Source organism: Larus michahellis, chromosome 11 (genome assembly GCF_964199755.1).
Source record: "Larus michahellis chromosome 11, bLarMic1.1, whole genome shotgun sequence".
In the NCBI taxonomy this organism is placed as follows: Eukaryota; Metazoa; Chordata; class Aves; order Charadriiformes; family Laridae; genus Larus; species Larus michahellis.
Window position 1 is genome coordinate 9,617,691 of NC_133906.1, and position 56,181 is coordinate 9,673,871.

The following is a 56,181-nucleotide window of genomic DNA, read 5'->3' on the forward strand; positions in this document are numbered from 1 at the left end:
TGTAGCAGAATGGCTGTGAGGAATTTGTGTGGCTGCAAGCAGTTCCCAATCCAGGCTCTGCTGCACGGATGCATTGTCTCCTCCTGCGACCTTAGGGTAAATTTGTGAGATTGCTTCAGCTCACCCAGCAGCACACTGCTGCAAAACAGAGCAGTCCTGCTTCTTCCCATGTCTGCCACTGGTTCCCAACCACATGCTCTTGGTGCTGAGCCATGGAGCTCATCAGCCCCTGCTGAAAGTAAAGGAGCTGGCTGATGAGCAAGCAGGAGCAGTATTTCCAGCAGCCAGGACTTGTAAGTACACCTGGAGAGAAGCAAAGTCTCTCATGTTTTGGCTCTGGGTCCTGGAAGCCCTTTGACTCTGAGCAATTGGCTGGGCGGTGGAGGAGCCCCAGCGTGGTAGCGCAGCACTGCCCTGGGGACGTGCTGGGGAATGCGCACAGCTGACCAGGGGTGTCTGATTCAGCCAAAAACATGAACTGGGTATAGAGAGAAATAACAAAAGGGAAGTAGAGTGAAGAAAAGAATTGACTGTACGTTTTTTTAGGAGTCGTTTTGTAGTTCTTGAATTCTGAGATGAATTATGAGCATTAGTCTTGCAAGTGAGATCACCCTTGGTATGAGTCTTTATCGGGGATTTATCTATCAGAAAGTGGACTGAAACTACTCAAACTTCCTATGAAGCTGCCCATTAAAAATCAGTGGCTTTCAGTCACTGTAGATTAAGGTTGGAAGTAAGTGTGTGATTCATAGGTAAAAGACTCATTGTCACCCTCCATGTTGGAAATTCTTTATACAATTTCTTTGCCATTTTTAAGTCATTTGCCTAAACAGAGAAGAGGACTGACCTTGTGATTAAAGCACATGGCAGAAGCAAATGAGGTGTGTTTGTGTTACTTTAGTCAGGTAACTTAATCTTTCGGTACATTAATTTCTCAATATGAAGCGCAATGCTAATCCACATGGTCAGTCCATCACACATGGTCTCTGCTGATCCCTCCTCCTCGTGGGGAGGACTCCTGACACTCTTCCTCTGCTCCAGCCTGGGGTCCCTCCCACAGGAGAGAGTCCTCCAGGAACATCTCCAATGTCAGTCGCTGGTGGGCTCAGCCTTAACCAGCGGCAAGTCCGTCTTGGAGCTGGCTGGCATTGGCTCTGTTGGACATGGGGCTTCTAGCAGCTTCTCACAGAAGCCACTGCTGCAGCCCCCCCGCTACCAAAACCTTGCCACACAAACCCCATTATCTCACTGAATAGCAGGAGAAAAAGCAGTGTGATGCAGAGACAGCGTAACTCTTAGTACAGATTACTGTGTGCCTTTTGCAGGACTGTCCAAAGCGAATTCACTTGTTCAGGACAGGTTCCTGGTTTTTGTTGTACCAGTTCAATTTGCATTACTTCTCTTGTTCTGAAGCTGGCCAAGCTTTCAGCTTGAACAATTTTTCATTTCCCATAATCAGATCTTTTTGTAAAAACCATTGGCAAGATTTGGTTTTGATATCATCTTATGTCATTGCATACTTGCATTGGTCATATGGACTTTGTTGGCACACCAGAAGTGAGACTTGTAGTCACATTGGAAAATACGTTAATTGCCCAATTTGAATGTCACAAATATATTTGACGTTTCTGATTCCAGAAGTCTGATGCCAGCAGTGGTCTCAAAAATGTTAATGAGGTCTGGGTTTAGTGAAAATGTTCACAAAGTTCAAATAAACTGCAGTTTCTGTTGGGCTTTTTTGAAAATCCCTGAGCTTTGGGAATTCAGGATCTGGCTTGACAAAAAAGGGCATGAACTAAAGCCTAGAATTAAACACAAGGAAAGGTTAAAGTTGGGTATAAAATGCAAACTGGAATGTATAAACTGTAGTCAACATACATGATTCAAGTCAAGCATTTCATACAACTTCATTTTTTTTAGAAACTCCGCTTGTCTGTGATGAGAAGGATGTGAAGGAGAGTGAGTAATAGGAACTATCGAGTAAGGAAGGCCGCTGGGACGCTGTGGAGGGGAGAGCATGGGGACAGGGTGGAGAGTGCGGGGCAGAAGGCTGAGAAGGGATGATGCCAACCACGGTCTGCAGTTGTTAGAGCAGGTTCTTGGGGCTTCTGGTGGTCAATGTGACTCCCCTGCCAGCAAACAGGGACAAAACCTATTACTCATATTACATGGCTTGTCTCATCCTACTTGCACAGATGATGTCCCTCCCTAGCTCTCACCAAGTCTGTCTTTATCTCGTTTGTGGGTGTCCAAAGGCTCCTGATGACCTGTACAGTGGCAACGTGGCGTGGCAACGTGGCATGACACGGTGGGAATTCTGTATTTCCAGTTTGGTTTTGGTTTTTGTAAGTACTGAAAAGTACTGACAGAATAGCCACAAAAAAATTACTGAAATCGCAAGTCAATTACTAAGATATGTGTAAAAGCCCAGAAGAACAACTGCCATTAGAAGGGTGGAGCTGTGGGTATGGGAGAGAATGAAAGTCAAACGCTTCTACAGCTGATGTAAGTGCTGCATAGAAATTGTATCAGAGCATCTATGCTGTTCTGCCAAATCAGAAATTCTATTGAAAAAATAATCCTCATACTTTATTCTGTGTTTTATTTTGACAACAGCTAAGTACTGATTAGTATTTTTGAGATGCGTCCATTTAGCTTTTCTTCTTATTTGGCAGCACCTGGAGTATGAAATTAAAATCCTCCTTGTTTGTATTTAATCTCTGCTGAACAATCAGAAATTCTTTAATTCCCTCTGCCATTTGACAAGTCACATCTATAAATACCAGGAGTGAACTCCTGACCCAGTGAAATGAACACAAATTTTTTTCATTCTGAGTTAAATATTCTGATATTCAAATGGAGCAGAGATACAAAATAAATTTTAAAAAATATTTTAAATAAATAAAAAAACCCTTTAAATAAAGGTTTTTTCCTATGCAATGTTTATTTTTTCTGATTAATTTTGAGTTTGGCCTTCAGACCTGTTAAGAAGATACAAACCAGAGTCCACACAACCCTGTTCCACCGGCAGGAGCTGATGAGAACACGGTAGCACTGTTGAGTTGAGCACTGCACATGAGTTTGCATCAGAACTTACAGGTTCTTTCCCTGACGTAGAGAAATGAGGTTCACAGAGCTGTGCTGACAGAGACAGGTAAAACCCTTCCCCACCAACTTGTGCACAGGCACACTTCCCCTGCCGGGTGACTTCTGAAGATACGAGTCACTGAAATCACAGGTTTTCTGGCCTTTATATTTCACTGGATCCAATTACCCTCCTGTCCCCAGCAAATGTGTTTTCTTCCCTTTATTCACTGGATCTAAAGGTCTTGAAATTACTTACTTTCTCTCCATCTTCCAGCTGGAAGCTACATGGAGATACCCTTTACCCCATCAGCTGGCTCGCTGTGACAGCAGTGTCCATGGCTCCTGGGATATGATCTTCTACAGACCTGTTACTTTTGGCTCTGGAGATGATTTGAAAGTAGAAACACCGTTGACTCAAGTAAGAAAACCTGGCAAATTTCTCATACTTCTCCCCATACAACAGAATTTCTGTCTGAGAGAGACGAGGCAGGAATATCAGAGGAGGAACAGTTCAGGGGGCGAATTTCCAAGTCTCTTTGTGCTCTTCCTTTAGTTTGGGAGTTGGCGTTGCATGAACTTTATCAGAGATATTGGAGGGGAGGGGAAAATTCGTGTGAGTACACGCGCGCTTGTGCGTGTATGTGTGAACCCCCCCTTTGCTGATCAGAGTAACGACGGTGCCGGTCTTGATACTCATGTGACTGCTACGACAGCTCACTTTCCTGTGACAATAAGGAGCCAGTTTCAGGCTTCTGGGTTTTGAGGTCAAGTTAGGTCTTACAGACAGTTCTGGGGGAAGTACTACAGCGAATACAGACTTATGTCTTCTTTGAAAGGCTTGCTATTTTATTACATAATAAAGAGACCTCCGCTTCTGACTCATCGTATTGTTTTATTTCCCCTAATATGTAAATGCAACCGCAGAGTTGTTTTGACTGGAGCTGGTTGTTACATCCCTAGATAACCACTCAGCAACTGGAAGCTTTGCCAAAGCCGAGGAGGCTATGCAAATTACTGACCGCGTACTCCACCTCTCGCTGCTCTCAGAAGGAAACAGCAAAGTTTTTACCATAACAAAACTGTCTCAGTACTTCAAACCTGAAAATGAGAACGGTTTGGGGGGGAGAAATTGTGGCTGCATGAGGAAAATAGTCACTATTTTGAAATACCATGCAGTACATTGCCATGCGTTCAAATAACACACAGGTTGTCCTGAATGGCCGGGTTTAATCGGAAGCTCTTTTATGTTGTGGGGAGTGAGAAGGTGGGTGTGAGCAGCACAAACCTATACTGTGCTCCTGGAGGAATTTGCAGTGAATGCTCACAGTGGTCTCAGTGGACAGAGATACAATGTACTGAATGTTATTTCCAAATAGTGGCTTTTTTCTCATGCTGTGAAGGAAGCGGCTGTGTCCCCTGCGTAATGGTTGGAGCATATGAAGGACACCACCGGAGCAGTTGGGTTGTCCTGCACCCTGCGGTGAGTGCACATGGGACACCCACATCCAGCCAGCATTTCTGTCTGTTTCTCTACTGAGTGCCTCCTTAGATTTGTTCTCTTTGCTGGTTTTTTTGGGTTGTTTGGTTTTTTTTTCCTTTGACACACTTCAGCTTTGTGGGGTTGATACAACCCTATAAGGAAAATATTTCCTTTACTTTCTGAGGCAGAGAAATTACTCTCAGTGAAAATGGCCAACTTCTTGGAAGGTAAGAGTTTCCAAGAAAGATAAAATGGATCTGAGGAACTGGCATTTCACTCTGTCATTACGTGGCTGTTTTCATATAGACCCCTTTTTCACTGAAGAGCATGGAATACTCCGCGCTATGAAAATGTCCATTAAATGAGAAAAAACATGTCAAAAAAGGAAAGTCTGAGGGATTCTTCTGGGCATTCATTAAAAATATGCCAGCCAACGTCATTGTTAACCTGTGCAAAAAATCAGGAAAAAAGCTAAAATCTGTGCTTGCTCTGACTAAACCAATGGGCCTGACGAGACAGAAGCAGTGGCTGCTCCCAGAACTGTTGTCTTGATGTTTCCTGCCAAGAAGTCCCAAAGCCCTTCTTAGATCTGTAGCGACAGAGATGGGAAGACAAGTCTCTACCTTTATGTGACCGCAGCTGTGCTGGGAACTCTTGGATCTTCTGCACTAAGAGATCCGAAACAGAGGACAGACTCCTGCTGGTGCGATGCCAGCTGGTACCCGGGAGCGCGGTGCTGATGAGGGGGTCTCACGCAAACACATCCAGCCCGCTGTGCACCACACAGACCCCCCACAGGTCCCTCGTGGTGGCCAGGGGGGATGGGGCCATCACTCGCCCACGCTTGAGTCTCACCCTCCAGCCTTTGGGCAGCAACATGTGTTTATTACTGCCACCTTTTACATTTCCAAGCCATAGCCATCTCTCAGCTGTTTCTTACCAAGAAAATATTAGTTCCCTGAGAAATATCCTGCTCCTGGCCTTCCTCTTTCCCTCTATGGTTTTACAACAATACTTACATCTTTAACAGGTTTGCATCTCTGTATGGCCATTTCAGCTCCCACAAAGCTGACCAGACCTAAACTGATTTGAACAAATTTTAGCACCTTTTTCCTTTTTACATAGCACAGACATTTATAAAGAACGGCTTTCTCACAGGTACTAGTACATTCACCCTGCTGTACTGATGGTTGCTAGAAATCTGCAAAACACAACAGCCTGAGCATCACTAGGAAGTTTGAACTATTTAGTGGGATATTACCTATTCTTCTGCCCTGTCCATGCGCTCCAGCCAGTGATCAATGCCAGTGAAATCCTCCAGGGATCTCAGGTTGGATTCTCAGCCTGTGGGAGTCATGCTGGCACAGCTCTGCAGTACCACCGTGCCTGTTCATCTCATGTAAAGTCCTGGTCTTTTCTTTCCTTTTCTGAAAGTGGAAGTCTCTGCCAGCTGAGCTGACATGAGAGGAGGAGTCTTTGATTCATGACAACCAAGTACCTACCTCAAAGAGCAGCAGTAGCACCAGCTGGGCTGGCTTTCGTCATGATTGAGGTCAACAGGAACTTGAACTTTTATGCCAGGACTGGGTAGGAGATATTCTCTGGCCCAAAGCTAATAGTAAAGGTCAAGGGCTACTAAATGTTCCTGGCAGCGCCTTGCGCCATCCTGGGGTTCCTGTTCTATCTCAAATGCAGGAACCCTCCCACATGGTTGTGGGGCAGCTCTAAACCTCCAAACGAAAGACAGTCACAGGGAAGGAGAGCTGCCAGATGTTCTAACTTCACACTGAGTGATGGACACCCTGCCTTCTCCTATAGAGAGGATCTTTTATGACAATTTCCTAAGTTTAAGCAAAGGGGATTTTTTTTTTTTGCATCAACTTTGACCTTCCAACTGAAAAAAATGTTTCTTTTAAGAGGAGTGGCTTTAAATTTTCCTTCCCAAATGCTGATATGATGAAGTTGGTTGTGAGGAATATTAAATATATTTGCATTCTGCTGGATTTCAGCACTAGTAATGCTTTTTTATTTAAAATGAGAAATGGAGGTAAAAAGGCTCTAGGACAAGCCTTCATGACTAAGTATTTGAACAATGAACAGCGATAACAGACATAACCTATATACAGCTACACAATGTTATCTACTTGTCCACATCATATGGTTTTATATGTGCTGTTAATGGAAACACCTGTGTCTTTTCTACCACATTTCTGCCTTGCGGGTTAGGAATTCTGCTTCAAGTCATAGCAAAAACCTGGGCACGACTAAACATGTCAAAAGAGATCTTTCTCAGCTAAAGATGTCTCTGGCTCACCTGTGAATGCAGACCCAATGTACCACAGCAGTGCAGTGTGAGATACTGTAACCATCACTGTCTTGACAAAAATCAAGGCTATTTAGTAGCCTTTAGAACACAGAAGCAGAACCTGTGTTTCTCTCCCCATCTTTCCTTTTCTGTAGATTTATTATATGTAAGTAAAGCTGCAGCGCAAGTGAATGAAGTTCTGTCTCACCTGCTGAGGCATTTGTGCGTAAGGTAGTATAATGTTTCTGGGGTTCTTTTCTCTTTGCTTCCATTTCTTCGTTTTCATGAAAAATTAACTGTAAGGAAAGAGAAATGTAAGTGCCGTTCCCTATAATGAAATGGTAATTATAGTATTGTCACAATGGAAATTCGTGACTGCCAGGGATTTTAGCCCTGATGACTCTGCTCTCAAACCCTTGGCTGTGCCCCGTCACCTCCCAGCTGGGAGTTGTGAATAAACTTTGCCCTCAGTTATTTATAACTCTGCTGCAGATTGGAAGGTTCCTGTTTTCTTAAAGCAACACACTTTGTTGCAGAGTTGACTTCTGTGGAAAGCTGTGTGGTGGCTCCAGGAACATGGCTGTCTTCGTACCACATCCTGTGCCTGTGCTGTTTCTACCAGCCGGCTCACGGAGCGGTGCCAGGCTCGTGATGCTGACCACGACCTGCAGCGGGACTGGCCCTTTCAGCCAGCACGAAGCTCCCTGCAGATCTGGATGGAAGTGTCCTTCTGTGAGGATGCTCACAGTAGTTAAGTAGTGTGTCCATTAAATTCAGCTGTTTGAAAACAAAAGGTAGCAGTTAACACATGAAGGATACTATTTGATATATATTTGTTCTACTAAATTTCTGTTCCTGTTCTGTACTGCTAAATTTCTGTTCCATCCTATCTGTCTACAACATTAAGTTGCCTACACTGAACTGCATTCCGTGGTAAAAGTGCTTTTCTGCTGAACTCTCTAAATATGACTGATGTCCTATTTGCTTTGGGCGAACAAGAGTTCCTTTGACAAAGGGATTTATTGTTCCTATTGTCAGACTAAAGGTCTCAGAATTGATTCTTACTCGCAGATGTTAATTATAGGTGGAGGGAATTGAAACAGAACATCTAAAACTGATATTATTATTATTACATATACAAACAAGCGTTGCACAGGAATATTAATGTTTACCTTCTGAGGTAGTCAGGTGTGTGCTTATGGAAGAGATTCCGTAATGCAGGTCTTTCTCCTGCTGTTTCTCATTTGCCTTAGAAATTCCATAACTAATGGGAAGATAGTACAGCTTTGCCTCACAATATTAGAGGAATTTACATTGTGAAAAGTCATAAATGCAAACAAACTCTTTGCTTAGTCAACAGAAGTCAGAGAAATAAGCAGTGAATATTAGGTGTACTGTTTTCATACGGTGTTCCTTGCAGTAGCTATTACCACGGAAAGGAAGTAATGTCAGTTGTGGCTGGAACCCACATTTGATTGACTTTCTAGTGCCGGGGAAAGGTTTGGTGGAAGTAGGAAGAAACTCCATGGTGCATTCGTTACGTCAACACCTATTGTGTAACTTCATTTAGCTTTGCACAGAGGAATTGAATTTTTGTTTTGAGTACTCTGAGGAGTGGGGTTTTGCCTATGGAAAGAGGCAACAGAAAAAGCCAATTAAAGATATAAAGTTAAAAATGGAGTAACACACTTTTGGCTCAAATAGTAGCTTATAAAGTCAAGTGGAATTTGGGGGCCAATGAACTTTTATGCTCTGCAGCTCCACGCTATGCGGTTGGAGACTAAGTTTAATTTCCATCCTGTTCATTCACTCTCCAGCTAGTCAGAGTGAGGACTGAACCCCCCCAAAAACACAGTTAAGCTTCAGGGAAGAGCAGAGTTAGGAAGTGACACAGGAGAGTCAACAAATCACTGCGTGATAGCTGCAGGGGTTATTTACTTAACAGGATAGCATCCTTTTCTCCCCGGAATCTAGAAGGCCCTGGTTTCATTACCTTTGTACTTTCTGCCTATAATGAGAGCCAAACCCAGTAAAGACTCTCCTCTTCTGGCACAGGATTAAATGAACTCTCATATGTGCAAAAAGCAGTCAATTTTAACTTGAATTGAGTATTGATAGTCTGCTCACAACTCCAAAGAGCCCTGTGTATAGGATCACCAAAAAAAAGGCACTGGGTTGCATTTTTGGCAAAATCCAACCCTAAGTACAAATCCATGAACATTTTAAATGTGAAGCGTTTTCTTTTCTTTTTTTTCTCTGTCTCCTGAGACAAATTTAAGAGAGATCTCGTTCCTGCTCAAGTCCAGGAATTTACTGACATTGGTCAACAATTTCATCTGCGTGACAGACATTTTTTCTACGGACCTGTTGTGGTGCACTTACTCAGGATGATTTGCATCAGGATGATGTCAGAGCCCAGGGAGGAGCAAGAGAGCACAATTCCCAATATGAGCAACTCCAGGCACATCCTCATACTCCATGGCATGATGGTAAGCAGAAACAAATATGTTCACTCCATGCAAGCAGTTTCATCATTCTTTTGGGAAAGTACTTAGTGGAAGTTCCCTCATGCAAGGCTTTCTCCTCACTTTGACACCTAAATTGTTTGCTGAATGACAGTTATTGACCAACCAGTAATCTCCCCTGAATAAGGAACAGTAGATAGGTTCACACCCAAAATCTCAAAAGACACCCCATAATGACCCGAAAAGCTGTGTGTCTGCCTTTGCCTTGCTCAGTCACCTCCTTTCCTGTTTTGCTTCCTCTGCGCCCCCATCCGATTAGGTTGCTCGCAGGCAGTGAGAACTGAAGGACAGTGATTGCTCTCTCTGCTCCTCACCTTTCTGCATCTGTGCCCCTCAGGCAGTAGAGACCTGCTCCTTGGATGAAGCAGCTTGAACTTAATGTCTTCACCCCCCTACTCTCTTCCTTGCATCTGAACACAGGGGTGGTGCCATCTGTCTCGGTGTTCACCTTCTTAGCTGGTTGGTTGATGTTGTAGCAATAACAACACTGGAGTATGTGACAATGCCTGTTAGCCCCACTGCTGTTAAGTCTTGAGACAAGGCATTGCAACGTGCTTTGGTGCGTCCTGTGCCATACCCGGTCACAAAGACACAGCACACTGCAGTGGAACTATCCTCTTGTTTTTTCCCCTGCCACAGTGTTTGGGGTCAGGTAGATGTTCAGATCTTTCAAGGTTAAAATTGGAAATAAACCCCAGGATTTCTCAGAATTTTTAGAAGCAATACTTAAAAAAAAAAAAAATTACATTATTTTGTTTCTTGTTTTCCAGTCACATTTCTATCATTCTAGCACCTGTATATGTACCACTGTTGAGTACGATTCTGGCCAGCATATGGATCAGTCAGCAGCTGAATACAGAAAAACCTCTCTTTAGGTACCAGTGTGTTCTTGGTCTTAACTAAGCTGAAAGTCTTCCCTGCATTCTCTGCTATTGGTTGAGACGGGGTATTGAGCTCAACTGGTCTTTGGCCTGATCTGAGCCATACATTCTTATTCTCTGCTTCCTATTTTACTTTTTTCACCCTTCATTAGAAACCTAAGGGGAGATCAGAACTGTTAAATGTTAAAAAAGTTAAAAATGTTAAATTGTTAAAAAAGTTGCATGATACAACAAAATCGACCCGCAAAAGAGTAACTTCTACAGGACCTGAAACTGAGTCAGAGACCGAGACTGTGTGTGTCCATATGGGCTCAAAAACCATGGGCAAATGAGGTAGTGAATTTTTGGGGGCACAAAATGAAATGAAAGCCACAGCACGCAACAGGGCAGAGAAGCAGAGCAGTGGGCTACAACCAGCAACTGGCTTGTACCCAGTACAAACTGCCAGTCAGTTGGCATGAACAGAAACAGCATATTCCGGGGCAGGAATGGAGGTGGCAAATGGTGGGAAAGCTTCAGGTTGTCGTTGTTCCATTCTTACAGCTGGCACATCAGCACCCACACCTGCCCCTGTATCTTAAACAAGAAGCCCTCTGCAAAGATTTCATTCAGAAATGTGCGGTGGCGAGAAAGGGAGTTGCTGTGGTTAAGTATGAAACAATCTAATTCCCATTAATTTTGTTACAGTCTTTCTGTCAATGCAGCTGGGAGTCAGACAGACAAAATATAGTTAAAAACCAAAGATTCTTTCTTATGTCTCTTTCCTCTGCCTGTTCAATTACTTTTGGCCACAGAGACAACATATTAGTAGTAAAAGAAATTTTTAAAAGACTTCCCCCTTTCAAATAAAAACAAGATAAAGTCAGTTAACTGATTCATCTCATAAACATTGTAACAACAAGGACTGTTCATCAGTTTAAAAACTGACAAAGCAAGCTGATGCTGTTGAGAAGAGGGGGGGGAAATTCCTGTTTTATGGCTACAATTAATAACTGTAATAAAGGACAATTTTTCAGGGACAATAATTTTAAAAAGTAGAAAAATGTAATATAAAATGACAGCACAATGCAGTACTGCAGAAAGTATGTTTTTGCACTGAAAGAAGTGACACTGTAAAAATAACATTTTGGGCTTCCATTTTTTTAATTTAAAAGAAATACATTGAGGAATTACTGAAATATTTGTATGCTCCCTATTAGAGTTCAGATCTACTCTGAACACCTTTTTAATGGACAAAGTTAAGGAACGTGAATTCTATTGCACACTTCCAACTTAAACTCATGTGTTGCTCATCTCTCTAGTGGTTTGCTGCGTGATTAACTATATGAAACTAACTACACAGAGAGAACAGAATATATTCATTTTCTGTCCTTGAAATTCCATGATACATGACTCAAGTGGATATTGAAAACCTGGGTTTCACATTTCTTCAAATTTTCCAGTGGAATTTCAAATGTCTGTTGAGAATTTTAGGCTACTGTGGTGACCTTACTCTTTTAAAAGCTCATTTATAAGCATCTTGGAGCAGGCTGTAGGCCAGTTTGCAAACCTCTGTTGCACAGAATATATTAAAAAAGCGTAAGATGTGTATTCATGCCCTAAATAAGCCAGAGGATAGACCTAGGTCTCCTGGTCCACTCTTTGAGAAGGCAGGCAGCACGCTTCGGCTCTGACCACGATCCATTTAAAAACAGTGGAAGCTTTTCCTGTCCTGGTGTCCAGTGGTTCCAGGTTGTTTCAGCCGAAGCCTGCAGACAGAGGGCAACTTTTCTGCAGGCACCTGGGTCAGATTCAGAGAAGTCTGAAATAAGTTTTCCTGTCTAAGCATTGTAGCTTTAGTACCCAAGAGGTTTTTTTGTGAACACTGGCGCAAAAGCTGTTTTCACTGACGTCTACATCGAAGCATCCATTATATTAGAGGGAGAAGGATTAAGCCTGTACTGTTTTCTCTTTAAACATGGAACATTCCTTTTTCCACTGTACAAACTCTGTAAAAATTCACATTAATCCAAATTTGTCTTCTATCAGGAATAGAACATAAAAGCCAAAAAAGGCTTTTGTTTCAGCTTTCTTTTAAGAGTGTGCTGCAAAGTTCCAGAAGCTGGTCACAAATTACCTTACCTTTTGCAGATTATTAACATAAAAGCTATGTAAAGTTTTGAATTATGTAGTTTTAATTAGTCCTAGACTAGTACCAAGGAAACTTATTATTTCTCTAATTACAGTATTAATAACTCACGCAATTTTACAGGGATTTATGTTTTCTTAACATGACAGTTAATCTTAAGGCTTAGATTTACATGACAACACATGCGATGACTGAATTCTCAGCTTACATTTTTTACTAAAATCAGCCTCTAGCTATTGAGGGTGCAAAGAACAGCTGACAAGTGCAACTTGGCTTCACCCTGAATCCTAAATGCAATACCAGCAAAAGTTTCAAAAATAACTCCCTGGAGTAGATACTGTCTGGGGAGCGCGGAAGGCTAGCAGGGCTGTAGCCCCTCCCCGGCACATTTATTCTAAATGTTATCTGGTACGTAATAGCAGGGAGGATTTGCCCGTCCACAGCCCCTCTGTTTTCCCCATTCTATTGTGGTTGCTCGAAAGCATCACATGTCAAAGCTCCTGAATCTCTGGCACTCAGGGTTGGTAATACTGTAGTCCCACGTATTACAAAATTACTTCAGCAGAGCTAACGTTCACAGAAGTTACAGAAGCGAACGTCATATCACAAAGCAACCACTGGAGTCATTTCAGAAATTTCCTTTGACTTTCAGAAGTTGAGGGATGCCTCAGTGGTTCATTTGTGAAACATCTTTGCTTTCCAAATAGGCCTTGTATGACCTCATTCATTAACAGTCATAGGAGGTGTTAAAGCTCTTATTACATCATTTAAAATATCTTTTCACCACCTCCAGGAACCTGGAATTTTTTGACAGATAAAAAATGATGCAACAAGATGCCTAGATCATGACGGGGCACTGAATCTTACTGTGAACTCCTGGTATCCCTTATAAAATGAGGTCCCATTTTCAGTTTGAGTCTCTAGGCTTTAGAATAAAATAAATATATCCACATTAATAATTACATAGCAAAATAGGAAGCTGTCATGCCTTCCCTTTTCTTCCAGGTATATCCACGAGTACTTTTAATTTATGTCCATCTTCAAAATAACAATAACAGCAGATAAGAGAAGTATTTTTCATAATGATCATACTTTGTACTGACATACATGCACGAAGAGTACAACTGAAATTCTGTGCAGAGAGTATTTCATGCACAGATGTCAGCTTGCTCTGCTGGGATGCTGAGCTTGGGCAGAGGTTGCATAGCAGTAGTTAGCAGTCAGCAGTGCCGAGCCTGAACCATGTGCCCTCTTAAGAAAGGTTCAAACCTGCTTGTGAAATACCACGTAAATGTAGACTTAGTCAGTGGAGCTACCAGCAAGAGTAACTCCTCTGCTCTGCTCTGCTCTGCTCTACTTTGCTCTCCTCTCATTAATGCCATGATAACAGCCTGGTACCTGAACAACATGCACGTATACACCACTGATTGTTTGTTTTCCCCAGAGGAGGAAGTGTGTGCAGATTAGAAGGTCAAGAAGGAGCATTTGTTTGTTCTTTATAGACACATTGCAGGCACAGTAAAAAAAAACAGGTGCATTTGGAGCGGAAGACAATGATGTTTTCTGACTTCCTGGAACATTTCATTCAGAAGTCTTGGGCCATTTTGGGAGAGACACCTGTTTTCCTCCATTCTGCTCCCCTAACAAAGCATTACCTTTATGTCCACATTTCTTACTATTAAAAAAGGTGAGAATTTTTAACCCCTATCATCTTCTTAGCGCCCCAGGTGGTGTTTTAGGTTTCCTGAGCCCAGCTCTGGTGCAACTAGAAAAGAACGGCCATGAGGGTCCCAAATAAAGCTGGCAACTTGTGTGAGTTTTTGCAATATACTACCAAAAGGCTGGAGCGGCTCAAAATGTTTTTCAGTGCCCTTGACAATTTTCCTTTTCACCCCAGAATGGGAGGAAATGAACAGCACTTTTTTCCCCCAGCTCTTCCCTTCACCAAAGGTGCAGGTCACTTAGCATGGGTTACACTCGCCAGTGCAAAGTCCTTCATCTCTGGTTCATGAGCAGCCTGTTTCTCAAAAGGCCCTTTGATATTGCATGTGGCCATAGGGATGTAACAAGCTCATACTGCATTAGAGGAGAACAATGTCTCATGTTGCCAACAGCTTATTATTTGTTTCACCTCTGGGACATCAAAGGCACCCCTGAGACATCAAAGGCACCTCTGAGACTGCAAATCCAAGTGCCAAAATGAACTCTTATGGTTGCTGAAACAGAACAATTTTGAAAAAGTAAACTGCCCTTCAAATACTGTGCTATTAAGTGATAGGTGAGTGGTTAAAAATAGAATATTCCATATAATTCCACAAAAATTACAACATAATGACTCTTGAAATATAAAAGGTCTGCAAAAGGTGCTGTTATAACCAATTTCTGTCTCTCTCTGAGGCATGCTTGGCCTTTGCAGTTCTTTTTTACTCTGCTTCTATTTTGCTTGTAGTCATTCACTGAACACTTTGTCTTAAGTGTGTGTGTGTGTGTGTGTTAAAAGCATGTCACTTGCTGTACAAAACCGACATGTATCACAAAGCTAATTCCCACCTATCAACAAATATAATTTGTAATGGCATCTAATCAAATAGATGTATTTTATGTAAGAAAATCCATTAATGTCTGAGAAAAGTATTTGATGAATTTTAGATGATTAATACAATTCTGAAATCTGAGTAATTTCCCAATAACTTCTCTAACTGAATGTTAGTGTAGATGTTTTTTTCTTCTCTTCAGTGTCACGCTATAGTTCTCCAATCTATCTTTCTTCTGCATTGGTCTTACCTCAGCTGTGGCCAAAGAATAACTGAAGAGCAGTATGAGAGCATCAAAGCATTTTCCAGATCATACAATAGATGCTTTCTGATTGTCCACATTGAAATTATTTTCCTACATTGCCTGATCCTAACACCAACAGAGAAGTCTTATGTATTAACTGGCTTTTAGTAAAGAAAATACAGATTTTTTCCAGGGATGTTCTTATGGCTTAATGCGCTATGATGGAATACGTTGGTTGTTGCCTCCTTTGTCACCCTCAAGTTTATGTAGAAAGGCTACTGTTGTTTCCTGTAGACTTGTTGATCCCAATCCAATAGTGTGATTCTGGGTTTTAAAAGACCGACCCCATCACGTACCCATAGCTAACAATCACTGGCTCTAAAAACTGTGACCAATCTACGTACCTGCCTACCTACCTACGTACCCTTCCCTGTTATGTCTTAAATGAGCTGAAATTCCTATTAGTGTAATACAAATCACAAGTATGTCATCAGGTTCTCTGCGCAGATACTCAGCTACTGAATTTGTTGCCCAAGGATTTTATCCTTGCCTATTACTAACTTACTGTGGATACCTGAAAAAATGCTATATGCAATTTTAGAATTTCAAAGAAATCAAGTATCCAGATTCCTTTGTATAGAAGCTGCCTGACAAACAAGAAAATCCTGCTTGAATTCAAGTCAATAAGTTACTACTGGGTTTTTCCCTTTACTTTCAGTTTGGTGTGTTATTTCCCCCACCCCCAGCACTATATCCTGGCCTAAGTAATGGTGACAGTGGATTTCAAATAGTTGCAACATCACACTCAAGAAATGAGTGAACATCACATAAAGTGAGCAACTTGCATCTAGAGCCTACATTGAGTGTAGCATATCAGATTTATCACATGTAAATAACAGATTTGTGATGGAAACAGCAGAATCATGTAAAGTGCATTGCATTGCACTTTCAAAAACCAATGAACCACCTTCATATGCATGCTCTGGGGCAGGAACGTCTCTGCTTCCTGTGTTAGAGAGGACTGGTATCCCTACAGTTCTGCAATGAATCTTGCAGCGATACCAGTTTCTTTTGTATCTCAGCCCCATGTTTTCTGAGTGCCCATGAAGATCTGCAAAAGCATATTACAGACATAGGTACCCAAATCACATTGACTTTCTGGAGTCATTTACTGTAGAAAATGTGATTTGGTTCTTAAAACCCTTTTGAAATGCCATACATCTTGGGTTTTTTTATCCTTATGCAGGATGGTACTACCTCCTTCCTTGCTTTTTTTTTTTTTTTTTTTTTTTGCTTCTAATATTGTCTCTGAATACATGCTTCTGTATAATGGAGCCTATATAGAGACACCCAATGCATTGTGAGTTATAAGTTGACTGTGTAGGTGTGCATTTACTGGGGGAGAAGGCAGTAGGACTAAGAGATGAAAACCCCTTCTTCCCACTTCTCTTATTTAGCACCAGCTAGTGCTCTGTGTCTGCCTGTATTTTATATCCACATTCAGCCCTACACTTGAACAACAGTTAGCTCTAATCTGAAAGTTGAGTAGCTACATTAGCATGATAGTGGCCAATTAATTAGGTCAGGCCACAGTAATACTATTGTGCAATTTCTCCTCTGGAGGCAGTGGGTGGCCTACCAGCTTGGAGTGCAGATGAGGTAACCATCTTATTGTCCTCTCCATCTAAGGAGAGATACCCAAAGTCCCCATCTTGGGGGGCTGCTCTAGTTGTATCATAATGCAAATGAATCACTGATGTATAAAGCTTAAATTTTTTTATTTTTAATAGAAGTGGGATGTATTTTTCCCCGCTATTGTTTTTCATTTCTCAAGGTTTGGTCTTGGTTCAGTGGTCCCACATAGTACCTTGTGACTGGAATTTTTTAGGAAAGTTCATTGTTATGCTAGTATCACACAGCATTTCCTGATGAAGTCACATAAATCACTGTTTAGTGAATTATATATAAAGAACAGAGTTCCCTATGACATTATTAATAACAGCAATAAACCTTGATCTTTGGCATTAATCTCCAAATTGACATCCATGCAAATTAGCCAGATGCTGAAGGAAATACCATATAGAGAAATCATACGGATTATACAGTTTATATAAACCTTTCTTTTACTAATGTTATGCAGGTTTTTTCCTGGATTGTCATGAAATAACTGTGTCATCCCACAAAGCAAAAATCATCTGTCCTTCAAAAGAAAGGAAAACCATTTTCAAAAGGGCCATTTCTGCCGAAAAGGAGTGTTTCTATTACATTAGAGGAAAGCAAAACATGGACGTAGAGTTTCCACCATTCTCTTTCAGTGTCATAGGGGAAGTAGGATAAAATGATGGGAGAGAAGCTGCTCTCCTCCAAATTTCCCCATAAGCATATATGAGCTCATAATGGAAAACCAGACTGTCATCAAAAGATATTTTCACAATCTCTATGTTTTAATATTTAAAAATTCCTCTGATGGATCATAGCAAACTATCCCATCATGGAAGTTCCACACAGATGCTCCATAACTGGCATCCAGGATTCTTGACATAAAGGTTGGGTACCGTATTACTCCATTTGTCCTGTAACAATAACTGAGCTAAGGCAATTATGTAGGTTTTATGCATGTGTGTGCAAGCACACGCTCTGAAAATGTGTATTTATTCATATTAATCATTAACTATCCATGTTTCGGAACTGAGCAGCCATTTAAAGACTACCATCAGGTTGAGCAGATGTTTAACTATGCATTAGTGACATTACAGTCAAAAAAGAAAAGCCATAATAGATGGTTGACATAAGCAAACAGGCAAGCTAAGGTGGACTGAGAAAGGAGTAGGCAACATGTACGTAAAGTTACTTGTGCCCTTATGTATCTGCTCAGGGACTGAATGCAGCTCAAGTTTTCCTGGTCATTGCTGGCTCACTGTAAACTCGTGTGTTATCACAGAAATGAATTTTGGAAATTGTCTTAAATGGGAACAAATTGTTGCCTAACCTTGATTCAGCCCGGGCTCTGTCTCATTTGTGAAAGGCGAGCTGCCCTAAGCGCTTCCGGAGGCTGCAATCAGAACAGGCTGAGACTACAAGGGGAAAGGGGTGTCCCTGTTCACTGAGGCTTCCTCCTTGCCCTTGTGACAAGGTTTCCCCTGGGAGGAGAAGCAGATGAACGGGAATATGGTGCACAGCCCAGGGTCCTGCTGACACGCATTTCACAGGCAGGCAGGGACCAGGATCAAAAGGAGACGATTTTGTCACCTGGAACAGTTTGAATGCATTTCACTTGCCTGCGCGCCAGCTGCTGCTGCCACATCTTTCTCAACGGGGTTTCTTAGACTGCCATTCACTCTTTCTGAACAGTGAAACAACATTAGCAGCAGAAGCGTCAGCATCTGCAGGGCCCACCATTGGCAAAATGGCCTGGATAACAATAGCTGTTAAGGTCGGAGTGGGAATATTGACAGTGTATGTGAACAGAGGACCCAAAACTGCCTGAGAAGACCTTTGTCCCAAATGATCATGTAAGAAAGAGAGGAAGACAAGCATCAGCCAGATGCAAAGACAGTACATGTGCCTGTAGCCCACACGTCCTCTCAACACGTGTGTGTAAGGCTGTCTGTATGTGTGGGAGGGGGAGATTAGAGCTTTTGGGGATAAGCGGAGGGTGGACACGTATAGGTATTAATTAACATTTTGGAAGTTCTGGCTTATCTGTTATATTATTGATATGGTTCCCAAATGAATAGTTCACTGGTTGCTGGTCAATTCTGTGTCGTGAATAAATCAATAAACCTCTTTGATCCAGGCTCAGAATACAGTACGTGAAGGGAGCAGTTTTCCTGTGTGGCAGAGCTGCCATTTCAAACCTGCTTCAGAAGCCGCAGTGCCAGCCTGCAGCCTCTCGCCCTGCTCTTGCCCAGCTCTGGCTGTGAGCTCCAGCAAAGCCAAGTCTGGGGCTGACGTCTGAGTAGCCCCAGGATGGGTACACTGGCCTCAGCAGCGAAGTTGTTAGGCCCATCTGAGATTGAAATGCTCTAGTCTTGTGTTTTGTCAGAGGGGAGGGAGTTAAAGCTCAGCTGCCAAAGGCGTATGTGATCCTACTCACGCAGTGCTCCTCTGAAGAGGATGGCTAAGGAAAGAAAAGGATTCCACTGGCAGTACTGTATATTTGTGTAAAGCTTTCAGCACAGTTAATCCAGAAACCTGAAACTACCCTCTTTCAAATTGCAGCGTGCCACCCTCTCTGCTGTTGACCTCCCAGGGGTTCATAATAAGTTTATCTCACTGCTAATTTGGGTTGTTACTCCTTTTTTTTATATTCTTGCCATATTTGGGGGCACCAAATATGCAACATGTTGCAGATGCTTGCGTTGTTTCATCTGTGTGAAGGACTCCTGAAATGCCATTGACTAGAGCAGAAGGGACAGGCACCATCTTTTTGTTGCTGGATTACTGCGTTGTAGCTTTCGTCTCTGGGCTGTGGGAACGCTCCTGCCATTGGCAAGCACATAGGACAGAGTTGTGTCTCTCTATGAATTCCTAAAGCACGTCAGGCTGAATTTCAAACCATTTCTTTTGCTTTTATAAGCAATGTATTTCTTCTTGCTTATAACTTTTCAGTCATCTTATTTAGGTTTGGAACAGGGCTAGAAGAACAACTCCGTTTTGGTTTGCCTGACAAAGTGAATTGTTTTGTATTATTTCACAAATAATAAAAAAATCAATAGAAACTTCTTCCTCATTTTCAAAGTATATGTTATGTATGGGGCTTTTAAGATGCTTGAGTACAAGTCTAAAAGGAACATCAGTTTATAAAGAAAAAATTATAGGCTACATTTTAAAACTGCAACATAAAATATTGTGACAATTTCAGTTTTTTATCTCTGAGACGTAGCTAATTGTTTATTTTTTGGTTGACCTAAGTCTCAATTTTTAGAGTAAATACAATTCTAAAACAGCAATTAAAAATGAATTTCCCCTTATCTTTACTTTTGATTGATGTGGTAGCTGGGATTTTATTTCACGTAATTATCTCTTTCATGCTTACCAGGTAGAAATAGATTTAGTTTATTTAACTTTCTCTTTCTGTCTTCATAATGTATTTCCCATTAGATAGTTTTGGAAGTTTATTTAGCCTGTATTTACTCTTCCTCAGATGATGAACAGGCAGTATGAGAGAGACAGAAAATCAGGCAGGAAAGGAAATGCCTCTGGCATAACATAAAGGTCATTGTAACAATCTCATTATCTCATTTCCTCTTTAAAGTTTACCTGGGAGTCCCAAACTTTTTTTTTTTTTTGCTTTAGCTCTGCCACTATGTAAAAAAGGAACTCAAGCCACGTGTTGCAATTCTGTGGTATTGCGGTGAAACAGAGCATCCCTTTCCTTTCAGAGTTTAGAAGTATTTATAAGGGAGCCAGCGCTTTGCTTCCTTCAGATCACAAACCCAACCTGCGTGGCAACTTCAGCTAACAGGCATCGCAGGAGAAGGTGAGAATTCCTTTCTTCTCTAACACTGGGGCAACACGAGTACGGTACCAGCTGCTTCAGATTAAACTAATGAAAACTTAAAATTATTTCTTTAATTTAAAAGTGTATTTAAATAGTTGTCGTGACATTTTTCTCAGGACAGTATTTCTATGCTTATGTGCCTGAAGTTAAGCACATTATATATATATATGTATGTCTATAGCTCATAGAATTGTTATCTACCTAACAGAACAGCTAATGTTATAAGGTAGTAATCTTTTGTATCTTACCAATATTTATGTTGCTTGGGTGTGCACATCGACAAATATGTATTTACAGTCATGCTGTTCTCTGTTTTAAGAAACATGGAACATGAGTGACTTGGCCCTGCCTTGAGCCGGGACAGGTCCAGATTGATACCCAGAGGTCCTTTCTGACAGAAGTGATTCTGATTCTCAGTGAAGGAATCTGTGCTGATTTACAGCAGCTCGTGTTCCACATCACAGGGAATCTATATATGATGTTGGCACACTCTCCTCATCTACAAAGTGCTCGGGCAACTGCATTGATTCGTGATGTTCAGAAACTGATTTTATTTCTGATTAATTTTTCACTAAAATTTTGAGGGGGGGGAGGGGTGTCCACCTCCCATCTCAAAAATTTAATAATTTTCCATGAAAATTGTTAACTTTTTTCATAAAAAACCTGAATTGTGAAGCTTCTCCCTAAAACCAGGGAAACTTTTCTGTTTTCAAGGTTTCAATTTTGATGAAAAGTTGATACAGAAAAGAAGACGTGTTTTACAGCCTTCTCTGAGTTTTAGTTGGTATTTCAGCTATTGGTTTTATGAAGCATAGTGATGAATGCCGCGTTACAATGAAAGAAATGAGTGTCTTTAGGAAAGTTGCAAAATGTATTTTTCTTTCGCAGATTACAGATAATCCTTCCTGCAGTAGAAAAGCATCAGGAGCTAAGAATATTTGCTTTTTAATGAGGCAATATACTGCTGATAGGCTGCCTGACAGTATCTGGCTTTTCACTGAGGCCCCCACCTCTCTCTCAGTACAGATGCAATGTGAGCTGGTTCCGCTCCTAGACACTCTTTTTGGGTACTATACTTGTAGCTTCTGGTCCCATCAATAGCTATGCTGTACAGTGTACAAAATCAGACGGCATTTCTTGGCATTTGTCCAGAGACAGTTGGCTTCTGATGAAGATTAAGGACTGCTAATAATAGCAGGAGTGAGTAACAGATTTGGTGCACGTAGAAATACACACATACTCATCCTCCATAAACCCAAATGAAAATGTTTCATAGCACATGAGCAGAAATAAGGAGGACTGCTCCCCTTTCACTGAAAAAGACTGGTTTGGGAGGAAAAAATACCCAAACCACTTAATTTTGTGTTTTTCATCTGCATTCAGACTCACACTGTAGTCAGAATAGACTTTGAAAGGTATATTCACCAATCTCTTTTTTGAAGTCATACTGCTGTTCATTTGGCTGTATCTCCAGTTGAAAAAGGTCTGAAAGTGTATCTAAATAACAGCCACTAAAGTTTTTTATGTACTCAGTGGTTACAACAACATTTGGCACATATGTTTTGTGTTTCATGAAGAGCTCTAGCTGTATTTTGAATTTAGGACAAATATACATTTTTTTATTTTATATACAGCGATATGCTTACGTATTCTCCAGTGAGATACATGTATGTGTCTCAATGAACACAGCAACAATGATATCCAGCCGTTTCTGCAAATAGAGTTGTGGCACTGAATCACGTAGGAATTTTCCCTGAAACTGCTTGCAAAATTAATTAGACTATGCAACCTCAGGTGGATAGTAGGACTAGTACCAGTTAGGCAAGTGTCAGTATTGACGCCAGCTCTGCACTGCATTATTGACGCTGCTGTCACTTGTTCCCACAGCGATAGTGAAGACTGTAGTCCAGCAAAACACTTCAGCACATCCTTCCTTTAAACGCAGTCCTTCGTTTAAATAGGACTATTGTCATGCTTAAACGAAGAAATATACTTAAAAGCTTTGTATGACTGGAATTTTATGTCCATTGATCCTTTAGTCCAATGCCTTGTTCATGCAACTAGCCTCACTGGCATCAGCAGGACTTCTCTTGCACGAGGAATATTTAACTGAGGGACCTGGGAATGCTTCTGAGCTGCTGACCGTGTAAGACCTACACACACAAGAGTTTCCTCTAAGTTCCGTGATTTCTTCTTTAAACTGGTTTGTGGTGTGAATTACAATTGGATCAAAATCTTAGCTTAAGCTCCAGTAGAAACCTGATATTCAATTTTTATGTAGTCTAAGAGTTCTTAGAATGGGAGAGTGTTTCTTAGTTCACTGGAGCTGACTCTGTCTTATTATCCTGTCCGGCATTGAGCTTGATTTCAGTACACAGTTAACCATCCTCAAGGAAGTTTAATAATTTATTTTTTCTCTACAGATGTCTCACCTACTATTTACCTTACTTTCATTATTTTCCTTTGCTGCCCTTCTGGAAGCGCAGTGGAAACTGAGGGAAAATGGTAAGCAGTCTTCACTTACTGAGACCTACAGCTGTAGGACACAAGGGTTATTTCAGAATTATACTTGTGTCCACAAGCACAGGATTTGTCAACTATAGCATCTTATGCCAAGGCTCTTCCTATTTGTTTGTGAATAACTAGCCAACTAATTGGTATTAATGGAAGAAATATTTAAAAGTCCTCAAATGTGGTACAACAGCCGTTCTGAATATTTGCATTAGAATTCTCCATTCTCTTGTTTCGGTTATGCAGTCTGGAAGCAGAAACAGTATCTTGTGACTTAGGTAACAGCCCAAAAAGTGGAGAATTAATTGCCAAAAAGAATATTTCACAGTAAAACCTAAAACCTAGAAATAGCTTATCCCACTTTTCTCGTAAATAATTTAAATGTAAATACATTTGTAAAAATAGGGGGTCGGTAATAAACAAACAAACAAATCTTTTGAATAACTTACCAGAAAATTGGGCTAAATTCAGATAATCAAATTTGCTGGTTTTATTCACCCAGTGTAGCTCCATCATCCAGGCTGTCTTCAATGCAAATCCAAAACAAAGAACCTTAATGAATATGAGAAAAGCCTTCTCAATTTGATTGTGGTTTAGTTGTAAAAAGTAATTCAATTATTTTTCCCTGTATCTTTACAAAAAATGATTTATCCTCTGGGTTCCCTGGGCAATACCACGGTGCTGAAAACTGCAAATATATTTGTCAGTATTGAGAATAATCTTTGTGTTTCAAGTCTGTAAGATTTACCTTGCCTGGGCTTCAAATATCCATAAGCAGTTTGGTAAGCTTCCTGGCTTGCTAGAGTTGCATATTTTCTGCCATTTTAGATTCAGCATTTGACCTGTATTTCTTGGTGTTTCTTCTTTGTGGTAAAGTCTTAAAGGTCTCATTCTGGTAGTGAAATGAAAAGATCTTAGAGCTCACTGGAACTCTGATTGCCTGGGATAAGTGCTTGCTGTGGTCTTGGCACACTAAGAAACAAATTTTTGACACTTCTTGCATGTCTCTGAAGGCACTGAACATGGTTGGGGAGCCTGTGAGAGCAGTAGTGTGTATCTGAGCAATGACAGTTGAATTTGAGAACTACTGCCACTCAGAAACATAGGTGAAGTTTTTCAGCCAACCACAGCAAAGAGACAAGAGAAGATAATGCTCCTTTAATGGAATTGTTCCAAATTATTTTGTTGCATGGTGAGTCTTCTAATTTGGAAAGATCAGCAGGGCACTCCGGAGTTACAAGATGGCATTTAGAAGAGAACATCTCCCTGTTGCTGTTTACGTAGCTCTGCTGTAGCTCAGCGATCCCCCGTCTTTTAGTAATTGCTCCACTGGGACCAGGGTGATAGGAGTACAGGTTGTTCCCTGCAGAAAATGGAAAACAGCATCAGCTATGGGCAAATAGAAACCACTTACCCAGAGCTTCCGTCCTTCCCATTGCTCACTCACAGACCTTTGACGCTGAAGAGGGCAAAGCGTCATAGCTTTGCACCACAGCAAAGCACCATAGCACAGAGTGGGTTTACGTGCCATTCTGTGAGCAAAGGCCACAGGCCACATGCAGGAGGAATACCTGGGCTCAGTGTGTCCTGGCACCCTCACCTTTAAAACAAAGGTACCTGCTTAATTCCCATGGTTATGAACCATTGGAAGATCGTCTGGGAACACGGGAAAAAAAAAAAATCACTTCTTCCATTAAAATGTCATCCCTAGTCATCAGCAGTTTCTGTAAATTTCTAAGTAGAACCTCTTCTTGTAGTAAAGACTTCCAAGTGATGGTGAGGCCTTGGGCCAGAAAGCCAGAGATTTGTTAACAGTTTTCCTGGGGAGCAGAGCTGAAAAAAAGGGCTCAGTTCAGTCTTCACACTGCTAAGTATGCGTAACTGCTAACATGTCTTTCTCTGCAACGTCCAGTGTACGTCATAGAATCAGAGTGGAATGATGAAACACCAGCTAAAAGAGTGGAGCTCACCTGTAACACACCTGATGATGCACTGCCAGTTTACTGGAAAAAGGGCACTGAACTGAAAGGAACTGGAAAGACTCTGATTGCCGAAGTGAAAGAGTTCCCAGATGCTGGCAACTACACCTGTCTGACAGCTAATACCCATGAAATTGTCAGCTATGATTTCTTCCTCATAACTAAAATAGACTCCAATGGGCAAATGATAAGGTCAATTCTGAAAAGCTTTAAAGGTACGGTCATAAGATGCTGTGATGTATCTTGCTCGGCTTTGTGCGTTGGAGCTTTGTGAGGACCAGAGGGAGCTCTCTGGAGAGAGGCATGAGAGATATCCACTTTAAAATGGGTCCTCTTCAAATGCTTTACTGATTGCTTCTGTGGTTCTGTTTATGGTGCAGCTGATGAGCAGTTTAGGAATCGGTTGCCATGAGATTAATTTAGGACTCTCTGGACCTATAGGATGGAGCGATGGTAGGAATGGTAAGATACAGGATAACATCAATACCACACCACTGCTTGTCTTGTGGGGGAGCTTTGCCTCCATCTCGCTGACCCAGCACTCAGGAGAGGGTTTGCAAAACCACGGCTACATGATTTGACAGAACCGGGGACTGACCTAGATTTTAAGTGCTGTCATTTGGGTTTCTCCATTCACAATTAACCCCCTGGGACAAGCCTGTGGTGTTCTGCATTTTCTGCATGAACCTCACTCATTTATCTCTCATATTAAAGTAGTGACAGGAACTTATGAATTTCCAAAGCTTTTTCCCTGGCTCCTGGAGCCACCTATCAGATGCAGTAGGCTGGTCTGCCAGTTGGCTACATCCAGGGTACAGTATAGAGTTGTTGAGAGTCTGCAGTGCTGGGACAGCAGAAACAAAACACACTGAGGCCCATACTGAGGCCTCATTCACTTCTCACACTGGAGACATTTCCATCACGTGCCCCAGTGTGTGAAGACATGAGATTATCCACTGTGTGCACTCTCATGCGCAGGGTAACAAATACAGAGGTTTGCCAATCGGATAGCTGCGATGTTTCTTTGTGAAAGGAACAGTGGATTTGTCTATATAAACCTCTTACTGACAGCTATCTGCCACAGCTTGGGTATGCTCTAGCCCATGTCAACAGCCACCTAGATGTGATTAACGTGCTGCCATGTAAACCAGCCTAACTGTGGTTATACGGCTTTTTAACTACAGACGGCTGCCCAAGGGCAGTAAGAGACTGTGTCTGCCTATGTGCCCACCACCTGCCAAAGTAGATGGGAGTCTATTGAATTACTGTTTTCTCTCTGCTTTGACCGTTTTGGCAAAAAAAGTAAATAAATCATGTTTTCTTTCTTTTTTCATCTAGAGCCAAACAGGACATTTTTAAAATGTGAAGCAAAGAACTACTCTGGAATTTTCATATGTTCATGGATGACAGAAAATGAGAGTCCAAATGTGAAGTTCACAATCAGAAGTCTAGAAGGGTAAGAGCTTGTACTTTCCTTAACAACCTCATAGTAAGAGCCCTTTGTGTAGGGGCTTTGTGTAGGGTCTCCTCTATGTAGGAGATCCTGGGGTTTAGGCTATTGAGGACATGTAGAAGGCGAGGAATCCCACTTCCAGAGTCTGAACATCTGCAAAATGTTTTGAGCCATCACTGGAACTAACTTAACTAATAAGGGCATGGAAGTTGCTCAGAAATTAATGAAGACTTGAAAATGGAACAACCCCCACTGGTCTGTTACAGCTGCTACAGAACAGCCACAGAATAACTTAAGCAAGAGCAAAAAACATTCATGCAGGGGAGAGAGAGGAAGTTGAGCCAAAACCAGAAACAATCATAGCACTGAGTCCCTTTGCAGCAGATCCAGCGAAATTAAGGGAGTGGGAGGCTGCACCCACTGCGAAAGCCACATGTCCACTGACAAGTCCTGTTGAGGAACGCTGCAGAAACCTGCAAGGGAAATATGTGAGGGGAACCTTGTGGGGATTTCCTACTTTCCACTACTCTTGGGGGTTTCTCCAAAACATGGCGTGCTTGAGCAAAGGTCACTTCAGTTTGTTAAAGAAGACAACTGCAAAGTGTGTTATTTTGCTGAATGCAAAAATAGAACCAGATAGTGCTTTATAGATAGAGCTTTATAGATGGATGCATTTCAGCCTTCCCTTATTTCTGCCGGCAAGGTTTTGGAAGGGGCTAAGGAATAAAGTAAGATACTAGAGCTTGTCATGGGACAGGGCTAATAAGAAATGAGATAGCCTGGTTTAGGTCTAAACCCTAATTCCTTCTGCTAAGGCAGGGGGGCTTTTGTGATTTTACATTAATACAGCACTGAAAATATAAGAACTCCCACTCAACTGTTTCTGTGGCTGTTGAAGTGCAGAATGATACAAGCAACATTAAAACATGACCTTACCAACTACACGTTCTCATTGTGGCAACAAATTTTCAGAACAAACCAGCATTTCCAGTTCTTTTCTCGGTTCTGTATTCAGCTCTCAAGGAGACGTAACCTGCAGCAGCCCTGTGGCTCACACTGATAAATCAGTGACTGAATACACAGTCCAGTGCCAGAAAGAAAACTACTGTCCATTTGCTGAAGAGCACCGGCCAATTGAGATGTTCCTGGAAGTCATTGACGAGGTGGAATATGAGAACTACACTAGCAGCTTCTTCATCAGAGATATCAGTGAGTAGACCAGGAATCATAATTAATTCTTAGCTTTCTTCTTGCTGCTGATAGTGGAACTAACAATGGTAGCTGATCAAACCAAGCTTGGGAATCCCTGCCCTATTCTACTGTAAATCTGTATCGAGCCCCCAGTTACTGGAACAGGGGAAAACAAATCATAGCAGCAGACTGGAAGAGGATGAGGAAGTGAAGAAGCTACATCTCCCTAGCTTGTGACCTCCAACCCTTTCACCCCAACATCTCCCAGAAGTTTCTGTGGCCTTCTCTTTTAGACGGACATGTTTGGAAGGGGTATGTGGGAGAAGTCAGAGAATAACCAATAACTCTGAGAACTGCAGATATAATCAGATAATGGTTAACTCTATGTATGCTTCCCTCCTGATCCATTCTTACAGATATGCATCCAGGGCAGGTCAGTAGAAACGACAGGAAATAGGAGGACCAGTTGTGACCATGATGCCACAGGGCACATGAAAATGAAGCAGCATCCTAAAGAAACAGATATTTTGCTGAATGCCCTAATGGTCAGCAGGGGTTAAAGATATTCCTCTGTCCAACAGAGCCCTCTGCAACCCTCCACACACACAAAAAAAAAAAAAAAAAAAAAAAAAGAAGGAGGATCTTACCCAGAGAGACTCCAGGAGTGTGCTTAATGTTCCATAAGAAGCATACAAAGCAGTCTTACACATCCTGCTTACTCCTCTCTTAACCTCATGGAGGCTCCAAAAGCCGATCCCTATAAAACTATCAGCAGCAGTACACCAACATCTGATGCTAATGTGAATTAATTCCTTCTATATTTTCTCTTGCAGTAAAACCTGACCCACCTCAATGTCAGCATGTGGCCACAAATGGAACAGTGACCTGGACATATCCCAGAACGTGGAGCACACCAAAGTCCTACTTCCCTTTGACTTTCAGGGTCAAAGTTGAAAGTACAAAGAAACGCAAAATCCAGGTAGAGATACAACATTTGAAACACAATTTTCTTGCTTGAAGAATATAATAATATATAAAATCATGGACTAAAATTAAAAAATAAAAAAAAAAGGATGCTGAGACCCAAATATGGCAGAGTAAGACCTCCTTCCCAGTCCTATTCCTATGAGCAGTGAGATCCAAACAACACACTCTGGGGTGGATGCAACCCTGATGTAACTGGGGAGGTAAAATCCTGCCCAGCATTGCACAGCTGTGCTAGCTTGAGAAATGTATTTACTAATTCATTAGTAGGCTGTGTGGGTCCTAATGTGGGAAAATCCCAATTTCCAAATCAAGAAGTCTAGGATCTGTTGCGCTGATTTCCTTGTATGTTGTTTGCACCTGAGTAGCTCAGACTTTATAGGTGAATTGGCAAATAAGGCATCAATGACTCATTTGGTAGCATTTCTGTGGAGACTGGCGAAGACTACAGTCTTTGCCACTCGCTTTCCAGTTACTAGTTAATTGTTAACTAAACATTGCTACTCTGTATTAGCTTTAAATGACAAAATGGTTTTGCTTCCTTTGCTAATGCTGATGGAAACACTAAAGGGTACACAACAGTAGTAGTGTGATTTGCCTAGTTTGCCAAAGAAATCAACAGCAGAACTGGAAAGAAATACACAAACCAGTTGACTACGGTGCAGGTCCTTAACTGCAGTGCTGCTCTTCCTTGGCCCAGCAATCAGAAAAGTAAGCAAATGTAACGATCATTCCAGTTTGTCAACTGATTAAATCAAAGATGGCTGTCTTCAAAGAGGATGTCTTTTTCTATGTGAAAAAAGTAAGCAAGCCTGTACCAGCAGATGGGGCCATTCCCCTAGTGTTGACTCCTTGATTTGCAGTCCATTAGGTAGAGAAACTGGCCAGTCTAGAGTGCTTCTTGTATCAGCCACAAGTCCTCAGTGGAAATTTCAACAATACTGAAAAGCAGCAACTTCTGCCTTTTAGGCTTCCCATTCTGGGAGAAGAAGAAAAAAGAGAAAAACCCAGACAAACAAATAACCCTTTGTTTTAATGACTGTTTCAGTCTGGGGTTTGGATCACTTTACAACATCAGCTTCAGTGGAAAGTGGGCTTTTTAGTTTGTTTCTACTGAGGCTCAAGTTCTCATAAGTCCTCGTGAGTTTGGTATCCGTGGGTAAAGACTGGTGCCTCTGAAATAACAGACTACCAGTGGGATTTTTGAGTTACATGTGCTTGTTGCAATCTATCTGGCACTTTATTGTATATTCTGCTTCACCTTTACAATCCGCTGATGGAGCTGTGCCCTGTTCATAGGTCTATGATGCTGAGGAGCAGTCTATTCAGATTCCAATGACTGGGCCAAAGGACAAGATCTCTGTGCGGGCCAGGGACCGCTATTACAACTCATCCTGGAGCGAATGGTCTTCACATTGCAGGTGAGACTTAAAGAACTTTCTACTGGAGGAGCAGGGATGATTCCTTACTCAGGAGAGGAAGGAGTCTATGAACTTCTTGTGCTTCTTAAATACTCATTTATTTCACATTTCCTCGTAACCATTTTTGTCTCCTGAACATTTTTTCATTAAATATCTGTAAGAGCTGTCTAAATGATGATTCTCTTAAAAAAAAAATAATAATTGAGGAAACAATTAGAATCCATTTAAATCAGAGAGGAAACAATGGATGTAGGTTCATGGGCATAAGTAGCATTCTACCTAACTGGGCAATTATAAAATATTCTTTAAGAAATATATGGGCATTTAGCCTTTGCTAGTGTAAGCCATGCTGATTTTTATGCTTTCTGTTCATTGATACTTATGAATCAATGTTGAGCATTGACATGCAGCAGACAATCTATATACAGCCAAGTTTTACCAGTAAAATAAGAAAGGGAGTGAGAGACAGAGAGGACATATTTGCTATTACAGAGAAAAGCTATTAGCAGCTTCTGCTGGTCCTAAGAATGGCTGTTTTCTTATTCTGTGAAATGATCAGCATTCTCTGACAGCTCTAAATTACTCTCAGCCTGGCTTTCCAGGTCAGAACAGATTTTTAAATATGGAAACAGCCTCCTTCAGATCAACACCAAAAAGAATTATGCAGATTATTTTATCTTCTTCCTCTCTTTTGTTTTGTAATTTTGGGGTGGGTTTTTTCAATTAGGTGTAGATGCAAATCTCTCTGACCTCCAAGTTTCTTGAGTCACACTGTTGAAAAGTTGTAAACTTGTAGCCCAAGTGAAACACCAGAAATGAGATCATGTTGTCCTGTGGACCCAGTCTTCATTGGTACAGGGGCATTTATTTACTTGCCAATGGGAACTGAAGGAAAATTTCAAAAGGGCCGTAGCTGGAGAGGTGCCTGACTCTCTTCGGTTGAAGCTGAATCGCTAATCTCCATCAGACACAGGAACTTCTGAGCCTTGCATTATGTCATCCCGAGTCCTGTAGAGAAATTGAGTGGTGGCATTTCACTAGATGGCTCAGACCAGCAAAGCTTTATTGAGAAATGGACTAGAATACAGAGACCTGCACAGGCTGGAGAGTTGGGTGGAGAGGAACCTTATGAAATTCAACAAGGGCAAGTGTAGGGTGCTGCACCTGGGGAGGAATAACCCCATGCAGCAGGACAGGTTGGGGGCTGACCTGCTGGAGAGCAGCTCTGTGGAAAGAGACCTGGGAGCCCTGGTGGACAACAGGATGACCATGAGCCAGCAATGTGCCCTTGTGGCCAAGATGCCAATGGCATCCTGGGGTGCATCAAGAAGAGTGTGGCCAGCAGGTCGAGGGAGGTCATCCTCCCCCTCTACTCTGCCCTGGTGAGGCCGCATGTGGAGTACTGTGTCCAGTTCTGGGCTCCCCGGTTCAAGAAGGACAGGGAACTGCTGGGGAGGGTGTAGCAAAGGGCTACCAAGATGATTAGGGTACTCGAACATCTCCCTTATGAAAGAAGGCTGAAGGATTTGGGTTTCTTCAGTCTGGAAAAAAAGACGACTGAGGGGGGATCTTATCAACACTTATAAATACTTTAAGGGAGGGTGTCAGGAGGATGGGGCCAGGCTCTTTTCAGTGGTGCCCAGGGACAGGACAAGAGGTAATGGGCACAAACTTGAGCATAGGAAGTTCCACCTAAACATGAGAAGGAACTTCTTTACTTTGAGGGTGGCAGAGCCCTGGCACAGGCTGCCCAGAGGGGTGGTGGAGTCTCCGTCTCTGGAGACATTCCAAACCCGCCTGGACGCGTTCCTGTGCAACCTGCTCTGGGTGACCCTGCTCTGGCAGGGGGTTGGACTAGATGATCTCCAGAGGTCCCTTCCAACCCCTGCCATTCTGTGATTCTGTCTGAGGAACATAAAGATAATCCTTGTGTAAATTTCCTTTCTCTTATTTTACAGATAACCAGTAAGAGATTCTAAGAGAATGGCACAATGCTCTTAAAGAAAGCAAAGAATGAATTAGCACAAGAACATAAGCATAATTACAAGAAAAATACGCATTTGAGATTATTGAGAAGCTGTACTATATCTTTTTTTGTAACAGATTAATATGGTTCTGATTTTAGCATCTCTTTTAAATTCCCCTGATTTGAGTAAGACCTTTAGCATACTTCATGTTATATTAACATGTATAGTATTTTGATACATTGCTGTCAGCTTTTATTGTAGGTTCTGCATATTATTGTATTGCATTTATTTATTTATTTATTTATTTATTTATTAGTATTTATTTACTCTATGTGACTTGCAATGCCAGATGATAGCAACCACTATTTAAACTGTTTCATGTGTTAATTTATTTGGAAAGTAACTTACTTGAAAGAACTTTTTTAGTGTTCTATTATTTAACTATTTAATTATTTTAATATTTATTTATTTATTTTTATTTATTTTGTTGAAATGTATCAGCATAGAAAGCCTTGGCTGCATGAGGTAGCCAAATCACATATTTTAGCCATCCTCATTGTCCAATCTGATTGCCGATGTTTTAGTAAAAGAAGGAATTGCAAGTTCTGAGTCCTAGAAGTGTTAGCTGCTGCATTCTGTCAGCTGTCTGTGCTTACATCATGTTGATGCCCAGCTGGTGAACACTGCAAATAGTTGTTGCGTGAGAGACCAACCACTCTCAAAGCCCTACACTTGCAGCTGAACCCAAGCTGCAGTGGGAGCAATGGGAGTGCTGGCGTGGAGGCAGCTTTGAGGTGCTGTGGTTGAGAGTCCTGTTGGCACCTCTCATGAACATGAGAGGAAACGGGAGCCAACAGTGGAATACAACACCTCCTAAACAGAACTCCCTCTCTTTCATTCCTGTGATCATTGGAGGCTCTTTATTCAGTGACCCATGTGTACCCAGTGCATCTCTTACAGTGGAGTTTTCTGCCAATAAAATCAATTCAGAGCTGCTGTGCCACAGGCAAAACCACAGGGCACGACTAGTCAAGAATCTGCAACTGAAACCAAGGCAGCTTAAATTATTTCAAAGTTTAACTGTGGTGTATCTGATATTTCAGAGAGCAGTCGGTAGCTGATTTTATATATGGATGTTAAGCATCTAATTAAAGTTAGAGTTTTAGAATACAGACTTTTATAGTTCATTTTGAAAGTATTTCCCTAGTATTGCAACATGTGCTAGGCGTTTTCACAGAACCTTAGGAAAAAAACCTCAAGTCCTAGTTCTGAACTGCTTACAGTGTAAGTCCCCGGGTCTGGAAAGAAGCAGAAGCATGTGTTCAAGCCTGTACATTTTTGTCAAACCACCTAAGTCCTGAATTTCAGGAGGGCAAAGTACATTAAAATATCTTTGAGGATTTAGCCCTTAATTCCTCATACAGGATCACTGAAATTAAATAATTACTTCCATTGTGACCATGCTTCCTTTTTCCCCAGTCTTATAAATGGGTGGCTATTTAAGATATTTAAATATTGAAATGTAGGAAGTATCTGATATTTCAGAAAACTGATGGTAATCTTTCTACAAGTGCCGTTAGTATTTATTAAGTGTACATATCTTATTTTTGCTATAAATGCAATTACTTGCTTGTTTTACAAAGGAGCTAATAATAAATACATCTGAAAACAAGAAAATTTGGTTTACTTGTGATCTTTTAAGAACGGTTAATATCACTCTTCGCTTTCCTACCAGAATATTATACACTACTACTGAGGCAACATCTGTAGGGAGAAGTAATATTACTGATTAATGCTACCAAATTCCTGGCCTGTACAACTGCACAGGACAACACAGAAAAGTGATGTCTGTTAGTCAGCAATCTCTTCTAAACCCTCTTCTGCAGGCTAAGAAGTTACTATTTCTTTTGCAGTCTGAGAGTACATTGAAGTTCACTGGCCTTTGTGGTCAGGTTTGCAACTGAAACCAGGCTGACATACATCTTGAGGTCTTTGAGGTTTCTCTCTAACACTGTTGGTACAGTGTTCAGAATTAGTAGGACATTCCTGTTCTTCAGACATCTGGGTTGAAACCCTGGCACCATTGAAACCAATCATTGAAGCCTCTCATTAACTTTGATTCAGCCTCACTTTCACTCTCAGAAATACTCAGGCTAAATTTACAAGTATTCCGACAAAGACTATATTGATCTATTACCTTTAGAGGAATACACCTTTCCGTGCCATGATCCCATAAGGTGAGTTAAACGTCCCTACAGGAAGCTTTTCTGGCGTAGATCATGAGGTAATGAGGAGCTGGTAGTGAGAAAAGTTATTGTCTAAGTTTCTTCTGAAAAATAACATAGCAAAGCTTGAAACTGCCCTTTTTTCTGCAGAAATCAAGTTAATTGTAAGATGGTTGCTCTCTAAGATATAAAGTTGGCTTCAGTCCTTGATTATCCATTTTCTGGGTCTTATATGGATCCAGTACCTCTGAATATCTACTCTAGAAATTGTCAGACAGTCTCCCATCTCTGAGGAACTCTCTGGATTGTTCCAAAAGGTGTTAATATCACAGCACAGATATTCACTAGGGTGGCTCCATCCACTGGAGATCATTACCTAACATACTCCATCCAGTCAAGAAAATAATAGTTGATATGTCAGTTCATCCTTGTACTTCTCTTTCCTAATTCCTCTCCTTGTTGCACCGCAAATAATCTGGAAACCTTCAGTGTCAAATGTAACAATGCATAGACCCAATCAGGCTGCACAATGTACAAAATTGCCCCTAGAAAAACTAAAAAAAAAAAGATGTCAAAATCAAAGCTTCTGAAATAAAATAATGACAGAACTAAGTTTATTCCTGAGGCTCGGATGGTATGACAGTTATTAATTACATAGTCACGTAATAGGTCTTCCACTGGGCCCCTGTCTTACTCAGCGACCCACCATTCTCTGGGAAGGGGCAGATCCTCCAGCTTTCTGTTCACACTCATCGTTCAGCATGTGGCTCTAGGTTTTGCCTACCACACCTCCCTAAATCTGCACTGACTAATTCCCTCCAGGGCTTTTTGTGAGTGCTCCTCATCCTAAAGAATGCTTTACAAATAGTTGGTGTACTTAACGAGGCACTAATAGGTTGCAGAGGGAGCTTGCGATCCTCTAAGTGCTTCAGCCATTAGAGCTGGGTGGGCAGGCACTTGCTAACAGCAAAAGGAAAAAAAAAAAAAAAGGCTTATATCTAATTAGGGGCTCTGTGAGAGAATCCGTATTAGATTTCAGGTCCAAATGCTTCATAACCATCCCTCCTTCCATGTTGACCTTCATCTTTTGCCAATTCTTCATGAGTTGTACTTTCTTTTTTATAAAAGTTATAATATTTTAATAGAGGTAAAACCAATGTACGTCCTCTAACCTTGTTCTGAGACATGAAAAAAACTAAGAAACCTTTCCTCAAATATTTCAGTTTGACAGACTTCAGTGTGACAGAACTTCAAAGTGCTAAGCACCTGGAAATTACATCTTAAAATACAAAATAGAAGGCAATTTAAAATAAGTCCTATTCAATGCTCGCTGTCCAATTCATTCACTGCTAAGTGTTAAGCTGTTAATGCCTGTTTTGCTGCTATCTGTAAAGAATCAAGTCATTCAGTAACATCAATGGTATGACCCTAAGTAACTCAAAGGATTCACAAGCTAGTTGCACTACAGTAGGTATCACAGCCTTGTCATTTAGCTTAACGAGATCAGAAGATACAAAGAAAAAGAATAAAGATCAGCTCTGGCCTTTGCAGAGTCACGGTGTTGGTGTATTTTTTTACTTTCTAAAATAACATATGAAACCCTCACCTGGGATCTGTCCCAGCTTGATACCTGCAATTCTAAAGAAAGGCTCCTTTGATCTTTCTTAAGGTGTGGAAAATGGAAACTCACCTTCCTTCAGGCAAATACCCAAATATTTTGGCACAGTTTGATGCCTTAAGAAATACATCACTTGGTTCTCAAATCTTCCATTGAGCAAGACTTTAAAAGTCTGATATGTTAATTGCACATGGGTGGACAACCTTAACCACCCACACACAATAAAATTGATGGAGTCTGTGTACTGGATTCCATATAAACATGCACCGGACTCACTAAGAGGTCTGAATTCCCACTTGTGACCGTATCCATATCTGTCTTGGCTTGTAGATTCTTCCCAGATACACATGGTGTCTGAGAATATGTTCTTTAGCTATTCCATGTGCCATTTTTTCAGCACTGTTGACGTCCTCAATGTGAGAATGGGAGCAAGCTACTGCGCATCAATGCTTTCTGGAATGCAGGCAGATAACATCCTCCCATGCAGAATAAAGCAGGCACTTAACTAATGATGTTTTGCAGCAGTGTATTTGGCATCACATTTGTGCTCCATTCAGGGCTCCAAAAATAAAAGCAACATATCAATAATTGTGACAAACGTCCTCACTCTCAGAAAAATATGCACTAATATTTTATCAGATGTAACAGGCCCATTAAAGTAAATAAACATTTGTTCACCAAGTAATTGCTTTTTCTTCTTCAAAATAACAACTTGCAGAGGTAAGACTTTGGGAAAAGACAAGATACAATGATAAAAGTAGAAAACTATCAGAGGCCCACAATTAACATACGTGTATTAAAACAGTACTTCCCAGATCAACGGAAACCAGTACGAGTTTGCCAATGAGGCAAAAAATTCACCCATAATTTTTCAATGTGAACAGAGTACCTACCATAAATTTCAGAGTTAGTTTTAGGAATTGTGAAGAGGCCATACTTAACCAACTCTGGGAAGCAGCTATTACTAAAGAGATCTGAACACTTGTTTTCCAAGAAACAACATTTTTTCGAGTAGCTAAAATCAATCAAATGTGCTACTCTTTTGTCCATGTCTGCTTTGCCAAATCTAGAAATGTAAACTCATAAGGACAAGTATAATATGCCACAAAGTCCCTAAACAGCTGACTGCCAGCAACAGTTGACATTCATCTATAAGAATCACAGAATCAGTTCAGGTTGGAATGGACCACTGGAGGTCACCTGGTTCCCCACATCCCCACCCCACCACTAGACCATGGCCAGTATAGAAGGCATTAATTTTTTAATATCTCCAAGGATGGAGTTTCCATAATCTTTCTGGGCAATGCTTTCCAATGCTTGACTACTCTCATTGTGAAATTCGTTTTCTTCACATCTAATTGGAATTTCTCTTGCTGCAATTCGCGCTAGTCTCTCTTCCTTTCACTGTGCACCTCCAAGAAGAGTCTGGCTCTTTTCTTCTCTGTACACCCCTATAAAGTAGCTGAAGACAACAATGAGACTTTGTTTTCTTTCTTTAAACTGAACAAACCACTCGTCTCAGTCTTTCCTAGTATAACATGTGCTTCATTCTTTTAAACATCTTAGTGGTCCTTCACTGGATTTGCTCCAGTATTTCAGGGTGTGTCTTGTGCTGGGGAGCCCAGAACTGTATGCAGAATCCAGATGCAGCCTCATAAGTGCTGAACCGAGGGAAACAACATTTTTTTTGACTTGATAATTACATTCTTACTAATACAGCTCAGTACACAGACTTGGAGTTGTTCACTATAGGGGCAAACCATTGACTCATGCTCAACTTGTCCACCAAGAGAAGAACCACCCTGTTCTCCTCTCAATCTGCCATTGAATGTTCTTGAAGACAGCACTCTAACCTAGATGAACCTTTGGCCTACCCGAGGATGACAGGTCTCAGGTTGTCAGACCAGCTCTGTGTGAAGACTACCATGGCAAACAACAAGCCTCTGCAAGTTTGGACATAAAGATGCCTCAGATATGAAGCATTTTTTCAGTGAAACAGTGACTATTTTCTCCAGTTGGCTAATATGAATTCTGCTCATTCTTAAAGCTAGCCAAATAGATACTGAGAAACTTGTGCATCCTTTTAAACTGGAGTTGCAATAAATGTTTTGTGGCATTACTTTTTACCAAATTTAATTTTGAGATTTTGCATATGAGTATTACCTCACTGCAGAAAGTGAAACAGACTGTTGATTTCTGTGTATGACATTTTTCTTCTCAAAGCTGCAAGACAGCTTTGATATTTCAAAACACAAAAATCTCCAGAACTTTGGCTGACCCTCTGCGGTGCCCTGCTTGTAGTGAGCGGCTATTTGCACACCCTACAATATGTCATATCTTCTCATCCGAACTGTATCCCTCCTACCTAAGTTGTCTGGGAAAGCCCTACAAAGCTTAAGGTCCACTGCTCAGAAAATAAATCTTAATTTGATTCATACCCCTAATCAAAACACCTAAACATTATCAGAAAGGAAACATTCACACCATAGCTTTCCTGCTATGGGGCATAGAATAAGCATCAGGAATCCTTTCAATAGCAAGATAATTTTTAAATGCTAAGAAAAATTCAATCCAATATCTGCCTCCTTCATTAGCCTCCTCCCACCTCCAAACGACCTCTCTGCCTTTCTACACTAGTCCTCAGAAAATCTTCCTACATCAACTCAGAAGACTGCAAACACATCTTTATGTTCTTCCACTAGAGGGATGGGATGGATACTGAGGTTGCATCACACAGTACAATCTGTAGCACCATATTAGGCAAGACGGTGTAACCAAAGTGGCAGATTTCCTCATACCAGTGTCAAGGAACCTGCATGTTCTGTCAAGCTGCAGTTTTATAGTTTCAAGATATCTTCAAGAATCTTGTTTACTCAAAGCTATGCAGACAAGGAGTACCTTCTGGGTTGTTTGGAGTTTTGCTCTTGTTGCCTTGTCTTGTCCACCAACCAACAAACGTGTCCTGAATATTCTCCATGAGTTTATACATGCTGTATGCCAAGCTCTTCAGAAAATTTTGGACTTTCCAGAACAAAAATTTCACTGACATCCCACAGTAGCAGAATCCAGATCAACCCCAATTTAAATCACAGACTGTCTTTTGTGGTATCCATCTCACAGGAATATGCATGGATGTCCAAGTTAAGAACAAACAAAAATTTAAAATGAAATCACTGAAGTAAGGGCATTTAAAAAAAATATCTACAGGCCTCCACCTCAAACCAGATCTTTACCAATCCCGGAACTGGAATTTGGTGGCCTCTGTTTTTTCTGTCCCATTAAGTGATGAAAAATTAACCATTTATTCATTACCTACATTTTTAAAGACAAGGTGATGTGATCCCTCTTCGTTTCCAGATGAGCTAGTGGGGCCCACTTGACATAAAAGGTCTACTTCACCTGTTAAAACCCTTTCTGTAAGAACTTTCAGTCCCTCTGCCTTAGTGAAATTACCATATATGACCCTAACTCCTGAATGGGGAAAAAGCCCCAGGCTCTTTTGCAAGGTGATCACTGAGATACTGTGAATTGCAGTAGGGCAAAGGGATCTTTCATATTGAGACAATTTGCATGTCTACATTGCAAATAACTAAAAAGAAGGCATTTCTGGAAGGATGAGCCTTCCTACAGGTTCTAAACTCCACATTACTATAGGCTCAGAACTCCACATTACTTTGAACTTTATGATAATTAAGACTCAGATCTGAGTTTCCCATTGAGACTGTCTATATTATAGTCTGTATTATATATAGTACACCTAGTCTGTATTATAAAAAACAGAAAATTATGCCTATTGGTTAAGTCACACCATGCTAGATTTGTTTAAAGAATCCCACATGATATGATAGCTATTGTGCTGGAAATAGCAACAAAGGAGAAGATGGACAGGCAGAGGATCTTCTCCATATCTCCATGACAGCAAACTAGGCAGTAACTCTGCAGGATGCACAATGGCTGAGAACTCATCACTTCTCTTTGCTAGGCAGTGCAATGTGATATCTTTGCTCCTCCTGTTACAAAGCACTGCATCTGATCTCTAAATTGGTTGAATCTTAAAGGCAGAAGAACGCTGAAAAGACTGGGGGATCTCCTGGGCTGTGTGTGAAGGTGAGGGTATTCACGTGAAACATCAACTTTTCCAAGCAGCAACTACTATGACAGAGCAGTCTGAAAGGGTTCAGTGCATGGCAATACTCACCAGCATCACCTCTGTCCACAGCTAGTGACAAGGGTCTCCAAAATTTCAAAGGAATAGGGATCAAGCATTTCAGCTCTACTAGTAAGAATCTTTCGGAACACAACCAGTAAGAATTATTTTTTTTTTCCTGTGAATTGTGTTCAGCTCTAAGGGCCAATATGGCAGTAACAGGACAGCACTAAGGAACCACCTTACTGAGTCACTCCTTGAACTTGATAATGGAGATGGAACAGTTAATTAGGCAAGGGGATTAGAAAAGTACAATACATCTCCTTTATCAACACAATCCATGCTGTGACACTCATCTTTGCCCTGTACTTATGACCTTCATGTTGTACAGAAGACATTCTTATTGACACTACCCATGGGCAACACCTTCTTCTAATTACCCTCTCTACAAGAGGGATTTCATCATCAGGGTTCCTGCTCTTTGTGCGTGCGTATATATATATCTGCTCTCACGGATACACGAATACACATTTAAGCTAAGTGTACTGGAATACTTAGAGCACAGATTGGCTCTGAAACAGGTCAAGGACCCATGTCTGCCATGAAGATAACAGGCGCCTTTGTGCTCCTCACCCTGGCAGTTCTTTGCTTAGCAAGTAAGTAACCTTTTTTAATTCCCAATATATTATAGTTCTAATGTTCAAACAATGGAAGCTTCTCAGCCTACTGGGATAGTAAGCAATGGTTGCTGGACTTGGGTGGCAGAAAGCAAGTGAAATGTTATGCTTCTGCACTATTTAGCACGCAGTATTGCACCAGCTTTACAGCTGCCAACTTAAGTAGATGAAACCTATTCCTTGATGGTGGTGTGAATAAGAGCTGCATTCTGCATGGTAACTAAAAAGTGAACTGTAAAGCCTCAGAACTACAGTAGGTTTTTACCTAGTTATTTTTTATTTCCATCTGAGCAGGGAGCTTGGAGCTGATGACATCCTTCTCCTACCAAACTGAGCAAGCAAGAGACAGTTGATTATGCACAGGCCACATAATATGGCTGTGAATAACCTCTTTATGATGTTAGTTTGCCAGACTGGGGAGAGCTTTGAGGCACAAGTTACTCTATGGTAAAACAGGGAGCTGGAAGGAAATTCTTGAGCCGTCACTTGGTAATTTATTTTTTCTTAGACAAAAACTACAAAAAAAAGAAAGATATAGAAAAATAAGTAAATTCAGAATAACTGAAAGAGGAGAGTCCAAATCTTCTCCGCTAGTAGTATAGCAGTTCAATAGCATTATGAAAGTTAAAGAAGCAAAACAATGAAAATGTTAAAACAAAATGAAAATTACAAAACAAAATAATATTTTTTCATTTTGAATAGCTGTGAAAAGTTCGCTTTGAAAGTTGTCTCAAAATTTAAATTTTTATGAAAAACATGAATGTCAATGAAATGGCCTGCTTTTAACGGAAACTGTTCTTCCAAACAGTGTTTCTTTAACTGCAGGAAAAAAAATAAATACTGCTTTCATAAGAATTCCAGCATATTCCTTCCTTGAACTTTCTAGTTTATCTTTTCTGCATTAGAACTTTAAGGATCAATATTTTTTGAGCCACATCTCTTTTGCATTGACTCTTAAATACACGGTGGGTACTAAAAGGTTACCAGAGAAAAATATCTTAATGTTTTTGTGGAAGAGGATTAAATCTGATCCAATTCCAGAATAATGAAAACTCAGTCAAACTTCTGGTGACATAGACTGCAATTTGACATGGAGTATTATCTCTGCTAGTTTTCTTTACCTTGGACAGCTTTATTTGATGAGCAGATGTAAGCAGCCCCATGAAAGGAAGTTTCAGTGGAAAGCTTAATGGCTTTAGACATTAAAAGAAGCTACATTTAGTCAGAAAGACAAGTGCAAGAGCTGTATTGCCTTTTATATCATAATGCATTTTCTTCCTGCTCCTTCTGTACAGAAGCCTCTGCCTGATAACTTTTATCCCTTGGAAGCCACAGAATCACAATTACAGGACAGAAGAACAAAATACATTCCTAAAGAAAGTAACAAATGTGTCACCATAATGGAGACGTGCCAATGTTACTTGATTACTTTATGGGAGGTGTAATTATCATTGTTTTGAAGGAGCTTTTTGAAGCCCCACCTGAGAACAGGGCTCCATTATATTAGACGCCACGTGTATACAAAATAGGAGCCAATCCTTCAGCAATATAGTTTAGAATCCACATCGACTGTCAAGGGAAAACACTTTTTAAAGTGGTTTGTGATCCGAATTGCATTATCATTATTATATATATATAGTATTACATTTCAATGAAGATATTATCCTCATTATTGACAGAAAAACAAAGTTTAAAAGGACCATGTGATTTGTTTACGGCCACATATAATTTTTTTTTTAATGAACTTGGGAATTAAAACTCAGTCATGCTCAACAACTAGTTTATCCTAAAAAGTCTGGCCATTGAGCATAATATTGACTTCTGGGTCTTCAGTCTTTCTCTGGTGAAAAGGGGAATAATAGCCTCCATTCCCTCTGAAAACAAAGGCTGTTCTAGCTGCTGACACAGATTTCTAAGGTAAACAATACAACAAGGTCCACTTGTTTAATAGGTCCTGACACCTGTATCTTATTAAACACTGAAAAACTATGTCAGTATTTACTTTCAAGGAGGTAAGAGACTTTGTGTTGCTGGAAGGGTTGATAGTAATGAAATCATCTCAGTGCAAACTGAATGTTCATCAACAATGTTTTTTATTTTATCTTTTGTGATTCTGTTTATATTGCAGATGCTGCCAAAAATGATGAGGTGAGTAATTTTTTCCTTTATTTCTGGACAAAAGTATATAGTTTGTAACAACATAAGGTCAGAAAAAAAATATTAAACGTTAGTTAAATACTGCCAAAGTATTGAGATTTCAGAGAGAAATCCTTGAGTTTCAGATACGTGGTTTCCATACAGCTGCCTTGGCAACTTCCATATGTTTTTATCTGTAATGCAGTTGGGGCAAGAAGTTGGGCAAGGCCAAATTTTAAGTGAGAGAAATCAAGACTTTTAAAATATTTATCTGGTGATAACACTACAAGGCTTTCTCAGTGATTTTCAGTTCCTAAATCAACCTAGAGATTTTAATTTCTCGCTGGTTATGCTAGAGTGCCTATCCTGAGGTCAGCCTCTGAAAGAAATAAGGCACGAAGCAATAAAAATCCTGACTCAGATGAGCAGAGACAAACCCTTTGGGAGTCCAGTGGACTGTAGCAGGGAGTGGAAACTCACACGCACACACACAGAGCTGGTCCCATACTAGCACAATATGTATGGTCTCTAATGCCTAAAACTACACCAAGATATACAATACTTTTTCAGGAAGAGCCTGTTCCATTCTCCACACCAAACGAAGTATCTTGTCTGTTTTACCAGCCATTACACACACACACACACACACATATATATATATATGGGGTAAATTCACTTAATTTCTAGCTTTCGTATTAGCTGGCCCTTGCCTCTCACAAGTTGGTGGTTAACTAGTTTTAAAATGATAATTTACAAGCTACAGAGATTCCCTCCCATGCCACTGCCTCTGCTGGGTTACGTTGTGGAAACCTGTCAGTTATGTCAAGTTTCTGACCTGCTTTTGCAATTGGGGTTAGGTGTCTGCCTCCTGCTTTCCAGCCACAGAATTTGAAATGTGTGAGCAGCCAGGGCTTTGGAGGAGAGGGAAAGGCCCAAATTAAGGGAAAACCTGGTAAACTAACATCCCATGTGCCTTTTTTTTTTTTTTTTTTTTTTTTTAATGGCACACTGCATTTAAGCCCATGATACCAGAAACAGTGATTGTCTAATGACTCTGTTTGCCAGTGGAGACCTCTCAGTCTGTGCTGACCCATGGCTGGGCTGCTGAAGGGCCTGACCACACACAGCTCCTCACTTCACACCTGTAGACTCTGGGCAAAGACTAGCATAAAACGAATCATATAATCAGGGTTTGGCTGAAGTAACACTCCTGTCATTCACTAAGAGTTGGAATGAAGGGGAAAAAATCATGCCATAACAAGAGAATAGCAAGGCTGGGTTCTGTTTTAAATATATGCATTTATAAGACATATTTTGGCTAGATTTTCAGAAAGGAAAAGCTCTAGCCATAGTGTCCCTCCAAAGACTAATATGCTTCAAATTGTCACTAGACTAGCAGCAAAAATTTTAGTTACAACAGCACCTATAAGGACAGGTGATTTCCTAGGCAAGCAAGCCCTAGGCTTTTGAGGGTGACAAACAGCACATTAAATAGACTATGTGCACTGCACAAGGAAGTAATTGTTTGTCAAATACCTGGAATGACATTCACTTGAGAGGAGAAGATTGAGCTTCAAAAACAGGACAGGAGCATTTTCAGTCATTTCTTTTATTAGTTTGTACTCCCATTTTCATATATAAGTCTGTAATGAATACAGTTCCACTATTAGATGAGGGTTTTCCAACAATTTGTTTTCGTGATAATTCTTAAATAGGATTTTACTTAATTCTGCTTCAGCAGATCCGTTCACCAGTCTAAAAAGCGTCAAGAGCTGCTACTTGTGTAATAAAGAGACAGAAACGCCTCACATCCTTGAGAACTAATCTCAACCCGAATTTACTGACAATTACACTCAGGTAGAAAAAAAATATTAAGACTCAACTTTTCCGTAGATGGAAAAGGGACTGTATTTTTTCCAGTGGCTGTATTCTTATTCAGACAGACAGCAAAGTCCCTGAAGGTGCTCAGTACCTGACATCGGTAGCATCACACACATCTCTGTCAGAAGTTTCTTTTTTGAGGGTTAGGCTCAGCTAATACAGACAGTGGAGCACCACTGACTGTGCTGCTCTAGAGCAGCTAACAAGCTTGTCCAAAAAATTCATATATTTATTATTTCTGTAGATGAATGGAGAATGTGAGAAAGATGGATTCAAAGAAAAATGATACTGTATTTGCAGGTAGACTGCAGTGAATACAAAAGGTTAGAGAGAGGAAGACCTATTTACTGCGAAAGACTCTATCAACCTTTCTGCGGCTCTGATGGGAAAACATATAACAACAAATGTTCTTTCTGTAAAGCAGTCCTGTAAGTACAATACTATGTAACTACTCCTGAATAAGCCAAAATCTGAGATTAGCTATCTGGTATGTCCATTCCACCTAAGCGTTATCATTTTTTTCAGGGTCACTACTCCTCTGCTTCTTTGCCAAATGTTTATAGACTAATTGCTTCTCTCACCAATAAGGTCCAATTGATCTAAACAAATGACCTTGACATTTGTGTGAGCAACTTCCTATCCTAGCAGAAACTGTAGAAGTCAGACAGTAAAGAGGATAGTCCAATGGGCAACACAGGGCTAACGGCACCTGAACCCAAATCTGGTCATTTAAGAATTCAAAAGTGATACCAGAAATATCTCGCTTTTTGTATGGATAAAATACATAATTTTGAAAAGAAAACTGTTTACAGATCAGTGCCTTCCTGTCTCCTACAAATGTTAATAGCATCTTCTCTGTTAGCAAGTTTTTGGCTGAAGACTTCAGAGAGATTTTAGTTCATAAGGTTATGCTTAATATCTGCAATGTCTATGTCCTTCCTTTCCTTTGCAGAAGAAGTAGAGGTGCCTTACATATGAAGCAAGCAGGGGTATGCTGAATGAATTCTGCGTGACATAGAAGAGTGCTGAGAACAGCTTTACACTGCCTTATCACAATATCTTAATTTAATTTCATTCATCCTGCCTGTTATGATGATGGCAAACAAAGCACAAAATAGGCTTTTCAGCTGTGCTCTGTCCTTTGCTGCCTCTCTCTGCTCCAGAGTGTTGGGATTGACGCTTCTGTCCTCTCTGCAAAGCACTTCCTTGGGATTCTCAGGAGTATTCTTGTTTCTGTAGCAAGTTGGTTTTCATGACCCCTTCATTACATATTTTTCTCCACAGTTAAAGTTCAAATCTTCTGACACCACCACCTGATTTTAGTGGACACAAATCAGTGCAGACGTTGCCTCTGCTTTCCTTGTTGGTGAAGTGTTTTCTTTCATTTTTCCAAAACTTTTGCAGATACTTCTTTTTCAAAGGCTTCAGCTTTCCTAGGCAGTGCTTCGACTCTTCCAGTTTTGTAGCTGAACTTTAAATTCTCAGTTTTCTTCTAACTTTGTACAATTATGATCTATATATGTTGTTTAGCTACTTAGATTGCATGGTTATTAAAATAAATGTTGACTCTTTCTTTTTTTTGTCCATCTTGACCATTCTAGAGGATAAGTTAATTGCATCCATTATTCACAAATGAGATATTTCCCAAGTTACAGCAAATAATCATAGAGTGAGAACTAGGGCCGGAGGTAAAAAAAACAGTCTGGAACAAAAGTTGTAACACCGATAACATGCACTAGATGGCCTCATATTACTGGAATTTACCCGACAATATTGCTCTTTTTTTCCTTCAAATTAAAAAAATATGGTAAACTGTAAGACTGTATAAGCTTTAAATTCTGTCGTTTAAATGTGATCGTCAATTATTCTGTTAACTTCTGATAAATTGGCTGCTTTCAGACCTAAATAAATTTCTGTTCTGCTCTTACATCCTTATTTTCTTCATTATTAAGCTAGTTTATCTCTTTTACACTTGCACAGTCTGTCAAGGGCTGAATTTACTGGGCTTACACATGAAGAAAATTTTGGAACTAGAATCTGGGTATCATTTCTGTCTGGTACTCTGGTTGAGCTGGAGTTAAGAGTCATACTTCAAAAGAACGGAAAATGAGGAAAGAAGCTCATGCCCTTGCCTTTGAAAGCAAGCCTAACTGTTCCAGTGCTGGAATGTCACTGTAGCATCAGGCAGACTGCATCCTGTAATGGACGGACCAAAAGGATTTGTTGGTCCATGGTGTTAGTATGTGCTCTTTCTCCTAGCAGAGCTGAGAACATCACCCTCGTTCCCTGTAGAGAAGAGGCTGTTGGACTTTGTGATGCTGATTAACAACCAAAGACAGAGTCTTTCACAGGCTACTTCTTTACCAAAGAATTAAACAGTGCCAGGACACAGCTGTGAGCACTGGAATTTCATCATTTTTCCTTTGAAATTGTTAGCATGGCCCTGGCATGATTCTGTCTTGGATCAAAATTCTTCACAACAGTTCTCAGGCACATCGTGGGAGGCTAGAGACCATTTCCCGACAGGAAACTGGGTGAAGGCATCCTGTTTTAGAAGCTAAAATGATTTCATAGCAGAGATGTGACTAGACTCAACTAGCTGGCCTCTGGATGAGAGAGGCTCTGTTTAATTTGCTAGTACACACTGATGTAAGGCTAGTCTCTAGTCTGATTTATAACATAAACTGGCTGAGCTATTTTAATGCTAATTGCTTATTACACTCAGTACCTCTGGAACAATGATAAAGCTGAAGACAACAAAAAAATTAAAGAAAAAACTGAGGATTAATGAAATGCTAGATTAAGTATGTAAATTAAGTGCTATTTTCCAACCAACCAAACAACATATAAAGTAAATACTCTGCATTTCTATGTCAAATAATACAAAATAATGAGTGGATTTAACAAGGGACTTCTTTCTCCTGACTGTACAGGGTCCCCTAATGCATCGCCTTTCTGGGCAAAATAGCAGTAGCTACCGAATGTTACAGAAATCTTGGCCAGATGGATTTCTTAACGTTATTATACGCTGTTCCCAGTCACTGGTGTGTCTCATGAAACCACAGGTAGCAGAACAGGAGCCTAGGGACTGTTTTTGAGATGGAATGGGGTTTATTCCCCACTGCGGGAGGCTTCAAACTCCTTTATAAGTGACAGTGGTGCTCTTAGTGCATTAAAAACCTACTCAACACTCTGGATCATTCAAAGGTCACTGAAACTGATTGGAGGCTATCTGTGGTCTTTGCTTTAACTCTCATCTTTTAGAAAGGGGCAAATGGGCATGTTATTTTCTAGATGATGCATAAGCAGAAGATATTAATTTTGATGTTCTATTGAGGTTATCAGTTTAGAACAACAATCTTAGCCAAGTGCCAGGATAAAATTGGAAACTTAAACATTGAGACTAATGAAGATGGATTAAGAGTTTCTGCATAGACCACAGTCCCCTTCTCTTTGTAACTCAAGTCAGGATTAATTAGCATCTTCATGTGTCAAAGGATGGACTAGTGCTCTGAATGGTGGATCACACAAGTATGTGAGAAACATAAAGTTCCTAGACCGAGGAGTGTGGTCACTCTCGTCATGGTACCTCCCAGAATGTGTTTCTGCTGGTGTACTTCTCTTAATAAAATCAGACTTTATGTGTGGTGTGGGTGGGGAGAAGTGGTGGAGGGGCTCATCTTCAGGAGCCATGCTGTTCATGAAACAGAAAAAGCACAGTTCATTAAAAGCAATGTATAGTTACCTACAATGCCAACTTATCGATGTTATTCCAGAAAAGCTGCCAGAACAACTCACATTTACATTCTTCATCTTTGCACTTTGTTAACAAAGGTTTAGTTAATAAAGGCCATTTCCATGAAACCAAATGTTCATTACATACATAAAAAAGAGAGCCTCAACAGATAGCAAATTTCTATCACATATATTTCTTTATTTAGTCCCTCCATCATCAGTATTTTCTCATTGTGGGAAGTTTACGTTGCTATGAACTATGTTCTCTTGGATATATTTAAAATAGAATCATAGGCTGGTTTTGGTTAGAAGGGACCTTAAAGACCATCTAGCTCCAACCCCCCTGCCATGGGTAGGGACACCTCCCACTAGACCAGGTTGCTCAAAGCCCCATCCAGCCTGGTCCTGAACACTTCCAGGGATGGGGCATCCACAACTTCTCTGGGCAAATAATTTTTTCATGAGACTGTCCAAACCACTGAAGCAAGTTACCAGAATGACACATTTTCAAATGTAATTTACACTCGCTGTTGCTTTGGAAAGCAGGCCTTCCTTCTGCATTAGTTAAGAATGGATGCAACAAATCTCAGATGATGAAACTTGGCATGTTCAAGCATTCTCAAACGGTGGCAGTGACAACACCATGGGCAGATGGGTGAATATCAAGCAGAACTAATGGACAATGTTTGAATTTGATACAGGAATCTACCAAACAGAGATCAACATGTATAGACTAGAGTTTAACATCTCATACAATGTCTTGAATTTTGTTCATCTCTTCTGCTCCATTAGGCCCCACCCTGACACCGAACAGAGAAAGGGAAGACAGGATGTAGATAGACTATATTGGAGATTAATATATCAAATGCCGAGAAGTAACGGAATTCAAGTCAAAGAGGATTACTTTTTATGGAAGGTAAAATACATTATCACAACAAGGGAAGCTAAAGATGAAATGTAACAAATCTTAGGAAAAATGAGAGGAAACCTTCAGGAGAAAAAAGCCCAGGAAAGACTTTAAACTAGGAAGCTGGAAAGCACTTGTCCATTCCTTCTCCTTGTTATCTCCTCGGGCTTACTTTACTGCACAAACCAGAGCAATATAATCTTTGCCGATTCCTAAGGACACATCTGTTGGCTGAAAAAATCTCTAGTGAAACACACATAGACCATACTGCCTTCTTTCTTTTCCCATGATGGCTTAGTGGAGAAGACAAAGCAAGACTCAGCTAAGCCATGTACTCAAGAATCCTACAGGCTGACTGAAACACTACTAAAGTGTTAGGTGCAGATGGCATCTTTTTGTCTTCTCTATGAAATAAAGAGGCTGGAAATCCTTGTACTTCTAATACAAAGTCACAGAGACTATTTTAGTGGTTTATAGGGTTGTCTTCCCATTCTCTTTCAACCCAGAGTGACCTTCTGTGAATAAATGATGGAGAACACCAGAATGGTGGCATATATTACGAAGATACTGATGTAAACTGACATTAGAGGGTTTTTTCCATTTTTCTCTGGCCAAAGATAGAGACATTACATACCATTTAAATATTTTCTAAAAACCTTTGAGAATCCAGTGAAGTTGCCATGTCTTGAAGTTGCAAGTAAGAATTCTGTCTAGAAAAGCAATGCAATAGAAATCCTCCATTGGGTCACCAGGCTATTCAGGTACTTTCAATGCATTTTTTCTTTCTCTCACTTTAGTACCTTCAGCATTAATAAGATATGTTGCTGGTAAAGAGATAAATTGTAAATCTGTGCTAAGGTAATAAGAAACTGTTGTTTACAGCCACAAGTGCTCATGGTACAAGAACAGCAAGGCTTAAGGGTTGTGTGCATGGACCAGTGAAAGAGGCTAGTCAGATGGCTCTGACTATCATCATTTGGATTAGGACATATGTAAAGCATAAGGATGTAGGCTGGTACTGAAACTAAAGACAAATCAGTGGCAGCAAAAAATGTGCCAGTATGAAATGTTACTGTTCATCAGATAGACTTGTTTCCTGTTAAAAGAGATAAGCTAAGAAAGGTAAGGAACCTAATTCTTTTAGTACTGAATAAGAGGAATTAATGGAGGACGTTGGCAGAAAATTCTTCTGTCTATCCTAGGACACAGACTAAAGGCACCACTATCATGAATTCTGTTTATCTGGAAACAAGGTCCCAGCAATTAGGCAGTAGGAACATAAATGAGCGAGGTAATATTGTAAAAGTTTCTCACAGCTCAAAGGCTTGTGGCTCTGAACAGTCAACCTAAAAAGATTCTCACAACAGGTCACCTTGCCTGAATGTTTCTTGACTGAAAAAGATCAAATTGAGAAAACAAAGCAAACTCTGATGTTTCATCATGATGTCAGAAAATCCAGCAGACAGTTTCAGGATATTTTCTGCCTTCTATCTCCGCTTGTTATAGCCTAAGTGGATATTCACACCATTTGCTTTAGTACATCGAGATATTTAATTGACTGTGTTTGTGGACCCAAGACACCAAGTTTCCTGTGCAGCCAATGCACATCCACAAGGGTGATGCAGAGCCCTGTAAGTTAGAGGTCTAAAATAGCCCACCACAGACCCCCGCATTTACCACAGACCCCTGGGACTCTAATTTGTTTCTGATAATTTCTGACATGAAACAGGAGATGAGAGCAGCTGGAGGCCAATACTTTCCAACATAGAGGGCTTTTTATCATCTCCTCCTAGCATTATGTGCTGGCCCATAGCTGCAGATAACGTTGAGAAGCATACCAGCTTTTGCCACACACCAGAGCAAAGAACATGATTTGCAAATTGCTGTAAGTGACATCTGAAGAAAATGCTGAAGCGGCTGGACAATCTGGACAGTCAAGTTTGTGTGATGGAGCAACGACATACAAATATGGGGAAGGAAAAATGTATGTAGCTTGAGTGAGCTGATGAAACATGTTCAGATCCTGTTTGCTAGATCAGAAAATAAAACAGAGGTAGCCAGATATTGGCTTTGAATGGAAAAATAGAACAGATCTCCTTGCACTCATTAAGGATTAGAGTTTTCAAAACTGAAAAGTTACGGATGTGTCATTGATGTATCTGTTTATGTGTGGAGGAAAAGGAAGACAGTAACGTCTTACAACATTTTTTGCGCTTCTATGACAAGAGGTAATGAAATACAGGCCTGAAAATCAGATGGGTTGGATTCCCAAAAAAGAAAATGCCAGTGCAATAAAGCTACTTCACCTGTCCGTAAAGCCCATACTGTATTTTCTGATATTGTTGTTACTGTCGATTGCTGATGCTGTTGTTACAGTCTTTGTTCTAGCATGTAAGTACGGCAGATGAAAAGCGCTGATGTTGCACATGATCAATATAAGAGATGGACCCTGCCCCTAAGATCTCAGAGATCTTAAGATGCCCCGAAGATCGCAGAGAAACTGCTGAGGGGGAATGTAGCCACCTTGGTCAAAGCCTCTTATATATCAGAGATGTATGGGTGAGCCAGAACCAACATCCAGGTCTCCTGACTCCTACACTAGCAATTACCTTCTTAAAAACATCAAAGGCAAGATGAAAAATTGCCAGCTGTGCTCTCCAGTTGCTATTGCATAAATCATTCTTTAGATCAGACCAGAATCCCGTGTCTCTGGATTGAAGATAATACCAGGTGACTGACTGGTGAAGTATAATGGAATATAATTCACATTCAACTGGCTTCATTATGGTGTATCAGTGTCTGGTCAGCCTGGAGAGCTACATTCTAAACCTGCTCTAAAACCAGTGTGATACTGCTCAGGCTGTTTACACTAAATAGCTCAAAGGTTCTCTCATGCGTGTTGACTGTTTCTAGTTACTGCAGTTATTTGGTGTTTCTGAATCTTTTAATAATAAGTATTTGGAAAAAAACAGGCCCTTAGTGTCACAACTTAGAGAACGTAAGCAGAAGACATTTTCAACTATTTGATTTTAAGATCATAAGATCTTATTCCATAAGACATTGCAACTTGTGGCTGCAAAGAGAACTGGTGAAAAAAAATGTCACCACCAAAATCCCAGTGAAGTTCTCAACACTTAGCACTCTTTATTTCAGCCATGTGCCAAGAAGGAGACATCTTAAAAGTTTAAGATTTTATTGAATTTGCATTTTCATGGCAATCTCTTGCTTTAGAACATTCTTCGGCTAGCTCCAATATAAAAAAAAAATAGATGGGAGAGGATTAAAAGCAAGTCTTGAGCTAACGGAATGGGTAAACAACCAGGATATTGTGCCAAATTAACTCTGATCACATTAGTATGTAAGCTTAGGAAAAGATAGAAAAAATAATTTTTCCTAACAGATTTGACACCTTTAACCGTAAAGGAGATTGGAATGCTATCCCATTACTTTTGCAGAAAACATGCAGACTCCCACGTGCTCTGTTTAAACAGAAAATTTGCCCTCTTTCCCCAAAGCTTTAAAAATCACAATACATCAGCACCAAAGCTATGTATTTCAGTAATGAGCAGCAATCAACACACATATAGCGTTTAACCAAGGAGCAGGAAAAGAAACTGGTGACTAAGGAAATACAGATTTTTTTAAAGAAAAAATGGTTATAGGATTCTACATATGCACTTACAAGATAGAGGGTCCTCTTCTGAGTTTAACAAGCCACATGGAGAAAAATACATATCTGTCATGAAAAACAAAACAAAACAAAACAAAAAGTCGTGATGATCATCAAGAAATGTGAGACAGACAGACTTGCCTAGGAATCTTTCCCAAAAGGGCTATTCCAACCATTCTCTGTGGCATGGAGCTCATTCATTATCTCTAGTTTTCTTCTCTTCTGACAACTCTAATCATTGTCTCACTTTTTTAACTCTAATTCAACTAAGGCAACCACCAATATAAACCAAAACAGACTAGTACTAAAATGAATTGAAATGAAATGAACTCAGATACTCTTCAGAGAACATTATTCAAACTTGCCATCCTTACTTGTGCTAATGTACCCGATGGCTTTTGTCTTTTTGGAATAATGCCTGAACAAATTCCATATAGAGATTTTTGGCTGCTTTTTTTCCCTTTCCTCAGTTTCAAATATTACAGATTTCCTTGCAAAAATCATTAAAGAAGCAAAATTTCACTTCTGCTTTGCAGAAGATAAATAGGCCGTAATCAAAACAACTGAAGTCTGGTAACAGTTGGGTTCTGAGATTCAGTTCCTTGAGGAACTGGGAAACTGAAGCAGTAACAATTTTCCTTGGGAATCACTCAAAAGGAGGCATAATCAAATTCAAATAGTAATCCAAACTGTGCATCTATCTGTTCTTGGCAACTCATAAGCACGTAACAAGGCTTTCAACTTCTATAATACAGAATACAAATGCTTTGACAGTTTGGAAAATTTCTAGTAATGCAAAGCTTTGTGTGCAAGTTATACGCACTACGAGTTAAATGAATTAACTTATCAGCTGTCCATAAAGGGATATTTTTTCAGTTTTGTGCGACGAGGTGTGTTAAACTATTGAGACACAAGCAAACACATAGAAATATGCACTTAAAATCTGAAAAACTGAAAAGATCTAAAAAAATTTCTTTCCCTTCTTAATTGGACTTTAAAATTCCAGCACAAGATGGTCACAGGGATCACTAATTATGACCCTTTCCTCCTGTTAGGCCTAGATATTCTGAGATACAGCAGTAAAGCACAATGCATCAGCTACAAGCATGATAACTCTAGTATCTCATTCCCAAAGGTTAATGATTCCTCAAAGAACAGCAGCCCCCCTTGAGAGAGAAGTATGTCACATAAGCCTTATATTAATTTGGCCAAACTGTGACCATGTTCCTTCAGTCCTCCCAGAAGCAGCACCTGAAGGCAGAAGAATGTGGGCATGGGGAAGGCTGTTTTCCCATCCACGCCACTGAGGTGCCACCTCCTGGGAGAAGAACAGCACATCTGCAGCTGCTGGCCTCCCACCAGCTCAGTTCTACCCTTTCTGAGCACAGCTGGAAGAAGGACAGAAGGAGGACAGGTTTTTTTCTCCTGCTGTATCCGCTCTTGTGGCTGGTTTCCACTCTTACAGTAAACAAGCCCAAGCTGCATTTACTTCCACAGACTACACTTCAGTGTGACTTTGCAGGAAGGCTTGAGGATTTTGATAGGGAAGGACCCACACCCTTCTGAACAAGGGAATGACAAAACAAGGGAGTTTCCTCCCCATTCCTAGTAAATGTTGCATTATAGCTCCTCACAGCCCCAGTCCTCACCCATTTCCCACAAAGAGCTAATTCCAGCTCTGAAGGGCTTCAGTTCCCTACCCCAATCCTAACCGTACCTAACCTGAAGCAGGGGGCTGCAAATTTCTTTCCACCACCCAACTCCAAATATACATTTAACTATAGCTCCCTTCCGAGTCCAATGCTTACTGTAGCTTTCCTGTCTGAGCAGCAAAAAAAATCAGAAGCTCAAGGGAGGACACAGTTTCCTTTCTCCCTTTGTAATTCTGTGAAATCACAGAGTATCACCCCTGTACCTATTGCCTTTCACCCCATGTTTGCCTGAGGGAAAAGTATAGACATTGAGATGCTATACTATTTGATTTTTTGCTATATACCTTACTAAGAATTTATTGTATTTCTGGAAGCTGTTTTTATTTTTGAATTCTGTCTTGCAGCACAGCCTCTTAGGCTTGTTGTTTTAATAGACTCCGCACCCTTTTAAAGGAGAGGAGAGGTGCATTTAGTGACTGTTAGCAGACCGCACCTCTCAATGCCACCGGCATGTTCTGCCACAAAGGGCTCCCTGTAATCCTCCCACAACCTGACAAAACCTGACAACCCTTGTCACTTGTGTGAAATTAAACAGTTAGCAGTTTATATGAATTTCTAAGCAACGCCTCCATGTTTTCAAGCAACCAAAGCATGTTACATAGCTATTCTGAACGTGCTCACTGGGAAGCTGAACTGTCTCTCTCTCGCTGGAGGAAATCACAACAGCTTCCATCAGCCAGGTCAACAGAAGACAGCTCCGTGTGGCTTATAGTCAGGGAAGATAAGACAGTTCCACTCGGGGCACCAAAACACCTTGGCAGCAGATGGACTTCCCATTAATGAAACTGTAAATATAATTCAGAAGGGTCCAACTGCCACTACAGAAGTACTTTCTCCAGTGAATGAATTTACTTGAAGTTCACAGCGCCGAATTTGTTTTACAAATGCATGCATCATTTTTTCCATAAATCCTTCCATAATTAAAGAATTAGTGAGAAGTCATTTCATGACTTTGTAAACCTCCATGACTGCCAAGAGCACTGTGGATCTGGTAACTTCATACTATTGCAAACAGGTACGTAACTGTCCAAGCTGAGATCACCTTCCCTAAAGGGAAAGGACATACAGTCCCAGAATTCTCGATATTTAAATTATGGCCAAACACATGGCCAGTGCAAATATGAGTATCCAGGTATGGTTACAGACAGTACGGTGGCATTTCAATGGAACAGGCAGACAACAGCAATATTAGCAATAAGAAGTAAATATTTTTACAATATCAGTGCTATGCTAACCCCAAAGGTTTTATAAAACATTGTTGAGCTTTTTCAGGGTCAAGA

General features: G+C 40.6%; 2 protein-coding genes across 4 annotated transcripts; both read left to right on the forward strand.

Annotated features, from left to right (window-relative positions):
• Positions 1-279: 279 nt before the first annotated feature.
• Positions 280-33,835, forward strand: IL12B (interleukin 12B). Of its 3 annotated transcripts, XM_074603988.1 has the most exons (11): positions 280-293; positions 1,921-1,959; positions 2,256-3,505; positions 7,409-9,361; positions 20,483-20,666; positions 23,111-23,192; positions 25,111-25,392; positions 26,516-26,633; positions 27,646-27,839; positions 28,655-28,800; positions 30,105-30,230. In XM_074603988.1, the coding sequence occupies exons 6-11, from the start codon at positions 23,111-23,113 to the stop codon at positions 30,228-30,230; spliced, it is 948 nt and encodes a 315-aa protein (XP_074460089.1). In that variant the 5' UTR covers positions 280-293; positions 1,921-1,959; positions 2,256-3,505; positions 7,409-9,361; positions 20,483-20,666. The 3 variants fall into 3 exon arrangements, with proteins under 3 accessions (XP_074460089.1, XP_074460090.1, XP_074460088.1); XM_074603989.1 differs by lacking the exon at positions 280-293 and adding an exon at positions 32,185-33,835 and having other exon boundaries at positions 1,829-3,505; positions 30,105-30,226; XM_074603987.1 differs by lacking the exon at positions 280-293 and having other exon boundaries at positions 1,829-3,505.
• A 6,937-nt stretch (positions 33,836-40,772) lies between these two features.
• On the forward strand, positions 40,773-45,875 carry SPINK9 (serine peptidase inhibitor Kazal type 9). The gene is made up of 4 exons (XM_074604177.1): positions 40,773-40,839; positions 42,989-43,008; positions 45,178-45,305; positions 45,830-45,875. The coding sequence occupies exons 1-4, from the start codon at positions 40,776-40,778 to the stop codon at positions 45,873-45,875; spliced, it is 258 nt and encodes an 85-aa protein (XP_074460278.1). The 5' UTR covers positions 40,773-40,775.
• The last annotated feature ends 10,306 nt before the right edge of the window (positions 45,876-56,181 follow it).

Excerpts from the sequence above, each read along its gene's own strand:
- SPINK9 (XM_074604177.1), top strand. The coding sequence starts at position 40,776 with ATGTCTGCCATGAAGATAACAGGCGCCTTTGTGCTCCTCACCCTGGCA. Across the intron at positions 43,009-45,177 it reads ATGCTGCCAAAAATGATGAG|GTAGACTGCAGTGAATACAA; the intron begins GTGAGTAATTTT and ends CTGTATTTGCAG. Across the intron at positions 45,306-45,829 it reads TCTTTCTGTAAAGCAGTCCT|AAGAAGTAGAGGTGCCTTAC; the intron begins GTAAGTACAATA and ends TTTCCTTTGCAG.
- IL12B (XM_074603988.1), top strand. The coding sequence starts at position 23,111 with ATGTCTCACCTACTATTTACCTTACTTTCATTATTTTCCTTTGCTGCC. Across the intron at positions 26,634-27,645 it reads ACAATCAGAAGTCTAGAAGG|CTCTCAAGGAGACGTAACCT; the intron begins GTAAGAGCTTGT and ends TTCTGTATTCAG. Across the intron at positions 27,840-28,654 it reads CTTCTTCATCAGAGATATCA|TAAAACCTGACCCACCTCAA; the intron begins GTGAGTAGACCA and ends TTTCTCTTGCAG.